This window comes from Hypanus sabinus, chromosome 11 (genome assembly GCF_030144855.1).
Source record: "Hypanus sabinus isolate sHypSab1 chromosome 11, sHypSab1.hap1, whole genome shotgun sequence".
Lineage (NCBI taxonomy): Eukaryota > Metazoa > Chordata > Chondrichthyes > Myliobatiformes > Dasyatidae > Hypanus > Hypanus sabinus.
The window spans coordinates 47573618-47645706 of NC_082716.1; the positions used below are offsets into that span (position 1 = coordinate 47573618).

General features: G+C 41.0%; 1 protein-coding gene and 2 long non-coding RNA genes across 6 annotated transcripts; 1 reads left to right on the forward strand and 2 right to left on the reverse strand.

Annotated features, from left to right (window-relative positions):
• Positions 1-16286: 16286 nt before the first annotated feature.
• On the reverse strand, positions 16287-57693 carry LOC132401576 (uncharacterized). 3 transcript variants are annotated; one of them, XR_009514622.1, is made up of 3 exons: positions 57561-57693; positions 19526-19690; positions 16287-17052 (listed from the first exon to the last, which is right to left on the reverse strand). It is a non-coding gene; the product is annotated as an uncharacterized LOC132401576 (long non-coding RNA). The 3 variants fall into 3 exon arrangements; XR_009514623.1 differs by lacking the exon at positions 57561-57693 and adding an exon at positions 38457-39240; XR_009514621.1 differs by lacking the exon at positions 57561-57693 and adding an exon at positions 20814-22366.
• Positions 40064-48741, forward strand: LOC132401923 (uncharacterized). 2 transcript variants are annotated; one of them, XR_009514750.1, is made up of 4 exons: positions 40091-40348; positions 40508-40642; positions 46958-47224; positions 48578-48741. It is a non-coding gene; the product is annotated as an uncharacterized LOC132401923 (long non-coding RNA). The 2 variants fall into 2 exon arrangements; XR_009514749.1 differs by having other exon boundaries at positions 40064-40348; positions 46958-48741.
• On the reverse strand, positions 52594-54565 carry foxd2 (forkhead box D2). Its single transcript, XM_059984271.1, has one exon. It carries the CDS (start codon positions 54199-54201, stop codon positions 53143-53145), a length of 1059 nt encoding a protein of 352 aa, XP_059840254.1. The 5' UTR covers positions 54202-54565; the 3' UTR covers positions 52594-53142.
• Positions 57694-72089: the final 14396 nt, after the last annotated feature.

Below are 72089 nucleotides of genomic sequence, written 5' to 3' on the forward strand. Positions count from 1 at the left end.
ACTTCCAAAGTCCAGCTCACAAATGTTTGAAATTAATAGTCTGCAGCTTCAGGAAATCTGAAATAAACCTGAAAATTCTGGAAGCACACGGCAGGTCATGCAACATCTGTGGAAGGAGAAACAGAGTTACATTTCAGTACAATCCTGAACTTGCTTCACTCTCACTCTGAATTGTCTTTCGTTGGTTTCCTGCACTGTTATAATGAGGCCCAAAGTTAACCTCAACACCCCATCTTCTATGTGGGCACATTGCAGTCTTGCATACCAATATGGAGCCAATATTAAGTAATTTGTTTTCTCTGTCTGTAACAGAACAGTCCAGGTCACCCATCTGTTAAATTGGATGTTTTTCTTTCTTTTGTACACAGCCTGACCTGATGGACATGTCCTGTAATCCTGCATTTCACAACTTTAACATTCCTTTGACTATGTTCTCAGTCCCCAGCTGGCCTCAGTTCATACCTTGTATGAACAAAGAACCATGTTCTTTCTCACTAATTGACCCCATTAACCCATTGACCAGATGATCTTGTTCACAATTTAACCCCAGGGCAACATTGACCTCACCCTTTTAGAGATGTTCCCTTTGTCCAATATTTTCCCCGCCATCTCCCCCAAAGCTTAACACTAACATGTTTTATCTCCCCAGTCCTGACGATGGGTCTTTGACCCAAAACTTCAACTCCCTTTCTTTTTCTATGTATGCTACCTGACCTGCTGAGTTTTTCTTTACTGTTTTTACTTCATAAACATTTTGAAACTGGTATCTAAATTGAGAGAGCTGATCCATTGGCTTAACAAGCTACATCCTGATATAGTCATCCTCACAGAAGTGCCAAAATTCTTAAGCAATATCCTTACAATTATCCTGTCCCTTCACTAGAACAGAGTCACCAGACACATGTTCTCAGTGGCATAAAGTGGAAGAAAAGGTCCTGGGACTCTGCAACATTCATTTCAGACTCCTTGAAGTTTCATGGCATCAAACCAAGTGCAGGCTAAAAAATTTTCTGATGATTACCACCTACCGTCCTTTCTCAGCCTCTGAATCATTGCTTCTTATATTGAACACTTGGAAAAAGCATTAAAATTAACAGGGGATCAGAATGTAATTAGAGTGGGAGTCTTAAATCTTTCACTAGATTGTCTCCTGGAGGGATGAAAAGATTGTGTATAAGAAAACGTTGAGCAAGTTGAGTCTATTCTCATTGAATGAAAGGTAAACTGGATGACTTGACAAGGTAGAGATTGGAAGGATGTTAGAAGGGAAGTCTAAAACTCAACACTTCGTCTGAATAAGCAGTAACCGACTTAAGGTGGAGATGAGAAGGCGCTTCTTTCCTCACACAATTTTGAGTCTCTGGATTTCACAGCCCACAAAGACCTGTGTGGAGGCTGAGTCATTTGGTAGCTTCAGAGTTAAGATAAGTATAATTTTATTCACTAAAATAATCAGGAATTATGGCAATTGGACAGCAAAGTGGAACTGCAGCCAAGACACGAACAGTCAAGATCTTAATAAACAGCAGAGCAGCCTCAAGAAGTGACATCACATAACTTACTCTTATTTCTTATATTATTAAGTATTGCATTTTACTGCAAGAGGTGTACATGAAAATTTACTGGCGCACCAAGGCAGAATTACTGCTTGAATTAAATATCAGGACCTAAACAGGTTATTCTGCATTTGTCTGTAAGAAATCATTGAAATCCACCTAATCTGAATTTTACTCACTCGTTCAAAAGGCCCAAGATTGCAGGAAGTTTGCTCTACCTTGTTAGCTCTAAACTTGGCTTCTCATTGGTTATCCTCACTGATGACAACTCATTGAATTGTTACTAAATTTATGTACAGTTTGGTACTTTAGTTCTGTAACTTGGCTCTTAGTACATCAGAGCTGCAAAACATCTTTCATTCAAATTATTGAAGACTGACAAATTTGAATCAATTCTTTTATAAAGGAATATATAAAATAAGAAGCGTAGAGTGTCCCTCTGAGCCCAACAAGAACATGTGTCATCTACCTCTGCTCTATCCCGATACTGTATATCTGGATTTGCTTCCATAGATTTTCTAATTTTAAACAAATCAAGAACACAGGACCATGGAATAGTGGAATTAGCATCAATACAAATGTTTATTGAATCGTGGAGCAGGCTCAAAGGGTCTATTCCTGCTTCCCTATTTTCATGTTGTTTAAGGAACAAAAGCTACTTACTTTTACTGTATGTGCTGTCTTTATGACAGTTATTTAGTTTATAATATTTTCACCTAGTAATTCATTCGATAGTATTTTCTAGTTAGAATTAGAAGTGTTTAAAGTATATTCATTGCATGTAAAATATATCGGCATGCGATGACGTCACATCCGGTTTCGCCGCGTCTTGTGGGAAAGTACCGGTTTGAAATTAGCGCGAGGGTGGGGGCTTACCACGAGGCACACCTGAGCAGAAGTTGTTTTGCAGGCATGAGAAATCACAGTGAGAGCAACGCTGTAAGTTAATAGATAATCGATATATTGAACTAAGATGTTAATGCCGATCCTGTTAGAAGTAACGACGGTCGATAATGTTTATGCTTTCGTTAGTTAAAGAGTTGCGGATAGTTTGCATGGAAGTGTATTTAAAGTAGTCAATGGAGCAGGTAAACTCTCCCTGTATACTGCACCTTAGTGTAATGTAGTTATAGTCACCTTTGCAAGTATTTACAATTGAAATGTGATATTAAGGAAGGAACAAATACTGTATCAATCTTGTATTGTTTTATCAACAGTTTTCACCATATGTTAATGTGAAGAGTGAACAGTAAATGATTAATCTTACTGCGATCTGGTTCGTATTGACTGTGGTTTATCTCGATGTTTAATTCGGCGTTTCGTTACACGCGAAGGAGAACGTTACAGTGAAAAAGCGACATTATCAGGTGTTTCAAGTGCTGCAATGTCAGCTCGATCCAACATCAAGACGATGGCGCCCAGTGACAAGGGCGGTAAACCGACATCAAGTAAGTCCACCAAGGCAAGAGCCAAGGCAGAAGCCGCCAAGGTGCGACTGCGTTACGCCAGACAAGAAGCAGTTTTGAAAATGAAACAGGCCACCAGAGAAGCCGAAATCCAGAAAGAAAAGGCTGCCAGAGAAGCCGAAATCCAGAAAGAAAAGGCTGCCAGAGAAGCCGAAAGGGCCGCCAGAGAAGCCGAAAGGGCTGCCAGAAAGGCAGAAGCCGCCAAGGTGCGACTGCGTTACGCCAGACAAGAAGCAGTTTTGAAAATGAAACAGGCCACCAGAGAAGCCGAAATCCAGAAAGAAAAGGCTGCCAGAGAAGCCGAAATCCAGAAAGAAAAGGCTGCCAGAGAAGCCGAAATCCAGAAAGAAAGGGCCGCCAGAGAAGCCGAAATCCAGAAAGAAAAGGCCGCCTGAGAATCCGAAATCCAGAAAGAAAAGGCCGCCAGAGAAGCCGAAAGGGCCACCAGAGAAGCCGAAATCCAGAAAGAAAAGGCTGCCAGAGAAGCCGAAACCCAGTTGGAAATGGCAAAAATATCGACAGAGTTGCAAGTGCTGCAGCGAGAAAGAGAAGGAGAAGCTGCCATGGCGGAAGCAAAGTACATAGAAGAAGCTGAAGGGTCATGTGATCTGACCGCAGTAAGATCTACTTTAGAAAGGACCAGACTGGAATGCACAAGCGACTATGTACAATCTCAAATAGACAGGCAGGCTCGTCTCCCCTCTCCATACGTATTCGATAACTTCCCCAGCTACGAGGAACCTCAGAGAGTCACGATTGCATCACATCCATACGAGGAAGGAAATTTACCCTCACGGCTCCGTGATGAAGTCAAGAATGAAAGAACCGACAACGCTCCTTCACCCCCACAACAGGACGGCGGGGAGGGAGAGGTTCACTCCAGGACAACAATTGTCAGCTCGAACTGTACAGAAGTTTGCGGTCAAACTCAGTCAAGCCGTTCTTGTTCCAAGATCTGCCTCACTGAGGTGTACCCTAAAGAAGCACAACAAGACATTACCAAGCGTAAAGTAACTGATGAGACGCCAGGTCAGTCAGTTTTCGTTCGAACCGAGCATGGAAACAAACTTGCACAATCAGCTCAAGATACCATTTCTTTAAAAACCAAAGACACCAAGGTCTTCAGAGATGAAGCAAATAATGGGGTTGCCCCATTGCCTATCAGAGAACCACGCCAGCGCTCACCAGATAACAAAGAGCAGGCAGTCAAACGGTTCACGTCCTTACGGAAAACCCGGAAAAGGAAACCTGAGATGCAGCAACGCACCCGATTGGCCCACGAGGTACTGTGCACCCTAATGGCAGAGGTCACAGCCATTATAAACGCACAATCATTCCTACCTGTGTCTTCTGACCCAGAAAACCCCTTCATACCTTCGCCATCAATGCTCCTTACACAGAAGGCAGGAGCACCTCCTCCACCAGGAGACTTCTCAGACAAGGATTTGTACACAAAGCAATGGAGACAAGTCCAGGCTCTGGCAAATCAGTTCTGGCCTCACTGGAGACAAAAATATCTACCTTTGTTGCAACAGAGACAAAAGTGGACAGAACCCCACAGGAATCTTCAAGTTGGAGACTTAGTCCTGCTCAGGGACAAGCAAATCACCTGCAACAGCTGGCCAACGGCCAGAATCACTGCTACATTCCCTAGCGGGGATGGACATGTCAGGAAGATCGAATTGAAGACTACCGACCAAGGCGATGTGAAAATTTACCAAAGGCCAGTTACAGAAGTTATTCTACTTCTACCCAATGACTGATTAAGAGACTAAGTTTTGTACTCTGCTCATTGTGACCTTACGAAGGTCAAGCGGGGAGTGTGCTGTCTTTACGACAGTTATTTAGTTTATAATATTTTCACCTAGTAATTCATTCGATAGTATTTTCTAGTTAGAATTAGAAGTGTTTAAAGTATATTCATTGCATGTAAAATATATCGGCATGCGATGACGTCACATCGCCGCGTCTTGTGGGAAAGTACCGGTTTGAAATTAGCGCGAGGGTGGGGGCTTACCACGAGGCACACCTGAGCAGAAGTTGTTTTGCAGGCATGAGAAATCACAGTGAGAGCAACGCTGTAAGTTAATAGATAATCGATATATTGAACTAAGATGTTAATGCCGATCCTGTTAGAAGTAACGACGGTCGATAATGTTTATGCTTTCGTTAGTTAAAGAGTTGCGGATAGTTTGCATGGAAGTGTATTTAAAGTAGTCAATGGAGCAGGTAAACTCTCCCTGTATACTGCACCTTAGTGTAATGTAGTTATAGTCACCTTTGCAAGTATTTACAATTGAAATGTGATATTAAGGAAGGAACAAATACTGTATCAATCTTGTATTGTTTTATCAACAGTTTTCACCATATGTTAATGTGAAGAGTGAACAGTAAATGGTTAATCTTACTGCGATCTGGTTCGTATTGACTGTGGTTTATCTCGACGTTTAATTCGGCGTTTCGTTACACGCGAAGGAGAACGTTACACTGTACATAGTGCCTTTAATATAGTACTTTACTGAGATGAGAACTATGGATGGTGAACCCAAAGGAAGAATATTAAGTGCAGTGAACTTTATCTGAACTAGATTTTGTGAAAAATAAGGCTTTGAAAAATCTGAACACTGGAGTTTAGGGTAGAATTTCAGGAAGAGGCAGCACATGTAACAGAAGAGAACAGAATCTGTAGCCCAAACAAGGCTAAGTTCAAATGTAAGTTCCAGAGGTGAGGAGATAAGCAAAATGACTGGGTCAAAAAGTCCTTTTCTTTTACCAAGCCACCCTTCTTTGGATCAGACTGAGATTTTCCTATCAATTTCAAAAAAAATTAACAGAGGTTCTTCTTTGGGACTTTCTGTGCTCTTTTATTGAGAAAGTTTCTCATTTGGTTTATAATTTTGAACCCTGTGCTTCATTTTCTTCTTTTGTAACCAGCAGTTCATGTCTTACTCACAATGTTTCTCCTTTACTGACAATACTCAGTGACAGAATGGTACTAACTTCTGAAGAAAAAAAAATCTCCAATATAAATGTTTTCTTTCCTTAGAACAATTCTATTTAAAGCTGTTCCTTAACAAACACTGTTTTAATTGTAAAGCTAAATTTCCATTACTTAAACAAACGCCCCCATGAGGAAATCTTCCTAATCTTACATGAGGCCAGCTTTAAGTTAGGAGCCAGTGAGTAAATGTTTTTCTTCTTTGGGAAGTGACTTTTTAATTTTAAAGGAACATGAGTATACAATATTTTATTAGTGCTCTATCAAAATAAATAAGGTAATTCAAATATTTATTCTTTGAAGGGAAAATAGAGTATGGGTATTATAGTTAAGAAATGAATCTTGATTCAGATATGTGCAGAAAAAAATAACGTAGCATGTTTTGAGCAAAATATACTCTTTATTTTGTCTTTACTTATATCAAGGCATTTAAGCAATATATTCAGCTTGTTGAAATATACTTTGCCATCAGAGTATTGATGTCATATTATCACAAGTTACACACATGTGCAACAGAAATGACTTGGGGAAAAGTCTCAACCTTAATTAAAATGCAATTTTATTTGTGTGGGGCTGCTTAATGATATTGGCACCAGAAACTGCATGGGGACCACCAGGGATTTGGAAAGCTGTGGTGTAGCCACATTGGCTTCTTCATGTGTGGTAAAGTAATTATTGTGGACAGGAATTTCCTGCTGGAAACACGTCCTCTGTTGTTCATACACTATGCATGTGCCATAAATAATTGTAGGTGTGTTGAAAGAAACCCAATGTATATCAGATGTGAGATGATCAAAATTTTCATACCCCTTCTCAAATAAATTTCCTCAGTTCAATTTTTGATAAGTTGCATGTTCAGGAGAATTTTCAGTGAACTTATAATCTCCAGAAGACAATAAAAGAAAAACATGCAGAACTTTTTGGTAACAGACTTGCACAGAAAATATTGTGTACATAAGTAAATGATAGAGTATGGTACAAACAATACAAATGGAGCAGATTATGAAATGCTTAAATTGGTGTTCAATGGGATATGAATAAGTCTACATCTGATTAAAGAGAGCCATGTTTGTGCCACTTAAATTTCATGCAATGATCATCATACATCATACACCAACTATCATTCCCTATCAGGTGCACCATCTACTCATTTGAAGTGATCACTGATCAGAAGCTGCTGCGGTGATGAAAGTAGAGGATGAGATCTCTGAGGAGGATGTTTAATCAATTACACTCAAAGGTCTCTAACTCCCTTCAAAACTTTTCTATCTGCCTCCAAACACTACCCCCAAAGATTTTTTATCCCTCCTAAGGCATACACCTCCTGTTCCCCACAAAGACTTGTTATACAATCATACTCATTGGGCTTTTGTACTATCTAGAATACAATGCAGTAATTCATACTTTGACAGCATCATACAACCATTCCTTCATTACAATATACATTAATGATTTAGTTGAAGGGATTAAAAGTAACATTAGCAAATTTGCTGATGACACAAAGTTGGGTGGCAGTGTGAAATGTCAGGAGGATGTTATGAGAATGCAGGGTGACTTGGACAGGTTGGGTGAGTGGGTAAATGTATGGCAGATGCAGTTTAATGTGAATAAATGTGAGGTTATCCACTTTGGTGGCAAGAACAGGAAGGCAGATTACTATCTATATGGAGTCAAGTTAGGAAAAGGCGAAGTACAACAAGATCTAGGCGTTCTTGTACATCAGTCAATGAAAGCAAGCATGCAGGTACAGCAGGCAGTGAAGAAAGCTAATGGCATGCTGGCTTTTATAACAAGAGGAATTGAATATAGGAGTAAAGAGGTCCTTCTGCAGCTGTACAGGGCCCTGGTGAGACCCCACCTGGAGTACTGTGTGCAGTTTTGGTCTCAAAATTTGAGGAAGGACGTTCTTGCTATTGAGGGAGTGCAGCGTAGGTTCACAAGGTTAATTCCTGGAATGGCGGAACTGTCATATGTTGAAAGATTGGAGCAACTGGGCTTGTGTACACTGGAATTTAGAAGGATGAGAGGGGATCTGATTGAAACATATAAGATTATTAAGGGATTGGAAACACTGGAGGCAGGAAGCATGTTCCCACTGATGGGTGAGTCCAGAACTAGAGGCCACAGTTTAAGAATAAGGGGTAGGCCATTTAGAACAGAGATGCGGAAAAACTTTTTCATCCAGAGAGTGGTGGATATTGGAACGCTCTGCCCCAGAAGGCAGTGGAGGCCAAGTCTCTGGATGCATTCAAGAGAGAGTTAGATAGAGCTCTCATAGATAGCGGGGTCAAGGGATATGGAGAGAGGGCAGGAACTGGGTACTGATTGTGTATGATCAGCCATGATCACAGTGAATGGCAGTGCTGGCTAGTAGGGTTGAAAGGCCTACTCCTGCACCTACTGTCTATTGTCTATTGTCTATTATCACTGCGGAGGACCTGAGCAACAACATCAAGGCATAATAGTAATACCTAAATCAGGCTGCTGTCTATTGATTATAGTTCGGTGTTCAACACAATCTTATCCTCAGTTATAATCAACATGCTCCAAAACCTGGGCCTCTGTACCTTCCTCAACAACTGGGTCCTTGACTCCCTCACCAGGAGACCACGCTTTGATTGGATCAGAAATAACACTCCTCCTCACCGACAATCAACACTGGCACACCTCAAGGATGTGTGCTTAGCCTACTGTTATACTTTCTCTACACCCATGACTGTGTGGCCAGGCACAGCTCAAATGCCATCTGTAAATTTACCAATGCCTCAACTGTTGTTGGTAGAATTTCAGATGGTGACATGGAGCTGTACAGGAGTGAGATAGATCAGCTGGTTGGGTGATGTCACAGCAACAACCTTGCACTCAGTGTGCTGTCTTTACGACAGTTATTTAGTTTATAATATTTTCGCTTAGTAATTCATTCAATAGTATTTTCTAGTTAGAATTAGAAGTGTTTAAAGTATATTCATTGCATGTAAAATATATCGGCATGCGATGACGTCACATCCGGTTTCGCCGCGTCTTGTGGGAAAATACCGGTTTGAAATTAGCGCGAGGGTGGGGGCTCTCCACGAGGCTCACCTGAGCAGAAGTAGTTTTGCAGGCATGAGAAATCACAGTGAGAGCAACGCTGTAAGTTAATAGATAATCGATATATTGAACTAAGATGTTAATGCCGATCCTGTTAGAAGTAACGACGGTAGATAATGTTTATGCTTTCGTTAGTTAAAGAGTTGCGGATAGTTTGCATGGAAGTGTATTTAAAGTAGTCAATGGAGCAGGTAAACTCTCCCTGTATACTGCACCTTAGTGTAATGTAGTTATAGTCACCTTTGCAAGTATTTACACTTGAAATGTGATATTAAGGAAGGAACAAATACTGTATCAATCTTGTATTGTTTTATCAACAGTTTTCACCATATGTTAATGTGAAGAGTGAACAGTAAATGGTTAATCTTACTGCGATCTGGTTCTTATTAACTGGTTTATCTCGACGTTAAATTCGACGTTATCAGTTACACGCGAAGGAGAACGTTACAGTGAAAAAGCGGCATTATCAGGTGTTTCAAGTGCTGCAATGTCAGCTCAATCCAGCATCAAGTCGACGCCGCCCAGCGACAAGGGCAGTAAACCGACATCAAGTAAGCCCACCCAGGCGTTATCAGGTGTTCCAAGTGCTGCAATGTCAGCTCGATCCGGGATCAAGTCGATGGCGCCCAGCGACAAGGGCAGTAGAACGACATCAAGTAAGTCCACACAGGCAAGAGCCAAGGCAGAAGCCGCCAAGGTGCGACTGCGTTACGCCAAACAAAAAGCAGTTTTGAAAATGAAACTGGCCATCAGAGAAGCCGAAATCCAGAAAGAAAAGGCTGCCAGAGAAGCCGAAATCCAGAAAGAAGCCGAAAAGGCTGCCAGAGAAGCTGAAAGGGCTGCCAGAGAAGCCGAAAGGGCCGCCAGAAAGGCAGAAGCCGCCAAGGTGCGACTGCGTTACGCCAGACAAGAAGCAGTTTTGAAAATGAAACTGGCCACCAGAGAAGCCGAAATCCAGAAAGAAAGGGCCGCCAGACAAAGAGAAGAGGCTGCCAGAGAAGCCGAAATCCAGAAAGAAAGGGCAGCCAGACAAAGAGAAGAGGCTGCCAGAGAAGCCGAAATCCAGAAAGAAAGGGCCGCCAGACAAAGAGAAGAGGCTGCCAGAGAAGCCGAAATCCAGAAAGAAAGGGCAGCCAGACAAAGAGAAGAGGCTGCCAGAGAAGCCGAAATCCAGAAAGAAAGGGCCGCCAGAAGGGTCGCGTGATCTGACCGAAGTAAGATCTACTTTAGAAAGGACCAGACTGGAACGCACAAGCGACTATGTACAATATCAAATAGACAGGCAGGCTCGTCTCCCCTCTCCAAACGTATTCGATAACTTCCCCAGCTACGAGGAACCTCAGAGAGTCACGATTGCATCACATCCATACGAGGAAGGAAATTTACCCTCACGGCTCCGTGATGAAGTCAAGAATGAAAGAACCGACAACGCTCCTTCACCCCCACAACAGGACGGCGGGGAGGGAGAGGTTCACTCCAGGACAACAATTGTCAGCTCGAACTGTACAGAAGTTTGCGGTCAAACTCAGTCAAGCCGTTCTTGTTCCAAGATCTGCCTCACTGAGGTGTACCCTAAAGAAGCACAACAAGACATTACCAAGCGTAAAGTAACCGACGAGACGCTAGGTCAGTCAGTTTTCGTTCAAACCGAGCACGGAAACAAACTTGCACAATCAGCTCAAGATACCATTTCTTTAAAAACCAAAGACACCAAGGTCTTCAGAGATGAAGCAAATAATGGGGTTGCCCCATTGCCTTTCAGAGAACCACGCCAGCGCTCACCAGATAACAAAGAGCAGGCAGTCAAACGGTTCACGTCCTTACGGAAAACCCGGAAAAGGAAACCTGAGATGCAGCAACGCACCCGATTGGCCCACGAGGTACTGTGCACCCTAATGGCAGAGGTCACAGCCATTATAAACGCACGATCATTCCTACCTGTGTCTTCTGACCCAGAAAACCCCTTTATACTTTCGCCATCAACGCTCCTTACGCAGAAGGCAGGAGCACCTCCTCCACCAGGAGACTTCTCAGACAAGGATTTGTACACAAAGCAATGGAGACAAGTCCAGGCTCTGGCAAATCAGTTCTGGCCTCGCTGGAGACAAAAATATCTACCTTTGTTGCAACAGAGACAAAAGTGGACAGGACCCCACAGGAATCTGGCCAACGGCCAGAATCACTGCTACATTCCCTAGCGGGGATGGACATGTCAGGAAGATCGAATTGAAGACTACCGACCAAGGCGATGTGAAAATTTACCAAGGGCCAGTTACAGAAGTTATTCTACTTCTACCCAATGACTGATTAAGAGACTAAGTTTTGTACTCTGCTCATTGTGACCTTACGAAGGTCAAGCGGGGAGTGTGCTGTCTTTACGACAGTTATTTAGTTTATAATATTTTCGCTTAGTAATTCATTCAATAGTATTTTCTAGTTAGAATTAGAAGTGTTTAAAGTATATTCATTGCATGTAAAATATATCGGCATGCGATGACGTCACATCCGGTTTCGCCGCGTCTTGTGGGAAAATACCGGTTTGAAATTAGCGCGAGGGTGGGGGCTCTCCATGAGGCTCACCTGAGCAGAAGTAGTTTTGCAGGCATGAGAAATCACAGTGAGAGCAACGCTGTAAGTTAATAGATAATCGATATATTGAACTAAGATGTTAATGCCGATCCTGTTAGAAGTAACGACGGTAGATAATGTTTATGCTTTCGTTAGTTAAAGAGTTGCGGATAGTTTGCATGGAAGTGTATTTAAAGTAGTCAACGGAGCAGGTAAACTCTCCCTGTATACTGCACCTTAGTGTAATGTAGTTATAGTCACCTTTGCAAGTATTTACACTTGAAATGTGATATTAAGGAAGGAACAAATACTGTATCAATCTTGTATTGTTTTATCAACAGTTTTCACCATATGTTAATGTGAAGAGTGAACAGTAAATGGTTAATCTTACTGCGATCTGGTTCTTATTAACTGGTTTATCTCGACGTTAAATTCGACGTTATCAGTTACACGCGAAGGAGAACGTTACAGTGAAAAAGCGGCATTATCAGGTGTTTCAAGTGCTGCAATGTCAGCTCAATCCAGCATCAAGTCGACGCCGCCCAGCGACAAGGGCAGTAAACCGACATCAAGTAAGCCCACCCAGGCGTTATCAGGTGTTCCAAGTGCTGCAATGTCAGCTCGATCCGGGATCAAGTCGATGGCGCCCAGCGACAAGGGCAGTAGAACGACATCAAGTAAGTCCACACAGGCAAGAGCCAAGGCAGAAGCCGCCAAGGTGCGACTGCGTTACGCCAAACAAAAAGCAGTTTTGAAAATGAAACTGGCCATCAGAGAAGCCGAAATCCAGAAAGAAAAGGCTGCCAGAGAAGCCGAAATCCAGAAAGAAGCCGAAAAGGCTGCCAGAGAAGCTGAAAGGGCTGCCAGAGAAGCCGAAAGGGCCGCCAGAAAGGCAGAAGCCGCCAAGGTGCGACTGCGTTACGCCAGACAAGAAGCAGTTTTGAAAATGAAACTGGCCACCAGAGAAGCCGAAATCCAGAAAGAAAGGGCCGCCAGACAAAGAGAAGAGGCTGCCAGAGAAGCCGAAATCCAGAAAGAAAGGGCCGCCAGACAAAGAGAAGAGGCTGCCAGAGAAGCCGAAATCCAGAAAGAAAGGGCAGCCAGACAAAGAGAAGAGGCTGCCAGAGAAGCCGAAATCCAGAAAGAAAGGGCCGCCAGACAAAGAGAAGAGGCTGCCAGAGAAGCCGAAATCCAGAAAGAAAGGGCCGCCAGACAAAGAGAAGAGGCTGCCAGAGAAGCCGAAATCCAGAAAGAAAGGGCCGCCAGACAAAGAGAAGAGGCTGCCAGAGAAGCCGAAATCCAGAAAGAAAGGGCCGCCAGACAAAGAGAAGAGGCTGCCAGAGAAGCCGAAATCCAGAAAGAAAGGGCAGCCAGACAAAGAGAAGAGGCTGCCAGAGAAGCCGAAATCCAGAAAGAAAGGGCCGCCAGAAGGGTCGCGTGATCTGACCGAAGTAAGATCTACTTTAGAAAGGACCAGACTGGAACGCACAAGCGACTATGTACAATATCAAATAGACAGGCAGGCTCGTCTCCCCTCTCCATACGTATTCGATAACTTCCCCAGCTACGAGGAACCTCAGAGAGTCACGATTGCATCACATCCATACGAGGAAGGAAATTTACTCTCACGGCTCCGTGATGAAGTCAAGAATGAAAGAACCGACAACGCTCCTTCACCCCCACAACAGGACGGCGGGGAGGGAGAGGTTCACTCCAGGACAACAATTGTCAGCTCGAACTGTACAGAAGTTTGCGGTCAAACTCAGTCAAGCCGTTCTTGTTCCAAGATCTGCCTCACTGAGGTGTACCCTAAAGAAGCACAACAAGACATTACCAAGCGTAAAGTAACCGACGAGACGCTAGGTCAGTCAGTTTTCGTTCAAACCGAGCACGGAAACAAACTTGCACAATCAGCTCAAGATACCATTTCTTTAAAAACCAAAGACACCAAGGTCTTCAGAGATGAAGCAAATAATGGGGTTGCCCCATTGCCTTTCAGAGAACCACGCCAGCGCTCACCAGATAACAAAGAGCAGGCAGTCAAACGGTTCACGTCCTTACGGAAAACCCGGAAAAGGAAACCTGAGATGCAGCAACACACCTGATTGGCCCACGAGGTACTGTGCACCCTAATGGCAGAGGTCACAGCCATTATAAACGCACAATCATTCCTACCTGTGTCTTCTGACCCAGAAAACCCCTTTATACTTTCGCCATCAACGCTCCTTACGCAGAAGGCAGGAGCACCTCCTCCACCAGGAGACTTCTCAGACAAGGATTTGTACACAAAGCAATGGAGACAAGTCCAGGCTCTGGCAAATCAGTTCTGGCCTCGCTGGAGACAAAAATATCTACCTTTGTTGCAACAGAGACAAAAGTGGACAGGACCCCACAGGAATCTGGCCAACGGCCAGAATCACTGCTACATTCCCTAGCGGGGATGGACATGTCAGGAAGATCGAATTGAAGACTACCGACCAAGGCGATGTGAAAATTTACCAAGGGCCAGTTACAGAAGTTATTCTACTTCTACCCAATGACTGATTAAGAGACTAAGTTTTGTACTCTGCTCATTGTGACCTTATGAAGGTCAAGCGGGGAGTGTGCTGTCTTTACGACAGTTATTTAGTTTATAATATTTTCGCTTAGTAATTCATTCAATAGTATTTTCTAGTTAGAATTAGAAGTGTTTAAAGTATATTCATTGCATGTAAAATATATCGGCATGCGATGACGTCACATCCGGTTTCGCCGCGTCTTGTGGGAAAATACCGGTTTGAAATTAACGCGAGGGTGGGGGCTCTCCACGAGGCTCACCTGAGCAGAAGTTGTTTTGCAGGCATGAGAAATCACAGTGAGAGCAACGCTGTAAGTTAATAGATAATCGATATATTGAACTAAGATGTTAATGCCGATCCTGTTAGAAGTAACGACGGTCGATAATGTTTATGCTTTCGTTAGTTAAAGAGTTGCGGATAGTTTGCATGGAAGTGTATTTAAAGTAGTCAATGGAGCAGGTAAACTCTCCCTGTATACTGCACCTTAGTGTAATGTAGTTATAGTCACCTTTGCAAGTATTTACACTTGAAATGTGATATTAAGGAAGGAACAAATACTGTATCAATCTTGTATTGTTTTATCAACAGTTTTCACCATATGTTAATGTGAAGAGTGAACAGTAAATGGTTAATCTTACTGCGATCTGGTTCTTATTAACTGGTTTATCTCGACGTTAAATTCGACGTTATCAGTTACACGCGAAGGAGAACGTTACACTCAGTGTCAGTAAAATGAAGGAATTGATTGTGGACTTCAGGAAGGAAGGGGAAGTCAAAGGAACCACACCAGCCCTCATTGAGGGATGAGTGGTGGAAATGGTGAGCAGTTTCAAGTTCCTGAGTGTCAACATCTCTGAAGATCTATACTGAACACAACATATTGATGCATTTAAAACGAGGGTAGGACAGCATCTTGGTATGTCACCCAAGACACTCACAAATTTCTGCAGATGCATCATGGGAAGCATTGTAACAGGTTGTATCACCGTTTGGTATGGAAGGGCACCTGCACAGTAGCAGAAAAAGCTGCAATAAGTTGTAAAATCAGCCAGCTCCAACATGGGCACTAGCCTCCCTGGTGCTGAAGACTCCTTCAAAAGGTGATCCCTCAAAAAGCTGGCACCTCCATCATATACGACATGTCCTCTTCTCATTGCTACCATCAAGAAGGAGGTACAGGAGCCTGAAGACACACACTCAGTGTTTCTGGAACAGCTTCATCCCCTCCACTATCAGATTTCTGAATGGATTATCAAGTCATGAATACTACCTCACTATTCTATTTTTGCTCTCTTTTTGTACAAACCAAATTTAATTTTTAATATATACTTCTTATTGTAATGTATAGTTTTTATTATTAATATTATTGTATATTGCAATGCACTGCTGCTGCAAAACAACAAATTTCATAAAATATGCCAGTGATTTTAAACCTGATTCTGATTCTGAAGGGAGAACACTATTTCCCAACCTCCCACAAATCACAAGCTACCCCTAGTTAAATGTTTATAACCATGCTTTCAATATTCTTTAGTCAAGTTTTCTGTTTTCTTTACTTATTATGTCATCACAATAAGTACAGGCAGTAGAAGAAGCCCTACTAGTAATTTCTCGGAGCAGTTTCAGATGAGTACTTTTGTTAGCACTGTTAGATCAATTATCAATAAAGAAGTGGAATGAATTAACACAATGCACAAGACATTGTTGGTATATGAAGTGAGTAAACAGAACGAATAGAACATAGAATTTAAAGTAAATGAAAAATATGTGATTGTGAATTTGGAATTTGACAGATTAATCTTCTATAGTTTCAATAATTTTGGAGGATATCATGATAGGCTATTCCCATTGATCTGAAATTCTAAAAAATGTTTTCCTTTCACATCAGCAGAAGTTTAACATTATTTTTGTTACTTCCCTTAATATTTTAATATTTCAAATGACAGCAAGATCAAATCATCACCTGAATTCACAATAACTTAGGAAGAACAAATTTATTCAAGCCAATCCCACTGAGATGGTATATTTGATTTTCATAATTTCCCTTCTACAACCAAGCACTTAGTTCAGATATCAATGAATTGCAAATGCTGAATTAAAATACTACATTCATAAAACTAGCTTTTCATTCCATGTATAAGAATTAAACCAAGCCATACTTTAGTTCAAAATTATGCTTTCATTGTACTTCACTACAGTATGAAAACTTCAATCTCTTGCCACAGACAATGTTAGCTTCATAGTTCAAAATATGAGGTAACCAAAATATGTCCAAATGTTGAGCAGAGTAAATTCTTCTTTCTGCTTTGTTACTTGTCATGATGTCTTTCAATTTAGAGAATGGCAGCATAGAACTTTGACTAAATTTTAACTGCTGGATTTTTTTCCAATCACAAAATGCCAGCAATTTTGTTTTTACAGCCCTGAGCAACATTAATTTTGCTTCTCTTTATCAAACACTGCCTAATCGGTTGAGTGCCCTTCTTATTCACAATATTAGTGGCCAACCTTTAACTTCAGAGATGCAGAAAATCATTTGGAATTCACCACCCAAGGGGCTGTGGAAACCAACTAGCTGGGTGTATTCAAAATAGTGGTTGATAGATCTTAGGATATTGAGGGAATCAAAGGACAGCTGCAGAAAAATGATGACAAGGTACATGACCTTATGCAAAGCAGCACAAGAGGCCAAATGGCCTTTATCTGCTTCTATTTTATCATTTTCTTTTGTTGTTCAGCATTTTCTTTTTGTCAGATTTCCAGCTTCTTCTGTAATTTACTTCTGAACTTTTCAGCAGTTGCTTTTGCTTTTCTATCTGAAAATAAGAAAACAACACATAAGAAAGGCTGATGCATCATACAAGAACTATGATGAAAATAACATCCTTGTATGCAACTGTTCTTTTTCGCCATTACCCACATAACATTGTTGGCCTAATATTCTCTCTAAAAGCTTCAGAGACACTCCCTATAAGATAAGAACTACAGCACTTTAAAAAAAAAAGCCTTGGCTAAACAACTTTGTTACTATCTCTTAAATTCTCAAATCCCAGCCAATTTAATAAATATTCCAGACCAGTCCATAAACTGAATTGAGTGGATTTTGTTCTTATGTCAAAACACTGGCTCAAGGCAGGACTGGTTGTAGTATTTATGGCGTCCCTGGCCCTGTCCTTAGATCCTCTACAGATCAGCTGGCGAGGGTATTTGCAGACATTCTTAACCTCTCTCTGCTTCAGTCTAAGGTTCACACTTGCTTTAAGAAGACTGCTATCACCCCAGTATTTAAGATAAACAAGGTAGCATGCCTTAATATTTACTGCCTGATGGCTCAGACAATTGCCATCATGAAATATTTCAAGAGGCCAATCATGGCACACATTAATTCCTGTGTACAATACAACCTTGACCTAGTGCAATTTGCCTACTGCCAAAACAGGTCTACAGTAGAGGCCACTAGCCCTACACTCATCTCTGAAGTAAAGCAGCCTATGTTAAACTATTGCTTACTGACTACAGCTCTGCCTCCAATAAAATAATTCCAAAGAAATTCATCTCCAAACTCCTAAACCTGAGAAGCATCCTGTCCCTTTGCAAGTGGATTCTTGATTTCCTGACCAACAAACTGCAAGCAGTAAGGGTATGCAATAACATCTCTGCCAACACTTGCTCACAAGGTTCCATAAATCAATTTGCAGATGACACCACCATAGTGAGCCGCAATCTCAAATGGTGGTGAGTCAAGAGTAAAGGAAGGAGATAGAGTCTTGAGTGGCATTTAGTCTAGACAACATTACCCTCAATGTGGGGAAAAGGGCTGGTCACTGACTGTCGGAATGGGGTTGATGCACATGCTCCTACATACATCAACAGTGCTGAGGTTAAGAGGCCTGAGAGTTCCAAGATCATAGGAGTGAACAACACCAATAGCCTGTTCTGGTCCAGTCACATTGACACCATGGTCAGGAAAGGTCATTAGTGCTTCTGCTTCCTCAGGAGACTGGATAACAATTCGGCATGCACCCTTTAATCTTCACCAATTTGTATTGATGCTCCATAGGCAGCATAGACCGGCTGGTAGTGTAGTGGCATCAGCACTAGACTTCAGAGCAAAGGCTCCCAAGTTCAAATTGGCTGGCTCCCTTGCATGCTTTCCATCCGTGCTGGGTTGAGCGTTGAGGTAGCAACTCGGCCTCGTAAAAACAAGAAAGCCTGCTAAAAAAGCACCGTCATGATGGCGTCCCAATGACCCCACTTGGAGTTAAGGGCTTTCCTCTTCTTCATTGACAGCATGCTAACCAGATGCTTCATGGGAATTGTTCTGTCCATGATTGCAGGAATGGTGTGGACAACAGCTCTGCACATCACAGGAATCACCCTCCCCAGTGTGGACTCTGTCTGCACTTCTCACTGCCTCAGTAAGGCATTAAGCATAATCAAAGATCCCACCCTCTCCAGATATCCTCTCTTCCCATTGAGCAGCTCTTACAAAAGCCTGAAAGCATATACCACCAGCCTCAATGACACCTTCTATCCTGCTATTATAAGACTATTGAATGTTTCCCTGGCATAATAAAATGGACTTGACATCACTGTGACCTTGCATCATACTGTCTACCTGCACTGTAACACTTCATTCTGCAGTACCTCAGCACACACTTGTAATGACTTGATCTATATGGATGGTATGCAGGACCATTTTCTTACTGTACCTCAGAACATGTGACAATAATAAATCAGATTACCAAAGTTTTCTATTTTTAGTAAGGAAAATCCAGGAAAAGTCCCATAACTGAGTGAGGTAAATTATAATCCACAGCATATTCAGATTGAGATAAAAGAATCCAATATCATGCTAACCCTTCGGGGATATTGTTTTATGTTTGTCATTATAGTGCTCTCATTTTTACTCATTTCTTGTGATTGCAACATACTGTTATACTTGTATGCTAAAATCTGTCATTATTTTCTTTTAGAAAACATGACCTGGTTGTTTCTAACACAACTTAAATGCAAGCAGACTAACTGTGCTCAGAATAAACACTAAACGTATTCCCAGAAAAACATCACTGTAAATCAGGCAGCATCCAGATGACACTTCAATGTTGTTTTTCATTTGCTGAATAATTATGGCAATAGTTTTCAACCAAGCAAAAGCCTTTGGGGATTTTCAATAACTTTCCACTTAACAACATTTTCAAAATAAATGGACCAGAGCACTTGGCTGAGATTTGGTAACTAGACCAGTTAATGGCATAACTACAGTGCTGTAGCTCCCAATGAACATACCAAATCGAGGACTATCAGTGTCTGCTTCTTCCTCATTGGGTGGATCCAGAGTGACTGCTTCCACCGTTGCCCTATTCACACTCAGGTGATCCAAATATTGGTCATTAATACCAGGCCAAAATAACTGTAGACTGGAAATATGAGGACATGCAGGCCAGGTAGTATCTGTGGAAAGAGAAATGGAATTAGTATTTCAGATCATTTAATAAGAACTAGAAATAAAACAAGTTCTAAGGTGCAGAGAAAGGATAAGGTGGGAGAATGGAACAAATGGGGAAATTTGTAAAAGGGTGAAAGCCAAAATATATAAAATAACAAAAGGATTGAAAACACAAGGTCATGGTAATGGGCTACAGAATGTACAATTGAGAATGCCAAATAATTAACTGAAATTACCAAAGGTATGTACAGTAGATGCTGAAGGTAGAAATAAAATTGTGAGAAATTTTGATTGGCTTAAATTTCTGAATGCAAAGTTGAAACTTAAAATCTGCAATTTCTGTCAGAAATTTCTCTATCCTCCTCTCTCTCTTACCCTCTCTCCCTCTCCCCTCTCTCTTTTACCTCTCTGTCCCTCTTTCTCTCTCTGCCCTGCCGCTCTCCCCCTCCCTCCCTCTCTCTCACTCTCTCTCACTCACTTCCCCTCTCTCCCTCCTTCCCTCCCTCTCTCTCTCTCTTTCTCTCACTGTCAACTGTGACCTATCATAATGAAGTCAGGGGAAGTATTGTCTGGCTAGTCCTACCAGAATCTGTATGTTAGATTTCATCAATAGTTTGTTCTTCTCTGTTGAAATCTGAAACACTCACAGTCCTTAAGTTTGCCATTTCATCTAACTCCTCTATGGGTCTAACAGCATCCTTCATTTATTTTATTGACCACTTCTCCTTTTCATTTTAGCATCAGACAGAAATACATAACTGTTACAGTTCCTGCATACATTCTTTAAACAAGAGCCAATTGTCACTGTGTTTCAACAGCTCCCTCAGGACTAACTTTAGGACTGAAAAACTCGAGGACATGATATTAATGAGAGCTTACTTCTTATTTCTGGTATTATATAATACGGTGTCATCACAGGTATGTTATTGACTGGTCTCCTGAAACCTGCGTTATTCAACATGAGATTGAATCTCATTATGGCATTCACCAAAATTAAATTTAAGTAATTAAGCAAAATCAGGCATAGAAAGCTAGTATCAGTGATAGTGACAATGAAACTGTAGTATTGTTATAAGAACCCATCTGGTTCACAAATGTCTATCAAGCAAAGAAAAATGTTATCCTTACCGTTTGAACTGTCAGTAACTCCAAACTCATCAATGTGGTTGGCTGTTAACTGACCTCAAAAATAGCCTAAAGGCTGTTTAGTCATTGAGAAAAGATGCAGGTCATTCTGAGTATGCACACATCCTGTTACTGGATAAAGAATAACTCCATGATCACCATGGTAATTTTATCTTTTCATAGTTGAAGTTACAGTATCTAATTAACATCAATGTTTTTTTCTTTAACTTTCATTTCTATATCAAGTTATTTAGGTTCAGGCTCATGGTACATCACTACGTGGCAAAATATGGTGGGAAGATTTCTATTAAATTTAGTCCAGTGTTCTAGTGCTTTTCTGAAAATGTGTTGTACAGTGATAGGTACCGTCTGTCAAATTAGGGATAAATTTGAGTCTGCACCTGCCTGCTCAGGTATTACCAACAATATCCCACAGAAAGTCTCAGAAAGGCAGCGTCCATTATTAAGAACCTCCAGCACCCAGGGCATGTCTTCTTCTTACCGTTACCATCAGGAGGTACTGAAGCCTGAAGGCACACACTCAGCGATTCAAGAACAGATTCTTCCCCTCTGCCATCTGATTCCTAAATGGACATTGAATTATTGGACACTACCTCACTTTTTTAATATACTGTACAGTATTTCTGTTTTTGTACTTTCTTATAATCAATTCAATATACATATACTGTAATTGATTTATTTCTTTATTTGTTATTATTATTTTCATTTTATTATTTTTTTCTCTCTCTGCTAGATTATATATTCCATTGAACTGCTGCTGCCAAGTTAACAAATTACAAGTCACGTGCCAGTCATAATAAACCTGATTCCGATTCTGATTCAAAGAAAAAAGTGGCAATTTGTATCACAGTTAAAACTTAAACTTCAACTTATATGATCAGACAATGTCAGTTAGCCATTATCATTTGTTGTTTAATGTTTTATTGTTATCTGTGAATTTGCTGCCATGTTTCCTACCTTACGTGAAGGATACAGCCCTGTCCATCACAGGCAAAGCAATTGAGCACATCTACATGGAGCACTGTCACAACAAAGCAGCATCCACCATCAAGGATCCCCCACCATTCAGGCCATGCTCTCTCCTTACTGCTACCATCAGCCAAGAGGTACAGAAGCCCTAGGTTCACAGGCAGCCTGCAGGAAAGAAGTTATCTCTCTGACACAGTGGTGTCAAGAAAGCAACCTCTCCCTCAATGTCGCAAAAACAAAGGAACTGGTGGTGGACTGCAGGAGGAATGGAGACAGGCTAACCCCTATTGACATCAATGAATCTGGAGTTGAGAGGGTGAACAGGTTTAAGTTCCTTGGCATCCACATCACCGAGGATCTCACATGGTCTGTACATTCTGGCTACGTGGTGAAAAAAGCACAACAGCGCCTCTTTCACCCCAGACACTTGAAGAAGTTTGGTATGGGCCCCCAAATCATAAGAACTTTCTACACGAGCATCCAAACTGGCTGCATCACTGCCTGGTATGGGAACTATACTTCACTCAATCACAGGACTCTGCAGAGAGTGGACAGCCCAGTGCATCTGTAGATGTGAACTTCCCACTATTCAGGACACTTACAAAGACAGGTGTGTAAAAAGGGGCCGAAGGAACATTGGGGACCTGAGTCATCCCAACCACAAAGTGTTCCAGCTGCTACCATCTGGGAAACAGTACCGCAGCGTAAAAGCCAGGACCAACAGGCTCCGGGACAGCTTCTTCTAGCAGGCCATCAGACTGTTTAACTCATGCTGACACTACTGCATTTCAATGTTATATTGACTGTCCTGTTGTACATACAGTTTATTACAAATTACTATAAATTGCACATTGGCCATTTAGACAGAGACATAAAGATTTTTATTCCTCGTGTATGTGAAGGATGTAAGTAATAAATCAATTCAATTCAATTCAAACTCCACTAGCACCAGAAACAGGTGTGGATAACTTCGCTCACCATAGTTTTGAACTGATTCTACAACCTATGGACTCACTTTCAAGGACTCTGAAACTCATGTTATCTGTATGTTTTTCTATTTGCATAATTTTTCTGCTTTTGCACATTGGTTGTTTACTGATCTTTGTTTAATTATAGATTTTCATAAATCTTATTGTATTTCTTTATTTTTCTGTAAATGACTGCGAGAAAAAGGATCTCAAGGTAGTATATGATATATATATACATACATTGATAATAAATTTTACTTTCATTTTGACATGACATTACCAGCATTTCAAATGTACATTAGGTATAATCCTCTACGGGCTGCTCTAGATTATGAAAGGTGTTTTTTATATATTAATTTATGGAATGTGGGCATCAATCCAACCCAACCGTTTATTACTTATCCGTACTTGCCTTTCTTGAGCCACTACAGTCTTTCTAACAAAGGCACTGTCATGTTGTATTTGGGTAGTGAGTTCCAGGGAATGTGGACCCAGAAATACTGCAGGCACTGGAATATATTTTCAGTTCAGGATGGGAGGTAAATCCAATTCCTTTTATTTAAGGATGTGGGGTATACAATAACTTCTATTTGTTACGACGTACTGTATATCAACTGCTGTGTTAATTAGATATTTGTACAGATGGCAATAGCCAGATTTTTCTGAGCACGGGCTGTACAAAGCCATAACATCAGTGAAGAACTGTATCCAGGGAAAAGAGCTAACCTTATGTGCAAAAGGAAACATTGGAAAAACACAGCAGGTAATGATTTTTTTAATTACACTATTCATTTTTTCTGAAAAAAATCAAACCACCCAGCTCCTCAATTGTCAATGAACTATGTCAGAGTTGGAGTATTATTCATTTTAGTGGATGCGTTCTTGTGTGGTCTTTTTCTGAGGAGGCTGCTGCAGTCAAGTGCTGCTAAAATTATTACTAACCATCATCTTTTGCCATCTTCTCTCAAATTCTGCAATTTTTCTCACATGTAACCCGGATGCAGCTTCAATAACAAGATCGTGTTATTACTGAACAGTAATTACAGGTGAAATTTTGCTATACCAATAGAATTCATGTAACTTCATTCATCCACGATGGCATCGCAATTAGCATGACACTATTACACCTCCCGCTGTTCCAGAGTTCGGAATTCAACTCTGAGCCGTTTGGAAGGAACTTGTATGTTTTTACCCATGAACCACATGGGGTTCCTCCAGGTGCTCTGGTTTTCTCCCATGAATTGACTTTAACTGAATTGACTTTATTACTTCCATCCTTCATATACATGAGGACTGAAAACCTTTAAGTTACATCTTCGTCTAAATGTGCAATGTGCAATTTATAGTAATTTGTAATAAATAGTATGTACAACATGACAGTCAATATAACTTATCAATACAATTGCATTTGCAAGAATTAATCAGATGATGGCCTGATGAAAGAAGCTGTCCCAGAGCCTGTTGGTCCTGGCTTTTATGCTGCAGTACCATTTTCCAAATGGTAGCAGCTGGAACAGTTTGTGGTTGGGGTGATTTGAGTCCCCAATGATTTTTCGGGCATTCTTACACACCTATCTTTGTAAGTGTCCTGAATAGTGGGAAGATCACATCTACAGATGTGCTGGGCTGTATGCAGAGTCCTGAGATTGAGGGAAGTACAGTTCCCATACCAAAGATGTTCCGGTTACTAGGTTAATTGGTCATTTTAAATTGACCTCTACTTAAGCTAGGGTTTAATAAGTGGGCTTCTGGACAGTGCAGCTCATTGGGGTGTAAGGGCCTGGTCCGTGTTGTATCTCTAAACAAAAATGTTTAAAAACTTTTCCAGATGTTCTAATTCTCATCACTCAAGACTTGAAGGTCAGGAATCATGTGGTTATTTAAGTTACATGGCTTCTGTTTCCAAAGTTCAAATTTTGTACACCATTTACACTATGTAAGTGTTCTCCCCTCTCTCAGAGAACAAATCATATAGAGTGTACTTATGCTTCAATGCATAAATATTTTGCATGCTTTGTAAATTTGTATAGTTCGTGGAAACACGAATGGTACTACTCTGAACAAAATGAGTGTTGCCTTTATCATGCCATAGGGTTCCTGTGTTGAATGGTACATCAAGCTGGCCACTTTTTATCAGGTTAACTGTTCTATATTAATCTCTTAATCGTCCAGTCTTCATTTCTACTGACTTCAATAGAAATGAAAAGTAGGCTTTTCTAGAATGGGCAAATGACTCATGGCATCAGGTTATACCAAATGGCAAGTGAAAAACTGAAAAGGAGGAATTAATTCCTCAACCAGTAATTTAACTGCCAAGTTAGATCAAAAGATTAGCAGGGTTGCAATGATTCTGGGAATTTGTTGGTAACTGCAGTATTTGTGTTATTTTACTGTAGGAAATTACAACCATGCCTATTGAATAGAATACCAAAATGTAAGGCAAGTGGTGGAAATTTAACAATAACATATGTGGATGTCATAAATGTTGGTGCTGTGTACAGTAAGGAAGGTTGTCTAAGATTACAACCACTATAGATCAGATGGAAACTTGGGCACAGAATTGGAAGATGAAATATAATCTGGACAAGTGCAAGGTGATGTATTTTTAGAAGTCCAATAAGCATGGGAATATGCAGTAATTGATAGGATGCTAAGTAATGTTGATCAGAAGGACACTGGAGTTTCAAAGTCCACAGTTCCCGTAAAGTGGTAGCACAAGTAATCGAGTAATAGGGAAAGTCCAGGGGTACGGTTGTGTTAATATTTTGTGGCACATAATATAAAAGTTAGGATATTATGTTGCAAAATTAAAAACATAATTAACCTGTATTTGGACTATTGTGTGCAGTATTGGAGGAGCTTAAGAGAGACAATGATGCCTGGCGACTCCTTTGCTTGCATCTTCGGAAACAACTCTATTTCTATCTTTACATTCACTATTTTTCCCTTTCAGGGTTCTCTTGAAGACCCTGACCTGGAGTTACAAGCTGACTTCGGTTCTTTGCGGGAATGGGATCTGCTCTCGGGGTTTCTTGACTGGCCGTTAATGATACACCAAGGATGCGGCCTAGGAGATTTGCTCGCCTTCAGAGTTCCGGGATTTCATGGCTCTGGAGAAAGGTGAACTGAAGGTCAGTGCCTCTGCAGGAATTCAGTGTGTCGTGGGAGATGGAAGATCGAAAGCAGCGAGCTGGCTGTGCGCCCAGAGACCCGATTTCTTTGGGCACAGAGCCCGGAAAAAGTGACACAACAGACTTTTAACACCATAAATCAGTACGCTGTGAAATGGAGACAGCTCTTTTCCCCTTATTAGGGAGAGAGAGAGAGTCTGTGGTATGTCGAACACAGGGTGAACAAGTGGTCTTTTTGGGGACTGCAAGTCAGTGTCTTTGCCAATGCTTTGCTGCACACTTCAGTGTTCGGTGGTGAGTGTCGATGCTTTTATCTTGTTCGTGGGGGAGGGGGGATTGTTGATTTGCTGCTTCTTACATGTGGGAGCAGGGAGCTGGGGGGGGATTTGGGGTTCTAACATTTAACCGTCATTCATTCTTTGGGGGCACTCCTCTGTTTTTGTGGATAGCTATGAAGAAAAAGTATTTCAAGATGTATATTGTATACATTTCTCTGACATTAAACGTATCTTTGAAACCTTTGAGTTCTGATCACTACCTATTGAAAGACATGGGTTATAATGGAGACTGTGCAGAGGAAACTCACTAGGGAGTTGCTTTGATTGGAGGACTTCAGTCATGGGGAGAGATGGGATAGGCTAAGTAGGTTTTCCCTAGTTAGAAAAAGGCTGAGAGGATGACTTGATAGAGATACATAAAACTATAAGATGCATAAATAAGATGGATAATCAGTATTTTTTCCCCATGGTAGGATTGGCAAAAAAAGAAGGCAGAAAAAAGAAGAAAAAAATAGGCTTGTAATAAGAGGAAAGAATTTTAAAGGGAATTTGAGGGAAATCTTTTTCGTAAAAGAGCAGTCGATTTCTGGAACTCACTGCCAATGGAGATGGTGGACTTAGATACAGTCAAGAGGTTTAAGAGACAGTGGGCAAATGGAAATAGTGCAGATGGACAAGGAAGTCAGCTTGGATGTGATGGGCTAAATGATTTTGATACTGTGTCACTCTATTGCTCGTATATGAATAGCTTTAAAATCCTATTTATTAATATTGCAACCATTTTGAGTCATAATGATCAGTATCCAATAATTTTACCACTTGACCTCTATAAATGGTTAAACTTTGATGGTTTATTTGTCATTGGACGAAAGATGCAAAACAAACAACTGAAAGAAATTGTGATTTTAAGTCAGAAAGACATTTAGAGCATAGAGCATAGAACAGTACAGTACTGGACAAGCCTTTTGACCCATACTCTTGTGACAATACTGATGGCAATTTATAATATTTATCATACTCTTATAGATTATCCATATTCATGTGTCTATCTAAAAGCCTCCTAAACTCTAGCAAACTGCGGGATTCTACTATTAGACCTTGTAACCTGCTCCAGGCACTTACCATTCTCTGTGTAAGTAAATTGCCCTTCATGACACCTTTAAACCCCACCCTCCAACTTAAAATTAAACAAACCTTTTGACAGACTGGCAAGGGGTTGGGGGGTGCCTGAGCAAAATTATGTCCTCTGGTGTTTGACAGTTCTACCCAGGGGAAAAGATTCTGACTCACTACCACTTATAATTTTAAAAGCCTATATCAGGTTTCAGCTTAGCCACTGACACTCTAGGGAGAACATGTATTTATTTTGATTTATTTTTTATTTCGGGTTGCAGCGTGGAATCAACCTTTCCAGACTTTCAAGCCTTGCTACCCAGCAACCCCCGACTTAATCTTAGCCTAATCACAGGGCAATTTATAATGACTAACTAACCTACTAACCGGTACGTCATTGGTTTGTGGGAGGAAACTGGTGTACTCGGGGAAAAAACAAACATGCATTCCATGGGAAGGAGGTGCAGAAGACATCAAAATTGAACTCAGAGCTCTGATGCCCCAAGCTGCAATAGCGTTGCGCTAACTGCTCAGCTACTGTGGTGCCCAGTATACATATTATCCTTTATTATAGCTCATACCCTCTAGTCTAGACAGCATCCTGGTAAACCTCATCTGCACTCTCTCAGCAATCTCCACAACCTTCCTATAATGGGACAACCAGGGCTGCACACAATACTCCGTGTGGTCTGACTGAAGTTTTATATGCCATGACTTCCTTTTATATAAACCACATTAAAGTTATTGATCTGACATTGCCATGTCAATTAACATAACTGAAGTTATGCATTTGAAATACAAGATAGACATCCAAGCACTCGAAATGGTGCAGAAAAATCCCACTTCTCACGGTGGGGAAAAATATGTCTAAGGTCGTCCTCAAGAGGCTTTTATCAGGTTTTTGCAAAGGGGTATTAGAATTAAGAAGGATGGAATTACAGGTAACTTTATGCCACAGATTACTAATTACTTGAAAGATGGGAGGTACTAGGAGAACAATAAATTCACTTATATAGTTACAGGAAACTTGATTAAACTCAGCAATAGGCATTGAGGAAAACTCTCTAATTGTTGAAACATATCTTTCATAAGGCAAAATATTTATTTTCATTGGAGGTCAATCATCCAGTCACACAACATCACTGCAGGAGTTCCTTAGGGCAACATCCTTGGCCCAATCATCTTCAGCTAGTACATCAATGACCTTCCTTCCTTCATATGGTCATAAGGTAGTTATACAATAATGATTCAAGAACGTTCAACTTAGTTCACAGCTGCTTGTAAGAAAAAGCAATCCTTGCATTTATGACAAAGATCTTGTTAGCAAATAGGCAATTGCTGATATGTGGCAAGGTAACATTAAGCAAAGTCCATCTCCAATAAGAGAAAATCTAACAATGCACATTTGACATTCCATGCCATTACTATTACAAGTGCCCTCACCAATTTAAGGGATACATTGACCATGAAGTCAATTACATCAACAGATATATTTTGGGGCTGCATGAATTATGTGGTATCCTATTATATATCACTCATTTTCTGACATTCTAAAGTATTTCCATCACATTTAAGGCACAAAACTGGAGTGTAATGGAATGCTTTCCAACTGCTTGAATGAACATGACTCCAGCAATATCCAAGAACCAACTTATCATCCATGACAAAGCAGGTCAACTTAATTGGCCTCCCCACCAGCACCCAAAGTATTCAATCAATCCTCTATTGGCTCACCTTGCATGAAATGTGTATCATCAACAAATTTTACTGTAGTTGCACAACAAGGAAGTCCAACAACCCCTCCCAGAGCTGCAACTTTTACCACCAGGAAGGACAGGAGAGTAAACACATGGAATTCCAGAACTACTGTTTTCCCTCCCCCTTTTCACCAGAAGAACTGCCGATGTTCAAGAAGACAGCCTGTTGGGTGAGCCACCTTTTTGAACAGCAGAAGTTAAATGTACTTGGGCAGGGCATTGCAGGACTTTGATCCAGCAATGTTAAAGGGGTGGAAATTTAGTTTCAAAGTCCACATCCAGAGAATATAAATTTAGAGGAAGGCAATAAGTTGTTGGCAACTGAGTTTGCACCCATTATATTTGTGTACTCAAGAGAGTAGAAGTGGAGGAATATTATTTGGTTTGTTATAGGGCCAGAGGAGGAAAGGTAATTAAGAAAGAGTAAAGCCATGGAAAGATTTTAAAACAATAAGAATAGGGACTGTACGTATGTTCTCTAAATGCTGAGATATAATGTGGAGACCTTCAGAAATCAATACTGATTCCTTAAATTTTCATATGTATGTATTAATTACAAATGAAAATAATAGAGAGTTGAATATCCATATTGCATAGAGAGGAAGACAGAGTATAAAAGAAGCAAGTGGGGGCAGAAGGCACATTTTGTACACCACAACCATAGTTCCTGAAGAGACCCAGATTGTGCATAATTAGGCACTTGGCAAAATCCAATAAAAAGAAGTTAGATTAAAATGGAGTGGTCATTATGTGAATGGGCCAGTGTTTGAGTGGGGAGTTGAGGCTTTGATGAGATGAGGCATAGACCATAGGTGGATTTTTTTTTGTTATTTATTCTCTCTTTCTAATTGCACATTTAACACAGAGGGGTTCCCAGGCAGGGTAGTGGAATGCTCCTCTTGCAGGACATGGGAAGGCAAGAAAAACTCCTGTGTCCTTGATGACTACACTTGTAAAAAGTGTATCCAGCTGCAGCTTCCAATGGACTGTGTTAGGGAGCTGGAGCTGGAATTGGATGGACTCCAGATCATTTGAAAGGCTAAGGTGATGATAGGCAGGACATGCAGGGATGTAGCTACACCCAAGGTGCAGTACACAAGTGACTACCAGGAGAGGCAAAGGGCATAGGCAGCCAGTGCAGAGTATCCATGTGGTTGTTTCCCTCAGCAACAAGTATATGACTTTGGATACTATTGAGAGGAATGACCTAGCAGAGGAGAGCCACAGCAGTTAGATCTCTGGCACTGAGTCTGGCTCTGTGGCTCTGAAAGGAAGGGGGAGAAGAGGGGAGCTGTAGTGACAGAGGATTCAATGGTTAGGGGAACAGGGAGGAGGTTCTCTGGATGAGCATGAGATTCTCAGATGGTGTGTTGCCTCCCAGGTGTCAATGTCAAGAATATCTTGGATCGAGTCCATAGTAATCTTAAGTGGGAAGATCAGCGGCCAAAAGTTGTGGTCTATGTTGGTACCAATGACATAGGTAGGAGGAGTGAGGAGGTTCTGCAAAGTGAATTCATGGATTTAGGTGCTAAGTTAAAGAAAGGGACCTCCAGGATTATAAACTCAGGATTGCTACCCATGCTATGTGTTAATGAGGTCAGAAATTGGAAGATGATATGATTTAACACATAGGTAAGGAGATGGAGCAGGGGGGAGGGCTTAAGATTTTTGGATCTCTGTGCTCTCTTCTAGGAAAGGTGGGATCTGTACAGAAGTGATGGTTTGCACCTGAGCTGGATGAGGTCTAATATCCTAGCATGATTAGTCCCAGCTTACTCAACCTTTTGATTTCTGACTTTGTACGTAGGCTTTCTCCACAGCCACTCCACGCTCTGTCCTGACGCTTTGGTTCCTATCCCCCTGCAAGTCTAGTTTAAATCCCCCCATCCTCCCCCTCCCCATACAGTCTATAATATAACAGTCCATGGGATTTAGAGGAGCAAAATTGCAGAGTGATCCCAGTCTGTTGCAAGAAACTAAGATTGTCACAGTAGGTGATTTTAACTTTCCACATGTTGACTGGGACACCCATACTGTAAAAGGGCTGGATGGGGAAAAGTTTGCCAAATATGTTCATGGAAATTTCCTTAATCAGTATATAGAAATTCCAACCAGAGAGAGTGTGAATTAGACTCTTATTTTGAAATGAGACAGGGTAGGTGACAGAAGATTGTGTGATGAACTTTGCATCTGGTGGTCATAATGCCATTAGTTTCAAGGTAATTATGGAGAAAGGATAGGACTGGTCCTTGGGTTGAGATTCTAAACTGGAGAAAGGCTAATTTTGATGGTATCAAAAAAGATCTGGTAAGTGTGGATTGTGGCAGGGTGTACTTGGTAAGTGGGAAGCCTTCAAAAGTGAAATTTTGAGAATACTGAGAATGTATGTTCCTGTCAGAATAAAAGGCAATTATAACAAGTTTAGGGAACCTTGGCTTTCAAGAGATTTTGAAGCCCTAGTTAAGAAAAAGAAGGAGATGCATTGCATGTACAGGCAGGCAGGATGAAGTACTTGAAGTGTTTAAGAATTGCAAGAGAACACTTAAGAAGGAAATCAGGAGGGTTAAAAGAAGGCTTGAGATTGCTCTAGCAAACAAGGTGAATGAGAATCCTAAGGGTTTCTGCAGATATATTAAGTACAAAAAGATAACAAGGGACAAAATTGGAGGATAAGAGTGGTCATCTATGCATGGAGCTGAAAGAGATGGAGGAAATCTTAAATCATGTCTAACCAAACTTACAGGGTTTTTTGAGGAAGTTATCAGTAAGGATGATAGGGCTGGGGCCATAGAGAATGTTTTTGGCATATTGAGCTTCAGAAATCAGTGTGTTGAGTACAGGTGATGGGATGTTATGTTGAAATTGTTGCTGAGGTCTAATTTGGAGTATTGTGTGCAGTTTTGGTCACCTACCTATAGAAAAGATGAAAGTAAGATTGAAAGAGTCCAGGGAAAACTTACAAGGATATTGCTGGGACTTGAGGACCTAAGTTATATGGTGAGGTTACGCATTTTAGGATCTTATTCTCCAGAATGTAGAAGATTGAGGTAAGATTTTATAGATCGTGCTGTATACAGAATTATGTCAGGTTTAGATGGCGTAAATGTAAACAGGCTTTTTCCACTGATATTAGGTGAGGCTACAACTGGATTTAAGGTGAAAAGTGAAAAGTTTAAGGGAAATATGAGGAGAACTTCATAACTCAGTGGTGAGAGTGTAGAATGAACTTTCAGTGCAAGTGGTGGATGTTGGTTCAATTTCAACAGTTAAGAGAAATTTGGATAGGTACATGGATGGGAGGGGTATGGAGGGCTATGATCTCGGGTCAATGGGACCAGACAGCTTAATAATTTAGCACAGACTAGATGGGCTGAACTGCCTGTTTCTGTACTGTAGTGTTCTGACTCTACAATACTAAGTTAGGGATATGATTAGTTGTTTGGATGGAAACAGGAAATTGCTCAGGGACAAATACAGACCAGATATGTGGCCCAAACTTTAGCAGATGAATTTCAACGTGGCAGTCTGTGATGTTAATCACTTTGAATGTAAGAAAAATAAATAAGACTAAGAAAATGAGAATATAACTTTCTATTAACACAAATTGTCAAAAGCTTGCACACAGCTACAAAAGTTAAAACTGGAGAACTGATGATTTAGTTGTTTAAAGGTCTTAGTTAAACTTTATCTAGTTTTTAACATTTAGTTTTCGGCATGAAACATAAAAGATATATTGCCCTTGGAAGAGTGTAAGTTAGAATGATTCCACAGTGTAAAGGGTATGGAAGACAAATTTCATCTTGATGATGAATCCTTCCAAACTTCCACAAACTTAATTTTACAGTCATTTTATCAAGGGGTGAAATCAGGGAACACTTCATTCTTGTAAAGTTTTGATTTTGAAGTTCTTAATGAAAATAGAGCAATTGTTCAGTGATTAGTCAAACAAAAGCTGTTTTCAAAGGGAAAATTCGGAGTTTTTTAAAATAAGGAATGCTCATATCAAGACACACAGCCTGCTCAAAAGCTGAAGATCAACAAAGCCAAAGATGGTGGAAATCTGAATTGGAAACAGAAAATGTTGGAAACACTCAACAAGTCAGGTTGCACCTTTGGAAAGAGAAAGAGAATTAATGTTTCAGATCCAGACCCTTTCATCAAAACCTGAAACATCTGCTCCCACAGATGATGGCTGCACTGCTGAGTGTTTCCAGCAGTTTCTGTTTCACGTTCAAAACTGTTAGAGAGAAGATAAGTCAAAGTCAATTAGCATATTTTGTTAAGTCAGTATTGGTTACTTAGAAAGCTGTAATACTGTGACTTCGTTATTGCAGCTTTACACTTTGAGTTTCCTATTATACTTCTGGAGTCCATAACCAAGATCTATGAAATCTTGCAAGTAGTTAAGTCATTTCAAAGAAGGAAGCATTGTATGAATCCTTTCTGGCAAAAAACACAAATAGAATAAAACTCAAATGGTCCATAAGTGCCTCAGATGACTTCGCGTATGCATTTGAGTCTTTTAATATTTTTCAATAAGAGGCTCTTTAAATTAATCTCTGCCCCAGATTAAAATGTGTTGCTGAGGCAGCAGAATGTTCCACATCTCTCCATACCAAGCCCCTCCTGCGATATAGTATTACTCCATTTAGCCAAATATTCTATGCACCCTGTAGCTGCTAATCTTGTAATTACAAAGTATTTCTGATGTTTGAAATTTGAAATCTGATGACAGAAATACTCAGCACTCAGGCAGCATTTGTGAAGGGAGAAACAGAGTTAATGATCCATTGAAACTTTTATTAAAATATAGGGCAATTGCTTCCTCACTCTGCAAAAGAATTCTGTATTATTATTATTATCATTAACTTGTAAAATATATATCATCTTGAAAGCAATATTTTGTTCCTTTGAGTACAATGTACTTAGAGAAGGACTTTAAAAGGATTTTTTCAACCTAATAGAATTTTACAATTTTTTATTATTCAAAGCAGTGGGTTTTGCTTTTCATTCAGAGGCACAGAATGAACAAATTCCAGACAAAATTCAACAATTTGCTGCAGGCATTTCACTTAATGGCCATTTACAAGTGATACAGGCTGGTCATACAATCAAATAGAAGAGATGCCACAGATGCTGGAAATTCAGAGCAGCAAAAATGCTAATGTAACTCAGCAGGTCCGGCAAAATGTATGGAGATAAATGAACAGATGACGTTTCAGGGCAAGACCCTTCATCAGAACTGGAAGAGAAGGGGACATATTCCAGGACAAGAAGGTGGGGGAAAGGGAGGGGGACAAGCTGGAAGGTAACAGGTGAAGCCAGATGGGTGGGAGGAGGGGTTGAAGCTAGGGCTGGAGAAGAAAGAATCTGACAGGGCAGGAGAGTGCATCATGGGAGAAAGGGAGGTGATAGGTAGATGTGCTTGTGAAGATAAAATGTTTCAAGGTATGTAGAAGCAAATTGGATTCTCTCTAATTTGCTTTCCAAATCATCAGATCAACAGCAGATGCCATCTCATTGGCTCTTCATTCAACCCTGGAACATCTGGACAGCAAAGCTGCATACATCAGGATGCTCTTTATCGACTTTAGCTCAGCATTCAATGAAATCATCCCCTCAGAACTAATCAATAAACTTCAAGACCATTGGCCTCATTGCTTCCTTCTGCAATTGGGTCCTTAATTTCCTCACTTTAAGACCCATTCAGTTTGGATTGGCAACAGCATCTGCTCCACAATTTCCATCAGTACCAGTGCACCACAAGGCTGCATGCTTAGATCCTGTTCTACTCACTTTACACTTATGACTGTGTGGCTAAGCACAACTCTGATGCCATATTCAAGTTCGATGATGACAACGCTGTTGTGGACAGAATCAAATGTAGTGATGAATCAGCATATAGGAGGGAGATTGCAAATCTGGCTGAATAGTGCCATAACAACAACGCCAATGTCAGCAAGACCAAGGAGCTGATTATTGACTTCATGGGAAAGAAACCAATCCATGAGCCAGTCCTCATCCAAGGATCAGAGGCAGAGTGGTTCAGCAACTTTAAATTCTTTGGCTTACCATTTCAAAGGACCTCTGCTGGGCCCAGCACAAAAGTACAATTCTGAAGAAACCATGGCAGCACCTCTACTTCCTTAAGATTTTGCCAAGACATCTAAAACTTGGACAAACCTCTATAGATGCATTGTGGAGTGCATTTTGAAAGCCTGGTATGGAAAGTCAAATGTCCTTGAATCAAAAATCCTACAAAAAGTCAAGGATACAGCCCAATTCATCACAGGTATAGCCGCCCCCTCCTCCCCACCCAGCACTGAGCACATCTACATAAATTGTTGTTGCAGGAAAGCAGCATCCATCATCAGGGGCCCCCACAACCCAGGTCGTGCTCTCTTCTTGTTACTGCCTTCAAGAATAAGGTACAGAATCAGAATCAGGTTTATTATCATCAGCATATGTTGTGAAATTTGTTAACTTAGCAGCAGCAACTCAATGCAATACATGTTAATAAAGAAAGAAAAAAATAAGTAAATCATTTGCAGTAAGTATATATAGGTATATTAAATAGTTAGATTAAAATGGTGCAAAACAGGAATAATTTACAAAAGAAAAAGTGAGGTGGTTTTATGAGTTCAATATCCATTTAGGAATCATATGGCGGAGGGGAAAAGGCTGTTCCTGAATTGCTGAGTGTGTGCTTTCATGAGCCACAGAACTTACATTACCAGGTTCAGAAACAGTTATTACCCCTCAACCATCGGCCTCTTGAACCAAATAGAATAACCCCACTCAACTATGAGATCCAACATAGAATAGAGGACCACTTTGTCGAGCACCTCAGCAGTATCCACAAAAAGCAGAACTTCCCAGCAGCAAACCATTTTAATTCCTATCCTTATCCTTATTCCTGCTTGTCAGTTCATGAGCTCCTCTTCTGTCATGATGAGGCCATTCTCAGTCTGGCGAGGCAACACCTCATATTCCATCCACGAAGCCACCAACCTGGAGGCAAGAATATCGATTTCTCCTTCCCTCTTCTTCATTTCCACATTTTGGCCTCATACCTCTTCTCCTCAGCTGCCTATCACCTCCCCTTCGCTGTCCCTCCAGCTTCCCTTTCTCCCATGATCCACTTTCTTCTCCTATCATTTTCCTTCATCTTCAGCCCTCTGCTTTTTCTATTTATCACCTCCCAGCTTCTTATTTCATCTCCCCTTCCCTCCCCCCACCTTCTTATTCCAGCTTCTTCTGCCTTCCTTTCCAGTCCTGATGAAGGGTCTCAGCCGGAGACATCAACTGCTTTTTCATTTCCATAGAGACTGCCTAACCGGCTGAGTTCCCATCAGCATTTTGTATGTGTTACTCTAGTTATACAGTCATACAGATAGGTTTTAAATTGCAGTCACTACTGAAAAGGCTAATCTTAGCTTGGTTTGTAGTTGGATAACATGATTGTATTTGGTTGGAGACTGTTTTGCCCTGAATTTTTGATAATCTATTATCCCCATAAAAATATTGGCTAACGTATAAGAGGTGAAGGAAAAGGTGACAGAGATTAACTACAATAATATCTCACCACTCCCAATCTTCTCTCCTTCTTGCCATTCTTTTACTTGGGAGAACCTGCTGTCTGTCAAAATATGCAAGTAACAACTGAACATGAATGATATCGGTCAAAAGCTGGAGGACAATAGTTAGATTATCAGCAAACAGTCAAAGTGAAAGTGAAGAGAAAATTACCAGAAAAGTTTTATGTCCACATATTAGCCATTATTTTTACACAATACCTATACGAATAATCAAATTGGACTCTAGTATCAGGAAAATTGATTTTGATTGAAGCTTCAACAACATTTTAGGGCTAGTGATTGATTTTTGTATTTTATCACCATGTATTCCAGTTTCAATAACCTTTCTAACCTGGGATTTTGCCTCTGTAATTTTTTAAGTACTTCAAAGGTACAAAGGAGAGTGTTTTATATTTACTAGATTGAATGTTTTATTTGACTGATTAGTCTTTGGTGTATAATTATACTCTTCTCCAATCTGAAATCCTGCAGATTTCACACATTTCAAATATAATGTGGAGACTCATGTGCTATTAGGCTAATAATGCACAGCAGCTCTGTCTAGCATGTGTTTTCCCAATTCAGGTTTTCAATTACTTCACCCTGTTATTAACTACAAAATAAAAGAACTTGCACTTGAATGGTTCCTATAGGTCCTTAAATCTGCCGAATTTCAAGAGGTTGTATCATCGTTGGAGCAAACTAAATACGAATTGTGCAGCCTGGATTCTCTCACATTATACTCTTTAAATGTTCTTGGACAAAAGAAAGCTTAAGCCTTCTCATCAAGTGCCGTACAATACACCTTGCCAATCATTGCGGGATAAGCAGATCTTTAGAGTTTCATTTTATTCTAAGTTCAAACATAGACTTGTAGAAGAACAACATTTCACTGCCATTACTTGCACGTGGAATATGATCCAGCAACAAAGAAATAGATTTTTGACGTTAATTCCTGGGCTTCTATTGATTAGTTTGGCACACTGTTTAAAATTAAACAGACAATAAGCAGGATAGGTCGCCCCTTATTTTATTTGTAGATTATGTCCATACCTATGAGAAGTTCAGGCCACCTCAGCTAAAAAAAAAACACATTCTAAAAAATAATATTAAGTATTAAATCAAGACAAATATTTTTTCAGAAACCTGAAGTAGCGACTTAATTCCTATATTTAATTGCCATAGGTGACAACTACTGTTCTTTTTCATTAAATAGTGTAAAGACAATATCTAAATGTGAACATTTTATTTCCGTGTTTCATTTTATTTTGAGCAGAATGCACCTAATATATGTGTGTGGAGTGGTGGGCCATTAACTATTTAATAATGTTAATGCCAAACCTTCTTGTATGCAAGTGGGAGAGAGATACAGTCTATAAAAAGCACCAGGTAAGTCCTATGCACACTATAGGACTCTTTGCAATAGATGGGACAGTGTGGCCTGATTCCTGGTTTATAGAAATTCCTGGTTGGTAGAAATTCTAACCTTGTTGAAGTATGGATGATTATATGAATTCACTATCCATTTGCTTCTCACCCAACTTTCCCATTCAATTAATATAAAGAGAAAATTGGCAGGGTATTTGATTAGCTATCTTTCAAATTTCATCGATTTTTCATCCCACCAAAGTCAGCACTCCAGCAGCGTGGTGTTGCTTTTAATTGTTGGGAGACCATCCTACAGAGAATTCCAACACATCAGCCAATCTGGAAGCAAAAAGCTAGTGATAGCAAATTAACATCCTGATGAAGTTCGTTGGATTTAACCACCTAATACCAAGTGGCCTCAAGGAGAGTCTGAGTGGATTGACACAAAAGTTAAAGGATCTTACCTATCCTGAACTTCTGCAGTTCTTCTATTCAGTTTTTGTCTCGTTCTTCTTCTTCTAAAGTTTTTTTTTTGTTTTCGGAGCTGATGATGACCTTTTTTTCACTCCTTACAGTGGATTCTGAGGAGAAAGATGAGCTATCCACAGGTGGGGCAAAAGCAGCCTGATGGGATGGAGGTTGGGTAGCTTTGAAAGTATGGATCCCTTCCGCCGAGCATCTGTGTACTTCTGACAATGAGACTGAAGGCCCCATTGTCATGGTCAGGGATTTCCAGGAATCGGTAGCAAGGTTACAATTTTGAAAGGAGGGTTTGAAATGTAACATCTTTCGGGGACTTTGAGGCATGAGTTCCAGGTAGTCCTTTCTCTGAAGCGTACCAGAGGTATCAGCGTCATCAGGGAGATTATGATCTTAGTAACAAATTTGAGCTCTTGTTCTCAGAAACTGTTTATTGCCAGATAGCCAAAGGCTGTGCTAGTGCACTGAAGGTATGGAGTCAGAGTTACATAGTGGGGAAAGGCTGAGAGAGCATCTTTGCTTTGCAAGTTTGGTATTCCCATAAGTATTGTGAATGAGTTAATTTGATTGGGGCCCCACTTTTGAGCACATACTTAATGAAGCTTCATCAGCACAGAACAACATGTCCTGAGGTTGCAGACATTTTGAATCTGAGCGGAGATACATATATTGGAATAGTTTCTCATTTGTCTTGTCAATTAGCTCCACCCCAGCAGGAAGCTTATTGGAGGTTAGTTGAAATGTTGCGGCATGGAAAAATTAGTCCAGGGACAATAACTCAGCCTTGCCTGTCTGCAATGTCAGGGGTTTCCAACCTGGAGGCCACGAACCCCAAGCTTGGTCCATGGCATAAGAATGGTTGGCCAGCCAGTGGTGTAGTGGCATCAGCACCGTACTTCAAGGTGAGCGGTCCAGGGTTCAAATCCAACCACCTCCTTGCACGCTTTCCATCCATGCTTGGTTAAGCATTGATCTAGCAATGTGGCCTTGTAAAAAACAGATAAAATGCTAAAAATAAATGGCTAGGATGCCGGCCGATGTGCCATAAGGCATGAAGAGGAATATCACATAAGAATGGTTGGGAAACCCTGGTCTACATGATGGTGGGCGTGTTGGTGATGATCATGGTTTGCAGGCCACCATTGTAATTCGAGAAGACCTGGTAACACTCCACCATTACCATCCTGAACTAAGACTCAAGCACAATTTACTTTTATTTACATATTTAAATAGGTTTTTTGCCTGAAATGCTTTGGTGTTTGGAATACACAGCAGCTGATTCCTCTTAAATGGCAACAGGAATTGTTGCTTTTGCTGGAGCTTTAGTTCTACACCAGGTCCTCAGGCCATCACCAGCTCTGTAAATTCTGTTCTCCAAAAGTTCAGACTGGACACCAGGCTATTTACATTTTTATTTAAAATTTAACCCTTGAATTTTTTGAATAAATTAAAGCCAATGTGTATGTGTTGTGAATATAATTTTGTCAAAATGAAAGCTTCATGAACATTTTGACCTTATTTATTTAGAAGGTTGCAATGTTATTTCCCATGAAAAGAAAACAACCCAAAGCCATGATGTAATATTTTTGTTAGGAAGAATTACCTCCAGCAAACGTTTAATTGAATGAAAAGCATTTGACTCATAGCTACACGCTTATTTTTTTTTCCCAGTCTAGTACTGAAAAGGGAATTTTATCTTAACATTTAAACTGTAGCATAGGCCGAGCGTTCGCCAATGAAGGAGGAAGGTCGCCAATAGAGCGTGGACCCGAAAGATTGCCTTCTACCCTTTGGGAGACCCCACAAACATCGGCCTACCGTTTATATTTTCAGCGAGTTCTCATTCTCGACCACTAAAGAATGAGACCGCAGAAAGGTAATGAGCGGTTTGTTTTTTTTTAAAGTAAGATTGTAAATCGTAGCTGAGTTAAAGAGAACTGGACACCCCCCGACCCCGTGGCCATTTTTTTAAAAGGAAAAGAAAGATTCCGATGGTTTTTCCAGTTGTACAAACAAAAATAAATGTCTCCACCAGGAATTATAAAGAAACAAAACATGGAACGAAAATGTACTCGGAGCGCTGGCGCAGAATGACAGAGGAGAAATGAATCATTGAATCACCCCAGGCCGGACAGCCGTTGTGGATTGAAAGCACGTCTAATGCAGAGAGGTAAGACTGTAAACCTCAACAGGGGCAGGTTAAAAACAGGCACAGCCGGCTGGCATCTGGGAGAAAAAGCAAAAGCATTCAACAACATAGCATTAAGATATGGAATAAAAAAATCACATAGTGTATATGCTTAGTAGTCGGAGATGCTTCATACAGTATTTGAATGATATGAATTATTAGTTTACTTTGAACTTTTCGCCTGTCGAAGCACCGGGATTCCTTTTCACTTAATAAGAAGCGACTTTCTTTTTGTACTGGCGGTAATGGCGATTTATGTTCCCCTGGCTTTATATTCAATAACAGTCGAAGGCATTTGGTTAGAAATTGTTCTCTTTGTTTTATCTGGCTCGAAAGAATCCATCTAGCCTCCGTTTTGCCCGGCATTGGGGAAATTCACGATTCCGTTCTTATTTGATTTTTTTTTTGTATTCTTGCAAAAGCGTTGATTAATACTTTATAATTTTCAGACAATAAAATACCTCAGCAAAATAAAATCCGGATGTTTTCTTTTTCAGAAATCACTCAGTTGTTTTCTTCACAAGGAAATTAATCTCAGCCACTATTTCTCAGGGAAGGGAGTAACTACCAGAATGATACATGCGTTTGTGAGTGCTACAACTGGTTAGTGATAGATGTTGATAGGAGTTTACGCTAGCTTTGGCAGGCCGTGCTATTGCATTGGCTGTTGTGCGCGCATCTGGAAAAGTTATTAGAATCCAGGCACAGGGGCACAAGTAAAGCGAGGCAGACACCAATCATTCTTCTAAATAAACATTAGTCTTAAAAAGTTTGCACTATTGACCTCAGTCATTGGATTGCGTTTATTTCTGTAAAACCACGTCGTTTTTTCCCCTGCGCAGCTTAAATAGTTTTCTTTGGCAGTGCAACTCAATGTTTCTAAATTTCAGAATTTTCTGGATTTAACCCTTTCTGGTTCTGCTCCCCACTTCACCCCTATCTGCCCCACGTCGGGGTCTGTGTAACAGAAAAAGTCTAATTACATAACCGCAGTCCCTCCGCCCTTCCCAGTCCCACTCACTGAATGTTATATTTTAAATACGGCGAAAGTATGTCTATGTGCTGGCCCCTTTAGAAGTGAATGGGGGTGGCAATAAATCAAAATACGGGGGTCGGGTCTGCAATAAGTTCGAACAGTGTTCATTTGCCTGAAACGTGTTGTGAATTACAACCCGGGCCTGTGGAGAGAAAAAAAACTCATTAAGGGTTTTAGGTTCACGGAGCAGGATGGCGACTGCACTCCTCAACGAAAAACTCGAGGTGACATTTGGCGTTTGTCAGATGTTGAACCTCGGCGTAATGAGAACGCACGAAGGTGTCTATTCGGGGATTTGAGTTTTAGGTACTATTAACTTTTGTAACCTGGGCAAACATTTCACTTAAGTGATATTGACGCCATTAAAAGTAACCGCTTCGGTTATTCTCCGATAGAATCATTAATATTGGTGAATAAGTAGACACGGGTCGTTTTGAAGTGGTGATGCAATTTCGTAATGTAAGTAGTTGCAACGTTACACGCCGCGGCGTGCGATGATTGAAAATAAGATTCGCTCGTTACGTAAAGGTAAGATTTGTTTCACTGTGCCTTGCTTTTAAAAGATTATCTCGTGAACTGGGATCCAAAGACTATTAACTTGAAAAGGGAAGATGCATCGAGTGCCGATAGTCAACCAAAAAAAAACTCGATCATTTCTGTTGCGATGTCCGATGTTTTTGACAAGGCAACAATTGATCAACAAAATTTTGAATGTAGCATCATTTCCGCAATATATCACAACTAGGCCACGTGTTATTTCTTGCTGTCTGGAATGTGTACAGCGATCTTTGATTTGCTGCACTCGCTTGCTGTTAACGTAGGAGTAGTTCAGGCGAGAAAACCAACTATCATATATGTTGCTATTTCCCGTATTGTATTAAGAATACGTGTATACATAATCTTATCAGTCTTATTTCCGTACGGGTAATATCTATGCATTGGCTGTATAGTCTTCTCAAATAGTTTTGTGAATTTCTGATTAGAGACCACTAGATTCCAAAAATAATTCTTTTATTTTGTTCGAACGCATGATAGTTTAGAAACCTGACAGCTGACGGATAATATGTCCAGATGAAATTAGTTGCAGAAGGAAGTATGGGGCTTCAGAAAAGTATTCGGAGTTAAATCGCTTCTCCTTTTACAGAAACTGAAACAATGTGGTGTGTCGCTAGAAAGCGAAATCCGTTCGACACTGCAACGGATCTACTTTACCGATCATCTTGGAAACTAACAGCCACAACATCTGTTTTATCAAGGAATATCCTGAACTTAGATTGTCATTTAAGAGCACACTTCGTTTTTTTTTATCACCAAGACTTATTTTCTTTCAAACACCCGCGAATCAGACAAGAGACAAAATACAAAACGCGAAAGTAAAATTACAACACTGGTTCTGAAGTTTATTGCAAAGCTGATTGGTTAGGCGGTTCGTTTCAGTCAATGGTCTGTCTAGCTGACTTAAAACTGTCGAACAGATTGGTAAAGCCCGATAGGGCCGCTTTAATAAGTGAAACGTATCTAATTTATTTGAGAAAGATTTTGTCGTAAGATCACTACAGTTACTCAAAGAGACGGCCGCAGCTGCGATCAGGTTGAATTACCGTAATTGCGAAGGTCACATGTTAAACCCTTTCAATCATTTAGTTAATATCTCTGCCCTTACACTGCACGTTTGCTGACTTTTTTCAAGCATGAACCACACACAGTCAGCCGTTTCCAAGAATGGATTAGAGCTCGTATGGTCTCTAACCCATTCCTCCGGTTACTGGAACTGATACTAAAACACAACTGTCTGACCTCCTGACACAGATCCCGATCTGGATTTCTTTTTATTTCGCAACGGCGAGAAGCCGATAGCTGGAAATGTAGAAATATACCATCGACACGGAGACTCACCTCCTGAATCACAAAAGACAGCTCTTTTATACATGAGGAAGCTTGAAAACTGTTAAAAACAAATAGAAGATAGAAAAGCAACAGTCCACTCCAGAGGCATTTACACATATTAAAAGGCACGAGATCCCCTCAATTACACCTACGGAGATGCGCAAATTCACAAATATGCAAAAGGCGAGCGGGAACAGATATTTTACATGCTAGATCAAAAATTTGGTTTTTAAAAAAGCGCTGGAAACATTCGGCTGCCCGACGGCTATTGGCGAAGTCAAAATTAAAATATCCAGTCGATGATACACAGAATGCCATGGGTTTTTTTCTCTCCGCCTGAACAGTGAGGGTTATTCCATTGCTATTTCACAGATCTGAAGCATTTTTGTCCACAGCCTTGCAGGCACATATATTGATGTTTTCCACAAAAATACAAACATGAGCAAACGCACAGTTAAGAATAGAGCTACGTTTTTTAACGCTGGTATATACCTCGGTCGGCGTTCGTAAGAGTTCCATGGACACGTGGTCTTTACGAAAGCTCACAATGCGCATCGCATTCTATACTTCCACTTTAACTCAGGACAATTAATAAGATTGCGTTGCCTAGACGAAGATTTATTTTCAATAAATACAGCAACTAGAAAGGAAAATGCTGGAAAACTTGGATAACGCAAAAGAGAAAACACTGGGAATGTTCAGCAAATCAGACAGCATTTGCGGATAAAGAAACTGGTTGTCTTTTCAATTCTGACCGCAAATATCTCTCTTCTCCGCGGTAACGGGGGGGGGGGGGTCTTGCTGAACACCTCCAGCATGTTTCATTTCAAATTAAAAAAATAGGATTCGCTAGAAACTTTCATAAGACATGGCGTCTTTTGGGGAAAGTGGGTAAGGTTTCAAAGTATCGACAGATTATTTCTCATTTCAGTGTTGCTGGGGGACTCAATATTAGCTGAAATATGTATTGATGCCCCAGAAACTGACGTATTCTTTTATCAACAAATTCTTGACGTCTAATAACCGTACTAGAAAAAAACAAGATTTAGACTTTTGGATAAAAAGGGTGGATTTTGAGTTACACCATGTGCATGTTACTACAGTATGTAGTTTGATCGCCTCCCGTTGTACATTCTTTACCAAAGTATGGGTTTGAGAAAATTTGTACTCTGACTCGATGCGTATGTTTGGAAGTCTTTTGGTCCTGGTGGATGTAAGCAAAACAGAAGACCACCATTTGGTGACTTCGAGACATTCGGGAGTGATGTACGACCAAATGGCCAATGAAATATCTTTGACGTGAAATCCTAGTGAACTGTTTGGTTTGCGACAGTCAAGTTACACGCAGCAAGCTTCCGCCAACGGCTTTGTCCGAAGAACTAGATAATCCTTTTAGCGAAGTTGATTGAGTATTATGATTTCCTTGCCGTCTTCCAAGCAGAGTTTTTCTTACTTCCACGTGGGTAGACTGAATGTTTGTCATCACATCCAAGAGTTGACATATTTGTCAGTGTAGCACTGGTCTAGTCCTGCACGAGTTTCCATTTTCGAGCGCTTTACAACTATCAGAAAAAGAATACATAGAAGACTATTTAAGTAAACAAAACGTCCATAACCCTAGCAACACTGAAGAATATATTTAACTGCCTCAGAATCTTCTTATGTGTTTGTATTTGTATAGGGCGCGATCTTTGTAATTTAATTTTATCAAAAATGCGTAGAAGTGTGAAATAAGAATTGAGAACTGAATTGCAGGAACTGTCTAGCAGGTAACTCCACATCTGTCAGGGGAAAGGCAACGATGGAAAGGGGAATATTCCACGCGAGACTCTTCAGCAGATGAAATAAACACGCATATATTTCCAATGGTCGGATATATTAGCGATTAATTATTATATGTATTAATTATCCATGATTGGGCGTTACAACAAGCAAATAAAATTCACTGAACGAGTGGGGGTGTGGGAAAATGATATAGAGCAGTATGTACAGATCAGTAAGGAAAGAAAGGCGGAGTTAACATTAGCGGCGGACAACCTGGCTTCAGAAATCGAGCTATTAGTTTACTGTGACCATGTCTAAACTTTGGATACACAGAAAGGGAGACGAAAAGCAGTACAAGATAAAAACACAGCTCACCTATTTCCCGATTCCCTGGATCACTTTTCCGAATAGGGTAAAAATACATTTCCCATGCAATTAATAATAACGAATTCTACAAAAGGCTCGTTCGGCCGGAAAGACCTGTTATCGTGCGGTACCTCGGAAAATTGTATAGGACATTTGAAATGAGGCTATATTTACATTTCTAGGCGTTGAAAACTTTCTGGAAAATACATAATTTCGCAACGTGTGATCCTGGTTGGTCAGATAGAAATGATGAGATTTTGATAGCGCCTTTTGGTAGTTAGTAAAGGAAGGTCAGAGATATAAAAATGAAGTCAGGAAGAAAACATTTCTCCTTAACACTGCAAAAGGAGTAGAGAATCTCTTTCGAATAATGTGTCATTTAATGTTTATTAAAGTATACATAAAAGTTAAATTGGTGATGGGTTTGAAGTACACTGTTGAATAAACAATTACTATATTCAAAATAAAGGGTCCTTAAAATGGGACGCATAAGAGCTGCTGGTTTGTCTATGTGAACCTATGTAAGTATACTGTATGAGTAATTGCACTTGTACACTCTAAGTTTGAATATTCGAGTTTAATCATATTATTTTGGGCTTGCGTGACAACAACACTGGATATGAGGTTTGCGTAAAATTTTAATCTCCGTTATCATGAGTATTTTTAATCAAAACATTAATAGCTCCTTGGACTTATTCCAGACTTAAATGCAGATGATGATAAATTCAAGAATGCAGCCCGTTCGATGGTACAATGCAAGTGGGAGAAGAATTAAGATGAAACCTACAATGATTTTGGAAAATTATTTTGGAGATAATTTTCTCAATATAATCAGCAAACATCACTTGTCTGTGCAGCTGCTGCACCTTAGCAGTCCCAGGATTTCGATGGCAGGGCCTTCCCTCCACCATCACTGCAGAAGCTGGTTTTACTAAAACTATACATTCAAGTGTTATGTTGCTGTCATTTGTGTCTGCTCACGTTTTAAAAAAGCGTCAGCTAAAATTATTTGGTCCATTTGGCAGAAAATGTAAGAACATTGTTTTTAATCTTATATTTGATGAAATTCAACTTATATCATGCATTTTATTTTGTTTTAAATACACTTTTTCTAAAATACGAAAATCTGCTCTTTCCTCGTTCAGCACATGGGACAACACACGGAAAGTGTGGTTGCCTTTCCGAAGAAAAGGAATGTGTGTCCGTACAATTCTGGTAGTAAAGTGCCTGTGCTTATTTTGCAGGTGAAGTCGTTGTGTTGAACCAAACAAAACCAGGATGAAGGTATTGCCCAAAGGACTGCTAGGGATTACAGTTGGAAGAATCTCTTTGGTGGTTGGAAGGTTAAGTAAATCTCAGATAACTGAATGATCAACAGGGTTCTACGTCTGTAAATACTGTATTCCAAAAACGGGGAAGCATAAGTGGCGCATCTGGTAACACCGCTGCCTGCATTCAATCCTGACTGGCGTACGCAGTGCGTGAAGTTTGCACTTTCTCCCCGTGACTACGTGAGTTTCCCCTGGGTGCTCTGGCAAAAAATAAAGACCCAAGGGATGATCATTACAAGCTTCGCATAGTGTGTGTTGTAGAAACTGGAGGAAGTTGATGGGAATGTGAGAAAAATAAAAGAGAATTAATGATCTTGCTAATCAGCGCAAACACCATAGGCCGAATGGCCTACTTCCGTCCTGTATGCTTCCATTTCATAATAGACCCAGAGCTGAACATAAGTTAGAAAACTTAGGACTTCTTTATCTTCAACAATATATGGACAACTATCTTGTAATATTCTCTACATTTTAGAAAAAGTATATTTAATTATATTTTTCTTCAAACACCGTCGCAGATAATAAATAGTTCGGTGTACAATTTGTCTTCTATCGAACTGGTTTTCATTCCCATTATTAAACCAATTGAGGCCGTTGGCTCTTGAGCTGAGGCAAACGACAAATTATTTTTCCGTTTTGCTTTTTTAAAAATTTAATGCGATTATCAAACGTTGCCCGAACCCTTATATTCTTTTCGCTATCATTTAGAGGTAATTGGATTGCATTCCCCTGCTCAAATTTTGTAATCCAGGTGAATAAAGAGAAAATATAGGTATCAGTACTCTGCTACCTCCTGATGATATTTGACACATCTTCAACAAGACCAAATCATTCATTTGTCATTTCGAAATTAATGAGCTGCTACAAATAATGATATACAAAACTTAATTGCGCGGAAGGTTTTTGAAACTGTAGGTCGCACACCTCATGTCTGCTTTATAACCTAAAGCATCGGTTTGGTCTAACTCACACCTAAAATGAAAACAACTGTTGGGATAATCAATGAATGCATTTAAAAACACAAATAAATTTGTTTGATCATTTGATAATAGAATGAATGTGCCGGAAGAAAGTAAGTTACGAGAATAGCCCTGCTGTGTGAACCTTTAACAGATTTCTGAGCAATGCCCATACGAAATGGTTAGAAAACTCGGGAATGTATCTAACAATTTGTCTCAGCAAGTTGAAAGCATGTTAAAAACAACGCCAAGTTGAAATCAGCTTTAAATGATTTGTCGCACTCTACCAGTGTATTTCAAAAAAGCTAAAATATTAGGAAGTTGAATGCAATTACGTGAATTGGAATTCTGAACCCACTGAATATTAGCATATTGCTAATAATATGCTGAAATAAATACCTGGTTGTTATTAAGGCTGAGCGCGTCACTAATCTGATTTGTAAACATAAGGACTTCAATAAATTGTTTTGAGAATGTGGCGCCTTGGTTCTAGTGAAAAACAGATAATCTCATTTTATTTGCATGAAAGTTTAACAACTCACTTGCTGACATCTGCTTCATATTCCCATTACAGGTTATACATGGAAAGAATCGTCAGAGAAAACATGACAATTATCTCTGTCATGGTATTACAAATGAAATATTCATCCAGAGAAAATTTCCAAAAAAGAAGCAGGCCGTACTGATCAACACCCAGACTGTAATATTTATGACTCTCAAATAAAAGAACAAACAACTTATAAACGATTGAACATTTCCTATCTGACTGACCCTCTGCTCCTTTTCATCAGGGTAACTTTCTCCTAGAAATACTTTCTCTGTTCGTTTTTACCAACCCACACATTTGCTGACAATCATAGCGAGAATCCAATGGCGTATAACCCGCCATGTAAGGCGTTTACGCATCACAAGCTCCAACCCCACAACAATCGGAGTGCTTGGATCACTCTTCGCTATCTAAGCAGGAACCGAACCCATGACATTTGAATCTCTTTCAAATTCACATAGACGACGCGAATAATCCCAGAATTAAAAAAAGTCTCGTTAGGAGGAAACCTAACACTTGTTATAGAAGCACTTGTTTTGATATTTTATCAGGTTATAGATAGCACACTGTCTATAATCCCACAATATTCCCCGTGGGGGATTTGTTTGCCAAATATTTTCTAACGAAGTAATGTAACAGTGGATTTCATCCTGTTCATTTATCCGTGTTCTCTTTCCTATTAATTAACATGATTTGTCTTCATTAATAATTTTGGCCAGTTTACAGATGAACAAGATCCAAATTATTCTTTGGCAAGCAGCAGCTCTTGCAGGATTCCCACCGTCCCCGCCCCCACCTACACACACACACACACACACACACACACACACACACACACACACACACACACACACACACACACACACACACACACACACACACACACACACACACACACACACACACACACACACACACACACACACACACACACACCAGCCCATCACATTTCAAACAATTGTATTGACTATTCATATTCTGTTAAAACAGACTGTATATTTTGGAAAACACAGAGCACTTCCAGAATGCAACTTTAAAGCTGTTCCTGGACATGTGGACACCAAACATCCATATTTCTCCCTTATATTCTAAATCGTTGGGTGCTAAGACCTGGAGATAGAGATGATATAGCATTACACATTGTAACACTATCTTAATGTTAGTTCATACAAACCATTTAGTAGTTGGTTGGTGTTAGCTAATCCTGATGGTACATATGATATCCCATTTCACGCTGCTAGTGATTTAACAATTTCAGATAATGTTAAACGTGGGACGTGTTTTATTTTTGGTTTTGAATACAATCGTATAAACGATTCGCGAAAGTAATATTGATCATTGATTCTAAAAATGTCTTCAAACACATTTACTAAAAGCCCTGAAAATATTTATCTGATATTGGCAAGGACACAAGTGACAATTCTACAATTTGCGACTTAAAATATTTTGCGTTTTCTCTAAATATAAATTACACGCGTTTTATACTCTTATTTAAATTTAATCATTACTCTCAGCTGTGTTCTAAACTTAACTCTGTAATAAAGAAGCTGGCACGTATCCGTTATAGGTGTCACTAAAACGTAGGTTAAAAGGTCTGTTCCCTGCTTATTGACCCAACGTGGGCAGCGGGGCTCACAAAATGCCAACCAGAATTATCACAATAATCAGGTCGAACATGCTTCTACTGTTTTACGCATCAGTATAAAACTGGTAGCTCATAACTAAAAGAGACGGGACCAATCGCTGCAGAATTTACTTTAAGAATCCCGAAAATTAAATAAATTGCAAGGTGATCGAAATAGAATAGCAAGGGTAGGAAACTCCTAATTCTATTAAGCAGACGACAAACGGTACATTTAACAACAATTACTTCGGTTGAATTGTCCGACGTTCAACGTCAGCTATGACCCATTCAGCAATAACTTGGAGATTTATGCGGCCTATTACAAACAGGTACAAGTTCTGGGCGGGTTTATTGCCGTTGTTGCAAATAATCCTATATTAACTTGCCCTTTAAAAGATTAACGTAGAAGATAAAAGCCCCCATTTCGAGCGTGAGGCTTCTTGCTGGGCAAATCGCAAATGTCCTATTTCAGTTGTTATGCAAATCGGTAAGGACGGCTCTTGATGTAGATTACTTGTAGGCAATATTCACATATCAACAAAAGAAACTAGGCTGCAACACTTTACCTGTGAAGAGCCACGGAGTTTCATAATGGTCGATGTACATCTTAAGTGCCCAACTCCGAATGACACAAACCAGCTATCACTTGAACTCCTATTATAAAACCAACGTAGATGTTGTAAATCTGAAATTAAACATATTTTCCATGCCTCATTAAGATATCGTTTTTCAGTATTTTCTGCAAAATGTCACGCTAGATCAGTTTCATTCTCTTAAAAGAAAACTATAATCGATCAATTTTTGATGAAGAAAACTTAACTACCAGAACACATCCAGTAGACGCTTCGCTTAAGATGGAAACTTCAAGGAACAAAATTCAAACTTTATTTATTTGCTATGTACTTCATCCCATTTTAGCTCTATACAAACAATATAATAGCCGTGGCAGTGGGAAAACTAAAATCAAATCTTTCAGGTTTGATTTTGATTTGGAATTTCAACCTAGACAGGCCCAGCAGATGGATAGCGCATTTTCATTAGATGTGTTCCTTTTATCCTGTGGCTGAGCCTTGAAGACTGTCTTCATTCCTTTGCCAATTAGTCCAAATTATGCGACCTCAATGTACAGGCTAATGTCAATAATTAAAGACAGTTCCATTGACATCTTGAGAACTGAACCACATTTTTATCGATATCACATGCTTCAAAAAGGGATACCTTCGGCTAATGAGCGTGTCAGAAAAAGCGCTATGTGGTAAAATTGCAACTTGAACACAATCACAGCAAATGAAAGGCCTTTACTATGCTAAGTAAAACATGGTAGTTGGCAAACCTTTAAAATAGATAGATTGCCCGTCTGTTTTATCCCGTGGAGCGGATCTTCGAGTCTTAAACAACCTTTGTACAGGCAAAGAAACACAAAGATAAAAGACAACCAACTGTCTGAGAGAAGATCGCTTTTCAAAAGCGAATGCGTGAGTTGGGCCTGAGACCGCTCGCTGGGAGTCATTTATTCAGGACGAGGCATTATCAGCAACATAAACAAACTAGACGGCCTTTGTGTGGATTACAGCAGATACAACGCTTCTGCAAATTAGTGGTGTCCAGAAAATTGTATCCAAAGCGAGAGCCACCAGCAAGACTATTTATGAGGAGCTGGGAAGAAGCTGTTCCAGACAATACCATTGGATTAACAAGTACCAGTAAGACTTCAAAACTATTTCCAGCTTCTAAGAACATAATAGCCATATGCACAGGTGAATTGAAAATTCTAGTTAGTCTTTATGTATGGAGTGAATAAAATGTTTTGCAAATTGTATGAAACGTCGCTGTAACTCCTTATTGCTAATCAACTTTTAAAATAAAAAAAACCTGCACAAATCTCTTCTGAAAAGTACTCAGCTCATCCAATAAAATAAACATACAAGAAGAAAAATAAAATAACTAACTCTTAACACTGCCTTTTTAATGGGCACCCTTCTTTTGGTTTCACTTCTAAATTGGAGTATAGTTTTTTTTAAAAAGGGGGGAACAAAGGCAGCTATAAACAATTTCATCCTCCATAGCTTTTAGGTATATTTGAAATTTTACAATTCTCTCTTTGATATCATGCTCACCTATCACTGTGGAACAAAATTGAGGCCTGAGTTTTCACTGGACCTTTGAATACAACAATGTCATTTACATAATAAATAATTATGAACTATTCGAGTTAAACAGAATATGTTAATTTAGTTAGAGTGAGGTATTACCAGAATGTGTTCTATATATATTATAAAATAACAGGGCGTTGTATTATCGCCAAACTTTAACCCTGTGAAATTGTTATAAATCTTAGGCCCCAAATAGTTACTTAAAACTATGATTTAAGTTTTATGAGCAAATATTATGTACAAATACATGGAAAGGCATATTTTTCAGAGTTAAAACCATTTATTAATTTACACCAAACGACCTGATGGACATTTTAAACATATAGCACTGTATTGTTCACAGACTTCCCTCGTAAAATAGATCGATGTACAACCAATGAGACAGCAGGCAGGAGGTGCGAAAGTTGTACATCTTTCCTCTATCTTTATACAAATAATTACCGAAAACCCATAAATCTAGACAGTTAGGGACTGAAGGCAACAGAAATTTTAGAAGATCCGTTTATTAATTCTCTTCACCATTTCCCTTCTAAATCGCGTATTTTACATCAAAATCATTTCTTCATAATCCTGAGGGTCCCTAACCGTCCTTTAACAGTGCTTAAACAGTATAGTGGATCAAATTATTGGAAAAGGTAACATTCGGTACAGACAGCACGAGAAAGAATGACATTAAGAATTCAATATTCCCCAGGTATCTTTACATATATACATACGATAAATATATCTTGTCTTTTCTTCCAGAGCAGAAGCATACTTTTGTGGTTCCAAATATTCAAAAGGTATAATTCCTACCTTACACGGGACGAGAAATTTTAATAGTGACAGGTGTTAAGATTTGTGAGTTTACTTGAAAAGGTCTGTCCAGTCTGTAGAACATTATCGTGCGTTAAGTTTAGAGGGTTCTGGGACTGCGTGAGTGCTGGAGTTAACATTGCCAGGACCTGCGCTTGGCTTCCAGGCGGAGCTGAGTAGGGAGACCCGGGGGTATTTGACGGAGCAGCCCCTATGATATTGTCTATAGAGAAGGAAGGCCTGGACTGACTGGGGTCTGCTTTCAATCCTTGTAGGTTAGGTAGAGTGGGGCTCAGCTGCGGGTAGAAGGATTTCCTGGTTAAGTCGTTGCTGTGTAAAAGCGAGGGGATGGCTGCAGTTGGGAACATTGACGCCGGTGATGGCACCGTACAGTGCGGAGGCTGGAATGGGAACGTACTCGGGGAAGCATGGTGATGAGGGTGGTGGAAATTTTGCAGCTGGATGCCATAACCGCAGCCATAAGGTCCATATCCAAAACTTGGCATGAAGCTGCCGTGATCTCTCAAGATTTCGGACGGCTGCTGCCTTTTGAACCGTTTCCTCCTCCGAAGGAAGCTCCCGTTGTCGAACATGTCTGCAGAATCAGGGTCGAGAGTCCAGTAGTTGCCCTTGCCAGGATTCCCGGGCTCCCGGGGTATTTTCACGAAGCAGTCGTTGAGAGACAAATTGTGTCGGATGGAGTTCTGCCAGGCAGGAAACTTTTCCCTGTAGTAGGGGAAACGATTACTGATAAACTCGCAGATCTCACTCAGTGTTAGTCTCTTCTTTGGACTCTGGAGAATGGCCATAGTGATCAGAGCGATGTAAGAATAAGGAGGTTTGACCAAGGTACTTTTACATGGTTTGTCACTTGCCCTGTTTGTACCTGGGTCAGACACGCCGGACAAGTCCGGGGACTCAATATTCTCGGAAACGTTCCTGCTTAAGATATCGTCTGAATCGTTGTCAGAATGAAAATGACCATATTTCCCTTCTTTGCCGTTCATATCACCGACCACATCAATATCTGTATCCTCGGAGAGCAGTGAATGATCAGACATGTCGGCACCTAGAGTCATTGTTGAAGTGAGCGGCCCAGTGTCTTCAACCCTTCTGTCGGTAGCAACTCTCCAGTCTCTCAGACCCCCTAGTGGAGTGGCTCAGAATGGCCAAGGGGAAAAGAAGTCGGAATCAGAGTAGCCGCACTCCTTTCCAATGGATCCTTACTTAGTCTCTTGTTTCCTCATCGACAACTTTGCAGATATTGCCCCCTTTTAGTGTAGTGTCGCGGCTCCCACACTCAGACAAGTGCACATTGTTTGTAGACGGCTGCCCGGCTGCTCGACGCTAGGAGCAAAGTTTGTTTTTTTATAAAAAAGGAAAAGTTGGCAAAGCTGAGCCAGCCAGCGGAAGCCTCTTCTGCTCCTCAATCTGCTGTCAATAGACATTTATCCGACAGGGGGCGTCACGTGGCCATGACGTAAGGGGTGAGCTAGGTTCCCTCTCGGAGATCAGCCCCGGGCTCTTCTTAAAGGGTGACCTGACAGGGGTCACCAGTGAAATACAGAGGGACATTCAGCCTTCCTACCTAACGCTACCCAAAGCAGCCAGCGATTCAGTATGAATCTGTGATTTTGATTGTCACTAAAGTTTGTAATTTAAGATCAGTAATTTTCTGTATTTCTTTAAGTATGGTTGTGTTAAGATACCGTTTTACAGAACGCCAGAGCGCAGCACTTGTTCCATCATCATTTCCTCTCTGTTCTGCACATTATAACACCGTATGCACAAACTGGCCGGGTGGTCGAGACGACAGGCAATTTTGTTGAAACATACACGATTTTTTTTAAAGTTTAAAAGCTCTTCTCGACCCACCGGAATGGCAGCAATTTTAAAAGGCGATGTTTGCATTTTGTTTTTCAACCAAAGCCGACAATTCGGTAACACACCTTTCACTCGCTGGAGAATATACTAAACCTTGCTTTTTTCATGCTTTGTCTAAAGCGGCTCCGGTAATGAGTATTCAACTAACCTTTACGACAATTTTTATCGTCAATTGCCCGCTTTTTAACTGATGAAGATGTGTAGTGCCAGTGTGTTAACATAATAATCCACCTATCCGAGCAAATGCTGCGATAGCTCGGGTTGGCAGCGGACAGAGGGTGGAAATAGGTCGACGCGCACGCACACAGTGGGCCCAGGATTTGCTTCTAAATTGTACTTCTTCAGGATTCCATCACTAAAAGTTCTTCAAACTTGTCGATTCTTGAGGCAGCAGAAGACAAGAATGCAAGAAAATAGGAGTAGCATAAAAGCGAAATGACACGAAGCAAGAAGGGACCCAACAGACCAAAGGAAACTGACCATCTCTGTTCACTTTGAGCTTTTCACCACATCCATTCTTAAAGGGTTCATAACCTCAACGGACTTTTTTTTAGAGGGGCGGTAGGCAGAGAAAGCAAGAAAAAAAGAATAAACCATACACCACTTTTCATCTCGAGATTGTATGCGATCGCATTTGATCTTCTGAATAATTGTTGCACACAGACTTAAACGCATAGCAAATGACCGGATATAGAAATATAACTTATCCTTTTTCATGATCCCCATTCCAAAACTGCAAGAAAAAATCCCGCACCCAATTTCATACATCCACTATTTTCAAAAGGTCACTTGGAGTGTGTATTTAATACTAAATTAACAGAAATGCACACAGAACTGTTGCTGTACGTCTGTCGAATCCTTCCAACATCCAAATCTCAATACTGAATTTTGCAATATCACCTAAACACTCCTTTTAGCTGGTCAAATTTCAAAAGCATATTGAATTTTTCCAAGGGTAATGTTTCCTTTACCACCAGGAACACCGAACCTGCTAATTTCCCCCGTTCCCATTAATCAATAACGCGGTTAGTTCCAAACTTTATTAGATGTTGTATGTAGTTACAGTTTATCCGATAGGTGCCTGGATTATTATAGGAAGATAAGTAACTACGAGGTGATGCTTGCTAAGTGTCGAAGTCGCTTAACAAATCAACATGCATCTTTCACATATATGTCACCCAAAAATACTTCACGATTTAAGCGATATGCTCGGCATTTAGACGATTCCCTTTTCAAGTAGCAAATCAGTTATGAACTTTAGTTGTACAGACTGACTACATTAAAGAAAAATATATTACTTGTGTTTTAACTGTAAGATCTCTGGTTAATAATTTCCCACTGGATGGATATTTTGATCTATTTATTATATTTAGAATATTTTACAGTTTTGAATGTTTGGTTAAAATAACTAATTAATTTAACCATTGATTACACTGAAAGAAAATCGTAGAAATGCACTGTTTAAGGCACTTGTGTAAGTTGACTCCGCCATCGACGGTCCCAAGCCCGTCGAAAGGAGGAAGGTTGAGTATGGAGCTATCAACCCGCATCTGGTAAAAACAGAGAGCTATAGAAACGCCAACAAAAAGGTCCAAACAGCTCATCGCTGGGAACGGAACTTTGCCTAAAAGACGCATGGTAAAAAGCCTTCTGTTGGCCCAGGACTGAGGATTCTGGCGAGCTACTGTCAGCGGTATACGTCCCAATAGGGGTGTTAGACTTAAGAAGAAGAAAATAGTCAGTTGTGCGAATGAGAAGGGGAGGGGGTGCTGAGCATTAAAGGGCAGCTAAGTACTTCAATGGTCGCCTCGATGCTCTGCTACTTCAGAACAGGTGCGGGCTGCTTTTTACTCCGAGATTTCTCTCGTAGGACGGCAGCCAACATGGTCAAACAGCTGTCGGTTCCAAATGTCACACGGTCTTCAAATGCCCAACAGTTCGCACTTCCTAAATGGTCATTCCTGTCCCATGTGTGCTCCATAAGCACAGAGGACTGTGTACAAACTGATTTAAACTCAGCAAAGACCCGAACACAGGTTCCCTAAAGAAAAGGAAAGCTCGTGAAAAACAAAAAAAAGGATTAATACTGTACACAAAATATTAACTGTTATATCTTTGGGTCTAATTAATTATACCTTAACCAGCATTCAATACTAGCAAGAATGGAAGCGGACTCCTCAGCTAGTCACTTACATGGTGAGCAGTAAAACACGGCTCTTAAAATACTTAATTTGGGGGAAAACCATACAAACATTAAAAAAACCCTCTTACTCTGTTAAACTTGGATCTATTTATTAAATCCAATGACCTTTAAACCACACTGGAAACGACACTAATCCTAGTGTTTTTATTGAAATAGATAACGAGGAATCTGGGTGTGATACTGTGCCGATTTTCACGGTGTCCCACATCAAAGGGGCAAAGGTCATTTTAGAAGTGTGAGCAGCGGTTCTCGCATCAACCTTGATTACTTTCAGAAAAAAACGTGAATGTAGTTTTCTGCTAAAATAGATTTGATCTGCATCAGCTTTATTAAGAAATGAAACATTTTTACCTGGATCTATTTCACCAAGTTTAGGTGGGAATGTTCAAACGACACTGTAATTTCTTTTCACCGTTAACATCCAGCAGGAGCTCCTTGTGGTTTGGAAATCTTGGTTACTTTCTGTTTCCTGCTTCCCTTTGGCGCGGTAGATCACGTTCTGTGGATGGAACACAACACGGCTAACTACTGCAATCTCATCCCCAAATTGAAGGCTCTGGTCGTAATTTTCTAAAACTCCGTGTCGGTCCATTTATAGCGAACCTGTCCATATTCATAAACGAGTGTCAAAAGCGCCACCTGCTGTCTGTTGTAGAAATGGAAAGTCAACTATCATCTTCAATGACGGAGAACGCGTTCTCCTCTCTCCGTTAGCTTATTATGTTGTTAGGATGTCGCTAACCAAACATTACTGACTCACCCTGTCCCAAAATCTTCTACAAGCAACGAGTAGAGTACAATTTTAGACTAAGTCGAAGTTACCCTGTTATCCCTAACACATACAAACACAAAATCTCAAACCAGTTATGGTATACTTCATTAGTTCAGTAAGGTAAAGCAAGACATGGTTGGTGACGACCACTTGTAACTTACATTTGACCAATCACAGATCAGTATTGAATTCTAAATCTGGCTACTTGTCACACCGTGATTTACACCGATACGGTGCAACGTAGAAGGAACAATATGAAACTTTGATAATAGGAGTATAAATTGTGCATTTGACATGACAGAATATTTATATCGATATATTAATTGATCTGTCCACTCATATCGCTTCATTCCCTCAGCATGAAGAAATAATGCCTACACACTTCTTGAACATACAGCGCAGAGCCAAAGTCTTAGGCACACGTGTATAGCTAGGGTGCCCAATACTTTTTGCACATTACTGCATTATTTGTCAATGTGGAGCGGAGATCGAGTTTGTAACCTGGCGGGTGCAAAGTTGTTGGGAATGGCGAGGGCGAAGCGCTGAGACAGGGGCAGAGAAGGAGAGCCAGGTGCGGGGGAGGGGGGCGAATGTACAGCAGCTGCAGACACGCCTAACCCTGAGACACCAGGCAAGATCATTTGATTCCCTGGTGCTTCCCGCTCTCTCCCCTCTTCCCTTCCCCTTTCCCAACCCTCTTCCTGTCTCCTTCCCATTCTCAGTCCAGAACAGCTACCCATATCAGACTAAGTCTCTATGAAATACCCTCATTCCCTTCAATACTCCCATAATTGACCCTATCAGTCTCTACGCCAGCCATTGTAAAAATAGGCCCAGGTAACCCTTGTTGTTTTCCTTTCCTAGAAAGACACTCTCCTTCCAAGAAGGAGGAAAAAGTCACCTGACTTGGTCTCATTTAATTCCTTAACAGCTAGCATCGATTAAAGTGGGCCTGCACTCTGTTATAGGGAGGTGGAAACTTTCCAACAGCTTTTGGAAACAATGCTTCATGGTTGGTGAAGGTAGTCATGAATTTCCAGCACTGTTGTGGAGGCCTTCAACCTGAAGATGAATTGAAGGAGTTAAGTTCTCTTCAATGGGAGGATATAGAATTCTTGAAATATTGTGTTCAGTTCTAGTCACCTCATTATAGGGAGGATGTGAAAGCTTTAGAGAGGATGCAGATGAGATTACTAGGATGCTGCCTGGATCAGAGAACGTGCCTTCTGATGAAAGATTGAGCAAGCTAGCACTTACGTCGTTGGAAGAATAGAGGTGCATAGATAGAGTGGGCAGCAAATGTATTTTACCCCAAGACGTAAATAAGCCATACTAGAGGAAATCTATTTAAGGTGAGTGGAGCAAGATTTCAGGTGGGTGTAAGAGGTAGGTTTTTTTAAATACATTAAGTGGCAGGTGCCTGTAGCGCACTGCTGGAGATGGTGCTAGAGGCCTATACATTAGAGATATATAAGAGACTCTTGATAGGCACATGGATACAAGAAAATTGGAAGGTTATGAGTTAGTTTGATCATGGAGTAGGTTATGTTGATTGGCCCAACATCATGGGCCAAAGGGACTGTATTGAGCAGTACTGCTCTATGATATATGCCCTAAGACATCCAGGTTCATAATCAAGCAATAGTGAAGGAGATCACAGACAAGGTTGAAACTTAGTAAGTAACATATTAAAGGGCATGGCTGCAAAAGGTTTAATGATCTCATAGTAGTGATCAAAGTTCAGTGAAAACAATAGCAAGTCCCATTTACCACCAGTTGTATTCCTTGTGTCAGTGGATTCAGACAGGGAAATCTAGATGGTGTATGACTTGGATTCACACAGCAGCTTGACTCAGGCATTTAAGAAATAGTTAAATATTTGGGTGTAAGGAGTTGAGTAACAAGGCGCAGAATGTCTATCTTCTCATCTGTTATTGTAACACAGTAACAGGGCAATGAATCTCTGGGTGCAACCACGCCTCATGTTTGCCTCCCATTCTAGACATTACCTTACAACTCCTAGTAACTTAATGCCCTATTTAAAGTGGTAACGAAACCAAAGGCAATGGAAATTCTAACAGTCTTGATGATCTTCTGACAAATCGCTGTCATGCTTCAGTCTGATCACCAGGGGGTACAAGAGTCCTCCAGCCACTGATGCTCCTCCTCCCCAGACTATTAGTTGACTATTTTCACCTGTGTCTTGCTTTAGTGCACCTGTACCTTATTTTGTTTCTTGATTTAAATTCCCTCGATTTGTTTGTCTTTGCTCAGCCTTGAGTTTACCTAACCTGTGTGCAGTGGTTCTCGAGTCCTAGCTGTGCTCTCTACTAACCAATCCTCAAGTAAAAGTTCTTCATTCAACACCGTCCTTCTCTCTGGTCTGCTCTGCATTTGGGTCCACCTTGTCTTCATCTCTCCCAGTAGTCCACGGCTAAAGATATTGAACGTCACCGTATCAACCCTGGCTCAACGCAGCCTGGCCATCACCTCAGTTACAGCAAGAGTGAGCCAAAATGTGGCAGAGTGTGAGCATCTCCTGTCAGTGTTGAACCTATGAATGAGCAATTAAATTGCTGTCTGGAACCTGCCCACCTCGAGGAAGGCCACTCCCTGTCAGCTCCAAAAAGGGTGAGATTCGTGATGAGCTGTGATGCCCTAGCATCTGCTTCCATCTGCTCCTTCACCTGCCCTGCTAGTGCACTTCAAGGTGAAAATGGATGGTGGACTCCAAACATGTATAGATTATCAAGGACTCAATAAGATCACAGTGAAGAACTGGTATCCCTTGCCACTGATGACCATGGTGTTCAAGTTGCTGCAAGGGTCAGCGGTCTTTACTAAACTGGACCTCCAAACTGCATACAACCCGATCCACATTTAGGAGGTCATGAATAGAAAATCACTTTTAACATCCCTACTGCCCACTATAAATATTTTGTAAAGTTCAGTTTAGTCAATATCCTAGTGGTCTTCCAGGTTCTCCTTGCTAAATCACTTTGTCTTTGTGTACCAGGATGATAAAAACATCCAACACGTTTGACCAACTATTCTTTCATCTGGAGAAGAGTGAGTTCCATGTCTCCGTAGTCTCCTTCCTCAGATTTACTGTCTCTAAAAGGAATCTGCAGATGGATCCTACCAAGACCCAGGCTGTCAGGGATTGGCCACAACCCACCATGATCAGACAGCCCCCCCTCTAGGTTTCTGGTGGTTGTAATTTTTTTATTGGAGATTCATCCACAACTTCAATTCCATCAAAGATCCCTTTATTGTTCTGACTACAGGAACCTCTATCCCATTTTACTGGAGCCCAGAAGCCGAGGAAGACCCAGGAATTGGCTCACTAGTTCACCTTTTATTCCTAACTCTGTCCATTCAGCTATGTTACAGTTTTACAGTGTATCACAGGACATCCAGGGACTGCTTGGATAGCAGAGTTCATCAAGAGGCAGTTCTGGTGATTGGGCATGGATGAGGATGTTAAATCATACATGGCAGCCTGGCACATTTGTGCACAGATCACGAACTCAGGGGCTGCTGCACCCAATACCCATTCCTTTTTGTCCCTGGTTCACTATCTCTGTAAATTTCATTACTGATCTGCCACCATCACAAGATAACACTGTGATTATGGTGGTAGTGGACCAGATCTCTAATGCCTGCCACTTTGTGCCCCTACGCAAGCTTCCCGCTGCTCAGGAACCAGCCAATCTTACACTGCAATACGTTTAGATTTCGTGGTGTTCCCCAGGACATTGTTTCTGTCCAATGCCCTCCATCAGTTTACCCTTCCCCCTGGCTTTGGAAGGCCTTCTGTTGGCTCATTGGAACTATGGTCAGCCTTTCTTTGGGATTTCATCCCAGTGAGCAGACGGAGATGATGAACCAGGACCTGGCAAAGACCCTGAGGTGGCTTGTTTTGGGCAACCCGTCCATTAGAGTGATCATCTGCTCTGGGAAGAGCTTGCTTATAATACTTGGTGCCACTCTTCTACGGGTATATTTCTTTTTGAGTGCCAGTTTAATTATTCACCCCCTCTGTTTCCTGTGCAGGAGTGCAAGGTGATGACACGATGACACGACCGTGGTGGGTCTCATCAGCAAGAACGACGAGTCAGCTTACAGAGAGGAGGTGCAGCAGCTAACGGACTGGTGCAGAGCCAACAACCTGTCTCTGAATGTGAACAAAACAAAAGAAATGGTCGGTGACTTCAGGAGGACACGGAGTGACCACTCCCCGCTGAACATCGACAGTTCCTCGATAGAGATCATTAAGAGCACCAAATTTCTTTGTGTTCACTTGGTGGAGAAACTCACCCGGTCCCTCAACACCAGCTCCATAACAAAGAAAGCCCAGCAGCATCTCTACTTTCTGCGATGGTTGAGGAAAGTCCATCTACAACCCCCATCCTCATCACATTCTACAAGGGTTGTATTGAGAGCATCCTGAGCAGCTGCATCATTGCATGGTTCAGAAATTGCACCATCTCAGATCACAAGACTCTGCAGCGGATAGTGAGGTAAGCTGAGAAAATCATTGGGGTCTCTCTTCCCACCATTACGGACATTTACACTACATGCTGCATCCACAAAGCAAACAGCATTATGAAGTACCCCACGCACCCCTCATACAAACTCTTCTCTCTCCTGCCATCTGGGAAAAGGCACCAAAGCATTCCAGCTCTCACGACCAGACTTTGTAACAGTTTCTTCCCCAAGCTATCAGACTTTTCAATACCCAGAGCCTGGACTGACACCTTACTGCCCTATTGTCTTGTTTATTATTTATTGTAATGCCTGCACTTGTTTTGTGCACTTTATGCAGTCCTGGGTAGGTCTGTAGTCTAGTGTAGTTTTTTTTCTGTGCTTTTTTTTTATGTAGTTCAGTCTAGTTTTTGTACTGTGTCATATAACACCACGGTTCTGAAAAAACGTCTCATTTTACTATGTACTGTACCAGCAGCTATGGTCGAAATGGCAATAAAAGTGACTTGACTTGACTTGAAGTGGAGTCCTGATGACTGAACAGCTGGTCCATCATTGCCAGTGGTAGTGGAAGAATTCTTAGGCAGCCCTGCTGAAGGATTCCCTGCAACAACAGAGCTTTGCTAACCATCAACGGTGGATGGAACCTTCATTCCATCCAAATTGTCTGGCTCTCAGATTGAGTCTCAGAAAGTGGCATCACACTACAACGGACCGTCCAAGGATCTCTGTCAGATCAGCAAGCCACTTACCATTTCCAGTAGCACATGCCGCACAAATCAACCCCGCCTTCCTTGTCCCTCATTTTTGTGACATCCTGGACCTGGATCTGATCAGGGACTTACACTGGTGCCACCTGGATCACCCGGGACTGACAGGGGCTCTCCGTTGGGGGTGGGTGGATGTGTCCTGTCATGCTGCTTTCTGATCGCCAGGGGATATCCGACTCTCCCAATCTCTGACACTCCTTATTAGTTGATTATTTTCATGGGCATCTTGTTCTAGTGCACCTGTGCCACGTTTTGTTTCTCAGTTTAAATTCCCCCTGTTTTGTTTGCCTTTGCTCAGTTTTTAGTGTACCTACCATGTGTGCGTTGATTCTTGAGTCCTGGCCTATGTTCTCTACTAACCAATCCTCAAGTAAAGAATCTTTGTTCAACCTTACCCTCGTCCCTAGTCTCCTGTGCGCTTGAGTCCATCTGGTCTGTGTCACTCCTGGTAGTCCAAAGGGTTAAAAACACGGAATTTTACCATACAACCCTGGTTCAAACTAGCCTGGCAACCACCTCTGTTACATTTTACCCTACCTTTTTATTGAAAGTCAGCCATACTCAAATATGTGTGTCTATAGATTGGTTACACCAGCACCGGAGAGTAGCATATGGCTGCAGGGCCAGTTACTCTTTGTATCTGGTTGCTCAACACAGGACACCTCAAAGAACGCCCATGGACTCAAGTCCAATCCTGAAGTGTGTGGTCAAATTTCCAACATGTTCGGGTGCTTGAATCTATACTATAAAGTATAGATCTAAGCACCCCAAATACATTGACACATGCTGACTTGCCATTCCTCATGGGACTCTCAATTAGCTGTCCAAATAATCAGACCAGCTGTGTGAGCTGCTGGGTTGATTGGAGGTCCAGTTAAATTTCTGGCCAACATTATAATCATAGTGTGGATATTGCGAAGATTATTCCATTGACTGACAAGGGAATGTGTTAAACCAGGCATGGGCAAACTACGGCCCGGGGGCCATATGCGGCCCGTTAAGCTTTTTAATCCGGCCCGCAGAACTTGATGAAATTATATTAATAAACCTTGTTAACGTTTTTCCCCCGCAATTCTGGCGTTTTCCCAATAGATGACGCACTCTATATACATTGACCTTTGTTGAGGTGCAGCGTATTACTCCACATTTGCACTTTACTCTTTGTTCGGCTCGACCTATTTGTGTGAACAGGCGTTCAGCGTCATGAACATCAACAAAGCCAGCCACAGATCCAAGTTAACTGACCAACACCTCAGATCCATCCTGAGAATCGCCACAACAAAACTAAATCCAGACTTTGATGCGCTGGCTAAAAAGGGAGACCAACAACTCTGTTCCCACTGAAATTAAAAATAAGTTTGTTCATTGTTTTATGTAAAAAATGCATTTGAAAATATTTTTTTCAATAAGCCTTACATGTTACATGTCATTTCTGTTAAGTGATGGACATGAGTAGTGCACAGGTGCACGTACATTCTCAAAATAAAAAATGCGCTCCAGATCAAATAACGCGCTCCGCATACTGGCGCGCTGTCACTGTTCTGTCCTTGTGCTGGTCGTTGTTGAGTTTTGGCACAGGGGACAATTGAATAAGAAGGAGCAGGACAATTAGACCTGCATCTCCTACCGTTTTTGAAATAAAGACAGTCAGGAGGAGAGTGATGATGATAATATCTTGAAGGATCACAGAATTTTCAGTGCTTTAAAATAATAACTGTTACTATTAAAAAAAGCTGTGTTTTATTCATTTAATTTTCAGTGTTTTAAAAGTCATTTCAATAAATAGGTAAATACCATGGGACTTCAAAGACAGATATTTTGTTGTAATGCGTTTGTTCATTTTCAATTGAATTTAAAGCACATGTTTTCTACATATCCCATGATATTTTATTTTCTCTTATGAGGTGTATTACCAAAACACTCCGTCCATCTGCTCCTGGTCCGGCCCCCCTGTCAAATTTTAGAACCCTTTGTGGCCCACAAGTCAAGAAGTTTGCCCACCCCTGTGTTAAACTCTACCTTTATAGAAGTGATTGATGTCTGGCACCTGTATGATATAAATATTACTTATAGCAGTCCCAACAAATATTGTCTGGGTGCAGGCCCCAGCTTCTCTCTTGCAGCATTAACTCATTTCAAGCACAATGCCAAGAGTCACGTTTGGACTCTGCACTACAAAGTGTCTTTCAACACACCTTCTCCTCTCCCTTTTTCCGTTCTGTCTTTTCTCCACAGCTGCTGGTAAGAACTGAGTCCGTAGAATAACCAGGATGCTGCAAGTCATGACAACTTGTGAGACCTACCCTGGAATAAACTATAAGGCAGCCTTGGTGCAGGCTAGGCTGTGGGTTCACACTGATTGTCTGATGACATTTCAATGGCAGCATACTTTTCATGATAGGAATCATCTCACCTTGCACAAAAATGACCGTGGCCTCTGGAATGTTTAAGCCAGTGCTAGAGGTATTGACACGATCACACAATGTTCAAAGAGGTGTCAGGAGTTAGGTGATAGAATAAGGATTTGGTCTCAGACAGCAGCATGTATAAAAGATTGAGGGCACAGTGGCCTGATGTAAAGTAACACCCACCCCCCCCCACCCCCACCACCACAGTACTTCCTACTATTGAGATCAAGGCATTTATTTGTCACAGTCTGATATTACATTCAGAGAGTGACCCTTCCTCTTTCAATTGTCATTCATTTACATCATTCAGGTGCACCATGGATCCTCGTATCACTGAAATGCCCAGGATTCTGGTGAATGCCTATGCAGTTACTTACCGGTGCTCTCTACCCAAGGACAAAGAGACAAATATACCTTTATCATTTCCACAACCATCCTCTGGGTTGCAAATTGCAAGATTTTGCAATTATTTCAACATTGGCCCGAAAAGATCCAAGAGGCAAAGAAATAGGTGACTCCTGTCACTTTGAAAGCATCAGGAACAAAGGTGATGAACTGAGAGCTTGGATACATACATGGAATTATGATGTAGTGGCCATTATGGAGACTTGGCGGGCACCAGGGCAGGAATGGATTCTCAATATTCCTGGATTTCAGTACTTTAAAAGGGATGGGGGTGGGAGGGGAGGGGAGGCATTACTGGTCAGGCATACTATTACAGCTGCAGAAAGGGTGGGTGATGTAGCAGGATCCTCTTTTGAGTCAGTATGGGTGGAAGTCAGGAACAGGAAGGGAGCAGTGACTCTACTGGGGGTATTCTATAGGCCCCCTGGTAGCAGCAGAGATACTGAGGAGCAGATTGGGTGGCAGATTTTGGAAAGGTGCAAAAATAACAGGGTTATTATCATGGGTGACTTTAACTTCCCTAATATTGATTGGCACTTGATTAGTTCCAAGGGCTTAGATGAGGCAGAGTTTGTTAAATGTGCCCAGGATGGATTCCTGTCACAGTATGTTGACAAGCCGACTAGGAGGAATGCCATACTAGATCTAGTATTAGGTAACGAACCGGGTCAGGTCACAGATCTGTCAGTGGGTGAGCATCTAGGGGACAGTGATCATCGCTCCCTGACCTTTAGCATTATCATGGAAAAGGATAGAATCAGAGAGGACAGGAAAATTTTTAATTGGGGAAGGGCAAATTATGAGGCTATAAGGCTAGAACTTGCGGGTGTGAACTGGGATGATGTTTTTGCAGGGAAATGTACTATGGACATGTGGTCAATGTTTAAGGATCTCATGCAGGATGTTAGGGGTAAATTTGTCCCGGTGAGGAAGATAAAGAATGGTAGAGTGAAGGAACTATGGGTGACAAGTGAAGTGGAAAATCTAGTCAGATGGAAGAAGGCAGCATACATGAGGTTTAGGAAGTAAGGATCAGATGGGTCTATTGAGGACTATAGGGTAGCAAGAAAGGATCTTAAGAAGGGGCTGAGAAGAGCAAGAAGGGGGCATGAGAAAGCCTTGGTGAGTAGGGTAAAGGAAAACATCAAGGCATTCTTCAATTATGTGAAGAACAAAAGGATGACAGGAGTGAAGGTAGGACCGATTAGAGATAAAAGTGGGAAGATGTGCCTGGAGGCTGTGGAAGTGAGTGAGGTCCTCAATGAATACTTCTCTTCGGTATTCACCACTGAGATGGAACGTGATGACGGTGAGGACAATATGAGTGAGGTTGATGTTCTGGAGCATGTTGATATTAAGGGAGAGGAGGTGTTGGAGTTGTTAAAATACATTAGGATGGATAAGTCCCCAGGGCCTGGCGGAATATTCCCCAGGCTGCTCCACGAGGCAAGGGAAGAGATTGCTGAACCTCTGGCTAGGATCTTTATGTCCTTGTCCACAGGAATGGTACCGGAGGATTGGAGGGAGGATTGTACAAGAAAGGTAGCGGGGATAGCCCAGGTAATTATAGACCAGTGAGCCTTACGTCTGTGGTGGGAAAGCTGTTGGAAAAGATTCTTAGAGATAGGATCTATGGGCATTTAGAGAATCATGGTCTGATCAGGGACAGTCAGCATGGCTTTGTGAAGGGCAGATCATGCCTAACAAGCCTGATAGAGTTCTTTGAGGAGGTGACCAGGCATATAGATGAGGATAGTGCAGTGGATGTGATCTACATGGATTTTAGTAAGGCATTTGACAAGGTTCCACATGGTAGGCTTATTCAGAAAGTCAGAAGGCATGGGATCCAGGGAAGTTTGGCCAGGTGGATTCAGAATTGGCTTGTCTGCAGAAGGCAGAGGGTCATGGTGGAGGAAGTACATTCAGATTGGAGGGTTGTGGCTAGTGCTGTCCCACAAGGATCTGTTCTGGGACCTCTATATTTTGTGATTTTTATTAACGACCTGGATGACGGGGTAGAAGGGTGGGTTGGCAAGTTTTCAGACGACACAAAGGTTGGTGGTGTTGTAGATAGTGTAGAGGATTGTCAAAGATTGCAGAGAGACATTGATAGGATGCAGAAGTGGGCTGAGAAGTGGCAGATGGAGTTCAACCTGGAGAAGTGTGAGGTGGTACACTTTGGAAGGACAAACTCCAAGGCAGAGTTCAGAGTAAATGGCAGGATACTTGGTAGTGTGGAGGAGCAGAGGGATCTGGGGGTACATGTCCACAGATCCCTGAAAGTTGCCTCACAGGTAGATAGGGTAGTTAAGAAAGCTTATGGGGTGTTAGCTTTCATAAGTCGAGGGGTAGATTTTAAGAGACGTGATGTAATGATGCAGCTCTATAAAACTCCAGTTAGGCCACACTTGGAGTACTGTGTACAGTTCTGGTTGCCTCACTATCGGAAGGATGTGGAGGCATTGGAAAGGGTACAGAGGAGATTTACCAGGATGCTGCCTGGTTTAGAGAGTATGGATTATGATCAGAGATTAAGGGAGCTAGGGCTTTACTCTTTGGAGAGGAGGAGGATGAAAGGAGACATGATAGAGGTGTACAAGATATTAAGAGGAATAGACAGAGTGGACAGCCAGCACCTCTTCCCCAGGGCACCACTGCTCAGTACATGGCTTTAAGTTAAGGGGAGGGAAGTTCAAGGGGGATATTAGAGGAAGGTTTTTCACTCAGAGAATGGTTGATGCGTGGAATACACAGCCTGAGTCAGTGGTGGAGGCAGATACACTAGTGAAATTTAAGAGACTACTAGACAGGTATATGGAGGAATTTAAGGTAGGGGGTTATATGGGAGGCAGGGTTTGAGGGTTGGCACAACATTGTGGGCCAAAGGGCCTGTAATGTCCTGTACTATTCTATGTTCCGTGTTCTATGAAAGACAGACCTTACAGCACTTTGACAGCAGTCAAGACTGCAGTGCATGGCAGAACTCAAAGCCACTTTTCTAAAGCTTTTTGTCTTGAGATTAATTTAATACAATTTTAAAATGTCAGTATTGAAACATTCCATAAATGGGCACATTTTAAATATAAATAATGGCTGATAATTTGGCAGTCAGTGAGCTGATGGTGTTTTCCACTGATCTTGACAAAAGATCATAAAAAGATCTAGTGATTTTTAAAGTGAAAATTTACCCTTGCTAACTAAGAACTTTTGATATATGATCACTCTTTTAAGTATGAAACATGGCAGCAAACTTATGAACAGCAAGCTCTCCAAAACAGTAGTGGAATAATAATGTGTTACTCTCTTATGTTTTGGCAATATTAAATTAGGAATAAATATAAATCAGGACATCTGGTTTCTTCCTTCCACCTCACATTAGTGGGAAAGGATCTGAGAGCGGGCACCCCAGACAACTCCGGTAATAAAGACCATAAGACAACAGTAACTCTGACTCTGCAGAATCTTCTTTTTGTGATTATCACTGGGGTGGGACTTGAAACTCAGCTTCATCGCAAGATTTTCTGATCTTTTCAAAGTTTTTGATTCATTCACAACCCTGGGTCCTGATATAAATCGCAAGGCTTATAGGCCATCTCATATTAGATAGTCCATAGATATTTGGTACAACTCAGTGGCTTATTAACTCTTATGGGAAATGATTGAGAGACACAAGGGCAAACAGAATGATTTCCTTCTCCAAAGATATTAGTGAACGAACCAAATGGATACTTATAACCATTAATTTTGCTTTTAACATTACTACAACTAGTTTTAAGTCCAGATTTATTTTAATTGGCTACAATAATATTTTTCCAGCTGAATTGGCAGACGTTTGCTATTATATCATGAATCCAAGGCCAAGGATTATAGGTGTAATAGCATAATTGTTTGTATCACCTTTTAATGTTTTTGATTCAAAACATTGAAGCGTAAATTAGTAAATACATGTTACTGTCAATATTGGCTTATTAGCTTAGCAACCTTAGCTAGCGATGTGACATTAATAATTGCACTGCAGTTGTGGTCACAGTCAGACAGTATCTTGTTGATACAAGACGTACAAAAAAAGCTGGAAAAAGCTTGTTGATACAGCTTGGTGCACAACAGAATTCTTATCACCAGCTGAGAGTGTTAGGCATATACAATATAGATGTACAAGACTTGTTTTCCAGCCAGAAATCTAAACTGTTTGGGTGCATTTAAGCGGTCAGGTATAGCTTTGGTCATGAGTCTCATTCAACATATGGAGAAAGTTGAAATGTGATCATATCTCAGAACACCAATTGCGTAATATTTTATTACATGTTGTGAGTAAAGGTCAGGAATTAAATTCAATCTTATAACACCCAAAATATTCATCTTTTGCACGCCATAGGTTCCAGATAAACCAGGGTATGCATCTCCAGTTTGTAAATCACTTTGCAGCTTTCTTACCAATTTATCATGAAAGGATCATGCTATCAATAAACTTTGAATATATATCAGAACATTCTAGATCATTTTTTCCCCTTAGAGAAACAATGTGGCATATTTGAAATCTGCTCAATTCAAAGAGTTAAAGTAACTGTTTGATGTGAATATCATTTCAAGTTCAGATAAAAAAGGGATATTACTTTAGAACATGCAAATGTATTGAGTTGAAAATTCTGAGAATCTGCGTGTAAGGTATTCTTTTATAGTAGTGAGCACTGAATCGGCCATTGACTCATAAAGCCTTACATTCAATCTTCAGCATGCAATTGATTGCTTATGCCTGCTAGAATGCCAAGAGGGTGGGGTGTCTGTTTTGGGCATACACACTGTATTCCTCCTTCACCATAGAGTTATTGATGTATGAACAGTGCAGCATGTACTTTTCATTCACCATCTCCCCTTTTCAGTGGTACTACAAAATGTTGGAGGCACCACTGAGGTGGGTGTGCAGGTAGACCATCTCCTTACCAGTTAAGTTCATCCAACCCACTCCCAGCCTCTTCTTAATCACCTAGGGTAGCTGAAGAGTGAAGCAGTTGATGGAGGCAGGCGAGGCTGAGATCTGATGAAGTAGTGCATGCATTTGAGGCACAGTGAATGCTAGAGGCTGCAGAATCCAGTCAGCAGCAGGTAGACTTACAGCCACAACAACTTGCACCACTGCAAAGGGGAAAAGAAAATGGGGGTGCTTGGGAATCTCCAAGAAGAAATTAGTGAGAAAGTATGTGAATTATCTAAAGACAAGTTGGTAAACTCAATAGCTTCCTTCATCTCCCAGGAGAGGAGATCACTAAGAAAACCTTCCAGTCGGCATTAGGCCGGTACAGCCTCAGGCTCTGGAATGGGAATTGTAGATGGGGCAAACAGCGGGGCAATGTAGACTGATGAGGAGCTTCGAACTCACCCAGTGACCCTCTGGGACCCCGCTCTCTCTGCGGCACTGCTGAAGGCGAACATCTATACGGATGGCCAAATCCACCAGGGCTTCAAAGGTGGCAGGAAAGTCCTGGGTGACCAGCTCATCTTTGATGTCTTCAGAGAGGCCATTCAGGAAGGTGTCATTCTGTTCCAGCTGCTGGAGGTGGCTAGGGTCTAGAACTCTATGGCATAGCCTGACACAGATCTGCACCCCTGGCAGCCTCTCTCCCATGTTTGGAGCAATCAAACACTTCTCATTTCTTCAGAAAATAGAAAGCTACTGCAGGCAGGGTAGCCTGCCTCCCAGACGGCTGTTCTGCATTTTCTTGCCTGACCGGACAGTTGGGTGATGATGTAGGCTACCTTGGCTCGATCAGTCAGAAATGTTGTTGGTTGTAATTCAAAAATGAGGGTGCACTGGGAAAGAAAAGAGCAGCAGGTATCAGGCTCACCTGAGTACTCTTCTGGAGGAGGCCAATGAAGCTCTTGGACAGGAGGAGCACACGAGAACAGGGCAGAAGATGTAGTCACAGAATGTTGGTGGGTGCTCTGGGACAGCTGGAGTGACTGAGTCTGAGCCACAAGTTCAGCTACATTGGCAGAAAGTGACTCCACTGCCCTGTACATGGAGTCCAGCTGGTTCTGG

What these genes read in the sequence shown, in the direction of transcription:
- foxd2 (XM_059984271.1), bottom strand. Translation starts at nt 54,201, where the DNA reads ATGACTCTAGGTGCCGACATGTCTGATCATTCACTGCTCTCCGAGGAT.